At 36.7% G+C, this 72,089-nt stretch overlaps 4 protein-coding genes and 1 non-coding gene across 10 annotated transcripts; 3 read left to right on the top strand and 2 right to left on the bottom strand.

Annotated features, from left to right (window-relative positions):
• Positions 1-22,993: 22,993 nt before the first annotated feature.
• LOC104238030 (serine/threonine-protein kinase D6PK-like) lies at positions 22,994-28,026 on the top strand. Of its 4 annotated transcripts, none has more exons than XM_009792287.2 (3): positions 22,994-23,167; positions 24,129-25,121; positions 26,798-28,026. In XM_009792287.2, exons 2-3 carry the CDS (start codon positions 24,226-24,228, stop codon positions 27,669-27,671), a joined length of 1,770 nt encoding a protein of 589 aa, XP_009790589.1. In that variant the 5' UTR covers positions 22,994-23,167; positions 24,129-24,225; the 3' UTR covers positions 27,672-28,026. The 4 variants fall into 4 exon arrangements, with proteins under 4 accessions (XP_009790589.1, XP_009790590.1, XP_009790591.1 ...); XM_009792288.2 differs by having other exon boundaries at positions 22,994-23,256; XM_009792289.2 differs by lacking the exon at positions 22,994-23,167 and adding an exon at positions 23,306-23,472.
• Positions 28,027-32,168: 4,142 nt separating this feature from the next.
• On the bottom strand, positions 32,169-32,241 carry TRNAF-GAA (transfer RNA phenylalanine (anticodon GAA)). Its single transcript has one exon. It is a non-coding gene; the product is annotated as a tRNA-Phe (tRNA).
• A 2,061-nt stretch (positions 32,242-34,302) lies between these two features.
• Positions 34,303-35,566, top strand: LOC104218884 (early nodulin-like protein 6). Its single transcript, XM_009769474.2, has 2 exons — positions 34,303-34,495; positions 35,163-35,566. Exons 1-2 carry the CDS (start codon positions 34,303-34,305, stop codon positions 35,564-35,566), a joined length of 597 nt encoding a protein of 198 aa, XP_009767776.1.
• Positions 35,567-57,072: 21,506 nt separating this feature from the next.
• On the top strand, positions 57,073-62,004 carry LOC104218885 (nudix hydrolase 2-like). Of its 3 annotated transcripts, none has more exons than XM_009769477.2 (9): positions 57,073-57,332; positions 58,391-58,643; positions 59,172-59,237; positions 59,674-59,811; positions 60,432-60,509; positions 60,594-60,644; positions 60,745-60,779; positions 61,072-61,180; positions 61,576-62,004. In XM_009769477.2, exons 2-9 carry the CDS (start codon positions 58,485-58,487, stop codon positions 61,783-61,785), a joined length of 846 nt encoding a protein of 281 aa, XP_009767779.1. In that variant the 5' UTR covers positions 57,073-57,332; positions 58,391-58,484; the 3' UTR covers positions 61,786-62,004. The 3 variants fall into 3 exon arrangements, with proteins under 3 accessions (XP_009767779.1, XP_009767780.1, XP_009767777.1); XM_009769478.2 differs by having other exon boundaries at positions 57,106-57,332; positions 58,422-58,643; XM_009769475.2 differs by having other exon boundaries at positions 57,106-57,332; positions 58,404-58,643.
• A 2,615-nt stretch (positions 62,005-64,619) lies between these two features.
• LOC104218886 (fasciclin-like arabinogalactan protein 1) lies at positions 64,620-66,248 on the bottom strand. The gene has a single exon (XM_009769481.2). The coding sequence runs from the start codon at positions 66,124-66,126 to the stop codon at positions 64,876-64,878; it is 1,251 nt and encodes a 416-aa protein (XP_009767783.1). The 5' UTR covers positions 66,127-66,248; the 3' UTR covers positions 64,620-64,875.
• Between the last annotated feature and the right edge of the window lie 5,841 nt (positions 66,249-72,089).

Genomic DNA, 72,089 nt, shown 5'->3' with positions numbered 1-72,089 from the left:
TATATAAAGAAGACTTCGTTCTTTTAAGTAGGGATGTACATAGATCGAATTGAATCGGATTTAGCACGTTTAGGATTTGGATTTCGAATTTCGAATTCTACAAATTGCAATCCGAATCCGATCCGAATTAATATCGGATCAGATCGGATTTTAAAATTTGGATCAGATCAATTTTTCGGATTTCGGATCAGATTATATGTATTATTAAGGCTATTGCTAATCTAATCGACTAATGCATCTGCCTTATCTGCTTCTTCTGTGTTCGTTGCTAATACAAATATCTCTTTGTTTTTCATCCCTATCAGCATTGCATCTCTAAGAAAATATTTCTATGAAGGTTCGAGTTGTTATGCATCAAAGTTGCAAACATATACGTATATTTTCTTTGTAAAAGAGGCAATACAACAAGAAAAATTCATGTTTCTGTAATTACGAGGGTACTATGGTGTCAAAATAGCTAAATTCAACAATTGTAAAGGTAACAACTTGGAGGAAGATGTAAAGGAAATACTAACTATCCGAAAATTAAAGTTTAGTATTTATACATGCCCTAATAATTTCGGATTTCGGCTCAGATCGGGTTAAAAGTATACCAATCTGAATCTGATCCGAATATCCGAATATCCGATCCAAATATTCGAAATCCGAAACCTGAAATTGAGTCGATCAATTCGGATTTCGGATATCCGATCCAAATGAACAACCCTACTTTTAAGTATAGAGATAGAAAATTGGTCTTTCACATGGTCGGGGCTGCTGAGTTACCACATCGGTGGATTAAGGGTATTTGGTCTCTTATTTCTTTATGAATGTGACCCTTCAAATAGGAGTTTAGGATCACGGAGCAGACCAAACTGTTTGACCAAAAAGTGTAAACCTTCGGTTAAACTGATTAATTTTAAGTAATGAGGGGTTAAACCTAGTTAATAATAATATCTCTAGATTTAGAACTAGTTGATGTGAAAAACGTGGGACAATACTGATGAAGAATTAAAGACAGTGTGCATTTAATATTCCGAAAGATTTGAACAATGATAGAGGACACCAAACAATAGATAGCAATAAATGGTATTTATGTAAATAAGGAGAATATTTTACCCAATGTTAAATGAGGTGGATAATTCTTCTTTCTGACAGTGATGAATGACAGACAAATCTTCGAATATTGGAACTATTCTCGGATCTGATGAAAAAATATGAAATAATGGATGGTAGAATCTTAGTAAAAAGGTAGAGTTTGTATCTTTTCTAGAGAGAATCTTCTTCTCAGAAAGTGTTCTTATCAAATGAATGTTACATGCTCTGTCCCCTTATCTCCTTTTCTATTTATATGGCATATATCCCTAATCAACCCTAATAGTATAAGTGCAGACAATATTCAATGGAATATTCTCTTTAATGTATTATTACAAAAACTAGTCATTAGTACTTTATCCTTGGTGCTCAACCTCGACCGTCGTTAACTACCCGGCTACGAGTCTCACTGTTTACTAGTCGACCTCGGCCGCTTCATCTTCCTTAATTCCCCATTATACTAAATTCCCTTAGGGCAAATTTTGACTGCTTGCATCCGAAGCTTTGGCTTCTTTTTTATCATCTGGGAGTACGCCATCCTGCAAGTATGTAAAGCTTGAAACACACACTTAAATATGCTCGCTAGTCGAATATAGTAAATAATAATATCGTATCCGCAGGGATTGGAGTTAAAGTTATTATCATAGTTTGTAGCTAGATTGATATCCAAGATGATCAACAGTTGAGATTTATGTGATTTAAAACTAAAATTAACTAAGAGTCTAAACTATTGGCTAGTGACAACGCAACAAGAGTTAGCAAAGAAGATATCAATGGGAGAAAATAAGGGTTGATTGGATAGGTGTAAGATAATTGTTTGGGAATTAACTCTAGTTGATTAACTTCTAAGGTTCAAGTGAGTCTCTTGAATTCACTATATTATTAGTTCGAACGTTCAGTAGAAACTCCTCTCTCGATTAAGTCTCAACCTCACAATATGAACTAAGTTAAGCTCGGTGAAGATATGCACGAATTCGTAGTGAATTGGTCCTTAGAAGAACCTCTTTCGATTATCTTCCTAACTAGGTCTAAACATTAATTCAACTAGCCTCTTCCGATTACTAATAGGAATCAATGAATTTGACAAACAAGATAATGCAAAACATCACAAATTATGCCTCTTTCGATTACATAAACTTGTGAATATATATGCAATGATAAAAATACCCAAAACGATTCAATACATAAAACTAGAGTTAATATCCACAAACAATTCTCAAAACACCAAATCCATCAATCTCTAAGGAAGAATTACTCCATGGATATGGAGAAATTTATCACAATTAAGTTTAAGTCAAAGGAAAACATTAAATATCTGAACCCTTGTCTTCAGTAAGGATGAATGGTGAATTCCTTGTGCTCTTGCCTCTCCCTTTTCTCCTTAGCTTCCTTAGGTCTAAATTATGTCAAAAGTCCTCAAAACATTGTTTTCCCATTTATATATACCAAGTAGGGTCGGGCCCAAACAAATATACCTTCTCCTACGCGATATATGACACTTTTTCGGAGTTGGATGTGCGCGGCCGCGCACCTGGAAGTGTGCCCGTGCACTTGGCTGCTCACTTTTCACACTATTCTGCCCCATATGTGCGGTTAGTGTGCGGCCATGCACTGTTCACCCTATTTTGTTGGGAATTTAAGAAAACGTAAAACATTAAAGTTGTAGCTCTTTGAATTACCTTTTCAACAATATATTTTGAATCCTAAACGGAGTTCCGAGCAAAAAGTTATGTTCATTTTACTGGACACTATGCAGTATGCCTACTCGATTCTTCGTTCGTTCTAAACTATCATCCGTTGATCCCTGAACACGATCCCAACTTAATTCCTTTGGATTATACTCAGAATTCAAAGCTCCAAATCACTTGAATTCATTCCATAACATCTACATAGGTCGGAATCACTCCTACAAGGCATAAGAAACATAATTAGTGCAAAACACTAACGATTAAAGCTAAAACTCAATTAAAGTGCATTAAATTAGAATGCAATAAGAGATTAAAATACAAGATTATAGCCTACCATCACAATACGGTTGCCCCAGTCCCAAGTTAGATTTATGGTCCTTACCTCGATTTGATCTATCGATGAGTGGAGGAGGGTGATCACGTTTCTTTCTCCGATGATGTTTTTGGTGGCTGCCGCTAATTTGGCGAGGTCGTCTGCTTCTATGTTTTGTGCTCGAGGAATCTAGTCGAGCTGACATTCATCAAACCCGGGCAGTAGTTTATAGATCTTGATCTGGTATTTTTGTAACATTTGCTCTTTGACCTGGAAAGTTCCTGTGACTTGGTTGACGACGAGTTGAGAATCGCAACATAGTCTGACCCGTCTCGCCTCGTATTTGAGTGCTAGCCTTAATACTGTAATCATGTCCTCATACTCGGCCTCGTTGTTAGTCATGTCCGGGCACCTTATGGACTGGAGAATCACTTCGCCTGTTGGGACTTCGAGTACGAGTCCCAGTCCGGACCCTGATGCGTTATAAGCATCGTTGGTGTACAAAATCTACAAATCTTGCATTTGTAGAGAAGCGTAGGCAGCTTCTTTTTCGACTTCATGCATTATTTTTGCACTGAAGTCGGCGACAAAGTCGGCAAGGACTTATGACTTTATCGTCGCTCGCGGTTGATATGTGATATCATGTTCACTTAATTCTATGGCCCATTAGGCTAGCCTGCTCGATAGCTCGGGCTTATGCAAAATACTCCTCAAGGGGAAAGTTATGACTACCGAGATGGGGTGGCACTGAAAATAGGGTCTAAGCTTTCGTGAAGCTATGACCAGGCCCAGGGCCAATTTTTCGAGGTGAGGGTACCTCGACTAGGCGTCGACTAATTTTTTGCTAATGTAGTAGATGGGATATTGTGTACCTTTATCTTTTCGAGCCAGGACCGTACTCACCGCTACTTCGGATACAACGAGGTAGACAAGGAGACGCTCCCCGGGTTTTGATTTGGAAAGCAACGGCGGTGATGGCAAGTATGCTTTTAACTCCTTCAGGGCTTGGGTGCATTCGGGGTTCCACTGGAGGCCATTATCCTTTTTGAGTACGCTGAAGAACTTGTGGCATCTATCGGATGATCGCGAGATGAATCTTGACATGGCGACGATACGGCCAGTTAGTCTCTGAACCTATTTTTTGGTGGTTAAGTGCTTTGGTATTCCTTCTATGACTTTGATTTGGTCGGGGTTGACCTCGATTCCTCGCTGGGACACTAGGAAACCCAAGAATTTTCCAGAGCTCACACCGAATGCACACTTTTCGGGGTTTAGTTTCATTTTGTATCGTCTGAGTATGTCGAAGGCTTCTTTCAAGTGGCCGATGTGATCTTATCTCCTTTTGGATTTGACCAGCATGTCATCTATGTAGACTTCCATAGTCTTGCCAAGTTGATCCTTGAACATTTTGGTCACCAACCTTTGGTATGTCGCCCCTGCATTTTTCAGTCCGAAAGGCATAACTCTGTAGTAGTACATTCCTTGATGGGTGATGAAGGTGGTTTTATCCAGATCCTCCTCTTTCATGAGGATCTGATTGTAGCCTGAGTAGGCGTATAAGAAACTTAGCAATTCATGCTTGGCCGTTGCATCAATGAGCTGGTCGATATGGGATAATGGGAACGAATCTTTGGGGCATGTTTTATTTAAATCTATGAAGTCTACGCACATTCGCCACTTCCCATTTTTCTTTTTCACCATGACCACATTGGTAACCCATTGGGGGTATTTTGACTCTCTGATAGAGCCATTTTCCAGTAATTTTTTGACCTCCTCACACACTACATCGTTTAATGAGGAATTGAACTTCCGCCTAACCTGCCTCACCGGGGGAAGGAATAGGTCAACGTTCAATTTGTGTGTAGCGATCTCCTTCGGGATTCCTGGCATATCTGCATGGTAAAAAGCAAATAAGTTCGTGTTAGCAGTTAAGAATTGACGGAATTTACCTAGTTCTTGAAGCTTGCAGCTAATGTAGGCTTTCTTGTTGTGGTCGTTGTCATTGAGTTGGATGGGGTTGAGGTCTTCTATGGTAGATTCCGCGGCTTCTACTATTTCGGGATCTCTGATGACGTCTTCTTTTTCATCGCAGCTCGACCTCAACCCTGTTAATATCTATGTCTCTTTTGCTTTGCCCTTCATTTGTCGGGTGGTTGTACAATCCAGGGAGATGCGGTAGCATTCTCGAGATGTGCGTTGTTCTCTTCGTATGCTGAATATTCCCCATGGGGTTGGGAATTTGATAACTGGTACAAGCTGGAGGGGATGGCCCTCATGGCGTGTATCCAGGGTCAGCCTATTATGGCATTGTACGCCATGTCCTGGTCCATGATGTGGAATGTGGTTTCTAGAGTGATGCCACCGGCCAGGATGGGTAGTGTGATTTATCCAGATGTCCGTTCAACTGCATTGTTAAAACCTGTTAGCGTGATGCAACGCAACACTATCTTATCCTCGAGTTTCATTTGTGCAAGTACTCGAGGGTGGATAATGCACGCGCCTCTCCCATCATCTACCATAATGTGTCTCACATATGTATCTTATATTCGTAGAGTGATAACAAGGGCGTCATAATGAGGGAAGACCAAACCGTGGGTATCTGACTTATTCAAAAATGATACTTTCTTCGAGTTCGTCAAACTGTTCGCGAGTGATCGATCGTTTGAGGTTGTGGGTTGTGGTGAATTTTACGCTATTGATTGAAGCGTTGTCTCCGCCCCTGATGATCATTTGAATAGTGCGGGTCGATGAGGGTGGTTTCGACGGTCCCTGGTACTATTCGCGTCCCTAGGCAAAGTTGGTCCTCCCTCGGTCACTCAGCAATTCTTTGAGGTGCCCTTGGCGAAGCATGTTTACGACCTCCTGCCTTAGGGTGATGTAGTCCTCAGTTTTGTGACCTCGCTCTTGGTGGAACTCGTAGAGGGCGTCTGACTTTCTGATGCTTGGATCTGACCTCATCTTTTTTGGCCACTTGACTTTTGGTTCGAGCTTCTCCAATACGTAGACAATTTCTAAGGGTGAGACACAAAAATGTAAGTGGATAACAAAGGGGGAATACCTCTCTAGTTCCGGTGATCCCCCGTCCTTGGTCTGGGTGGGCCCTCTTCGTGGTGGGAGGGGGCATGACGGTGCTTCTGTTGTACAGCTGATGCCGTTCTCGGTTAGGTCGTGGAGCTGCAATGTCCCTCCTGACATTGTTTCTTCGATCCTTTCTGGACTCGGCCTGTACCGAGGTCAGTTGATGGGGTTGGCCTATTTAGGTCGTCCTCGTCTGCACGGACCTCGGCATAGTAGGCATTATATATTTCATCTCAAATGGTTGGAGGATATTTCATAAGCCGACTTAATAACTTTCTGATTGCCCTTGAGCCATTTTTGCTCAGCCTATTTTGGAAAGCTGTTACGGCCATTCCTTCCGATATATTTGGAAGGTCATCCTTACTCGGTTGAATCGAGCGAGGAAGTCCTTCAATCCCTTTCTGGGCGATTGTTTGATGGCGAATATATCATTCACTCTTGCCTCCTCTTTTTTGGCCCCAGCATAAGCCGTTACGAACTTGTCGGCAATTTCTTCGAATATTTCGATGGAACGCGCCAGCAACTGTGAATACCAAGTTAATGCTCCTCCGGTGAGGGTCTCACCGAACTTTTTCAACAAGATGGAGGATACTTGTTCCTTAGCGAGGTCATTGCCTTTTACAACGGTGACATATCTTCGGGATCGGTCGTACCATCATATATTTTCAGATAGGGTGGTATTTTGAAGGTCTTTGGTATGGCATGCGGGGAGGCTTTATCACTGTATGGTTGTTCGACAAATCGACCAGCATCTCTTTTTGGCAAGAGTTTCGGGGCACCCAGTATTTTGTCGACTCTTTCTTGGTGCTCTCTTATTTGGTACCGGCACTTTGTTCTCGTTTTTCATTTCCTCCATCTTTTTCAAAATGGTTGTGAGGGTATCATCACCTACATTATTAACAATATGAGTAATACCTGTTGCTGGAGGGAAAGGGCCATGTTGCTCGACTGTTGTCGGTGTGATGCAAGTTCTTGCATTTTCTTTGACAGTCTCCTGGGTAGGCTTGTTGAGGATGTTGGTTAGCGTGCTAGCTAGCCAAGTCTCAAAGAGCTTTTTCACTACTGGTGGCGTCTCTTCCGTTGTGGACGTGGAAGTTCCTTTACCGTGGGACATTGCGATACTGCCGTGAGGGAGAGGTGACCCACCACGCATGGGGGATGCATTGGGCGTTATGTCCTCGCCTTCTATCTCAGAAACCTCATTGATGGTGTTTAAGAGATTGGTGGTGAGGTCGGCCACTGCCCTCATTCTTTCTTCTCCATTACCTGCCATGTCAGATCTGTGTGTACAAGGAAAAAAGAGTTTTGTTCTTTTTTTTTTGTTAGCAATCTGTGATAGTTTTAGATCTAGAAGAAACTAAAAATTTGACTAGGAAATCCCCACAGACAGCGCCAAATTATTTGACTGATGTAAGGCCCAGTAAAATTCTTCCTAAAAATCGGAATATCATGGTGCCACGTTAGGATTATGTGTTAGAAATTGTTGAAAAGCTTGCCGCGATTTGGACTTTTTGGATTGAACTGTGCATTAAAAAGTTAAAGGAAAATATTCGCAGAGGTATGCATTTCTGCGGCCCATTATGTGGTGGCATAATCACTCTGCGGGCCGCATATTTGTCGCAGAGTGAGGCAGTCTTTTGGCCAATTTTGAGGTCATTTTTGCAGCCCATTATGCGATCGCATATCCATTTTACGGCCGCATATTGGTCGCATAATCGTTCTTAGAATTTTGCGAAGAGAGGTTCTGCGGTGCATTATGCGATCGCAGAACAGGTATGCGGACCGCATAATGGTCGTAGACCGAAGCAGAGAGATCAGGCCTAAGAGCCACTTTTCGCGGTCACTCTGCGGACCGCATAATTGTTATGCGACCGCAGATCTGATTCGGGGATCCATATTTTTAATTTTTAAACCCGATCCTATGTCGTTATAACTTATGCAATGGCTCATTTTGAGCTTATTTCCTGGTACTTTTAGAGTGAGAAAAATGGTCTAAGAGAGAGGAAGTGTCCTTCATCAAAAATTGCTCCACAAATTCTTGTTTAAACTTTGAAGATATTCAAGTGAGGCACCTAAATCTTCATCCTAGGAGGTAATGCTTCATCACCTCAGCTCTTAAGAATTCAAACATATCTGTAAGGGGTCATTGGTGGGGTAATTCATGGGGATGAGGGTGATTACATTGCATGCATGTGTTCTTGGAAGATATGGGGAAATTATAAATCAAAAATAGATAGTCATGGGGAATGAGTTGGTGAAAAATCTTGCATAAAAAGGGCCGTAAAACCTTAATGAACACCTAATGCTTGATAAAATACTCAAGTGAGCTAAGACTGTGATCACTTTCCTAATTATGGGTTCAATTGTATTACATTGCTTAAATACATTGAAGTTGCAAACATTCCGGGACATTGTAGGAATTAAGTAAAGCTCAATTGAGGTATGTATGGCTAAACTTCTTTCTTCTTAGAATCGAAATCCCCTGGTGTCCATGGAATCGGTGTAGGTCCCCAAATTGAGCACACTAGAATTAACTATCCCAAATGTGTCGTGCGGTAGAATATGTGTTCAATATGTGTGCCAAATGCTTATCATGTATTATCCTCCTATGTGAATATGCTTAACAATATGGAATATGTGTTGAGAAAGGTTAAGAACTCATGCCAAAGAAATTGAATAAAGATTGTTGTGCCAATTCGTATGCAAAGTCTCTATGTGTTTAGAATTTCCGAGCTTTTCCCTTGTTTGTGAACATGACTTACATGATAGGCCTTATTGTTGCTATGATAATGTTGTTGAACATGTAAAAAGGGAAACTTAAATTGTGAGATACGGCCAAGTGCCAAGAATGACTAAATAAATGAGGCTACTCGTGCCATAAAATGAAAAATGGGAAAGAAATGTGAATCGAGATGAATGATTGCGAAGGTGCTATCTCAAGTGAGATGGCCTAGCTGACCGGGCCGTGATCGGATTCCATGCCGCACACATGGTGGTTATTGTGCTGGATTAATTAATTGAAACTGTGAATATGGTGGATGTCTCAAGGGAGATGACCTAGCTGATCGGGTCGAGATCGGACTCCGTGCAGAGACACAGTGGTATTGTGGATTGTGGCACATGGCACTGAGATTGGCAACCTAATAAGATGTAAATTTAACCGGAAACCTTGTGATTCTTACTTGATGATTTTCGTATTTGTTGAAGCTCTTATTGGATACCATGATTGTTTCCTCTATGTTTTATTATTCATTCTATTAAGATTGATGTTTAGCTTTACATACTAGTACTATTCGATGGTACCAATGCCCTTTTTGCCGGGGCGCTACATCTTTTAATGGATGTAGGTGGTTCCATTGGCGACAGTGCTGATCGCAGCTAGCGGTGCTTTGCCTTCATCTTCCCAACAGTCTTGGTGAGCCCCATTTCTTCCCGGGGTCGTGTAATACATCTTTTGCTTATATGATTACCATGTTTTGAGGTATAGTCGGGGCCTTATTCCCGGCACTTTCGTAACACTTTATTTCGTATCTACTTAGAGGCTCCGTAGACATTGTGTGAGTTGTATATGAGTGTTGGGAAGGTCAATGAATTATGTATGTTTTGGATTTCTGTTCCACTAAATCGTAAGGTGTATGTACTATAAGACCTAACAATGATGTAATTAATGAAATGACTTAGTAATGTACTTGGATGATCTCCTAATGTCTAATTAAAGGAATCATGTCTTCTTGATCGTAAGTGAGTTGGATAGGAAGTGTCAACAGGCTTGCTCGACCGGGTTCACTCGGTTGAGCGCCGGTCGCGCTCCCCGAGCTTGGGGTGTGACAACCAAAAAGTGTAAACCTTCGGTTAAACTGATTAATTTTAAGTAATAAGGGGTTAAACCTGGTTAATAATAATATCTCTAGATTTAGAACTAGTTGATGCGAAAAACGTAGGATAATGTTGGTGGAGAATTAAAGACAGTGTGCATGTCACGACCCCGGTTTGTCCTCCATGAATCATCGTGACGGCACCTAGTCTCTATGACTAGGTATTAAATTGCGGAATAAAATCAAAATTTGCGGAAGTAAACAATTTAAAAGCAAAAATAAGGTAATAATAGTGTTTAAATGTGCCGCTCGGCATACACCATATATATAAATCTCAAATCCAATATCCAAATCCAAGACTCGGAAACCCACGAATCACAAGCTAAGAAAAAGAAATGCTACATAGCTCTAACTTCGGAATTTGTCTAATAAAAACAGAAAGTACAGAAGGGCTAAATACTAGAAAGCAGGAATAGAAAGGGACTCCTCGGTCTGCGGACGCGGTAGATGTACCTCGAAGTCTCTAAGTAGTCGCCTCCCTCAAGAATGGTAGGCCTGAGTAGAAGTACCTGGATCTGTACATGAAAAAACATGCGCAGAAGGGGCATGAGTCCACCACATCGGTACTCAGTAAGTGCCAAGTCTAACCTCGGTCGGGTAGTGACGAGGAAGGTCAGGGCCCTACTGAAGTTAAATACAATATAAGGGTTAACAGTGTGGAATAAAACAGTATAAATAAGTGCAAAGGTAAGAAATAACATAGAATTGAAAGAACTCACAACAACTAGAACAGAGATAAACAAACCACGGAAAGAAATACAGCTCAACACAGAGATAACAACCGGGGCACCTTCCAGGATACCGTCCTGTGGTCCCAATTACAACTATCCAGTAGATCTCCCCGGATAACGTCCCGTAGTCCATCATATATATATCCGAAGGATATCTCGGGATCCCGTCCCGTAGTCCAACTATCAATGCAAGGAGGATCTATCGGAAATCTCGATCCGTAGTCCCTAAATATAAATACCCAGTATTGGGGGAATCTACCGTGTGTATTCCCATAGTTCCATATAACTGTGTAGGGTGATCTATCATGAATATAACCCGCAGTCCCAAAGTAAATGTGCAGGGGGATCTATCGGGAATCTAACCCGCAGTCCCAAAGTAAACAGACAAGGGGGAGCCACCGGAATCCCACATCCGTAGTCCCAATGTAAATACACAACGGTAGCAAGAAAATATTCAGAGAAGGGAATTTCATATTAAGGCAATAAATAATTCTAGCCTAGCATGCTGCACAGAGTTCAAGTAAACAGATTGAACAATTAAAGCAATTAAATCACTTAGACATACTTTTCGAAGCTAACAACATGCTTAACAGTGCAAGTAATAAAGTAGGAAAAGAAACATGATAATGAATATTTTAAAAAAACCGAGTTTCCAACAATTTGCACAAGTACGCGCTCGTTACCTTACACACAAGGCAATTTAGTTACCAAATATACCAATCCTAAGGGAAAAGTCCCCCACACAAGGTTAGACAAGCCACTTACCTAGAACAAGCTCAAATCAACCCAAAATCTCGCTTTTGCCACAAGTATCCGACTCTAAATAGCCCAAATATATTCAATTCAATTGTATATTATAAATAACACCTCAAGTAACTGATTCGACAATTAAATTCTAAGCTAATACGCGAAATTAGGTAAAATGACCAAAATGCCCCTCAGGCCCACACCTCGAATTCAGATAAAATTTATATTTTCGGAATCCTCATACTCTCACGAGTCTATGCATAATAAGAACACTAAAATCAGAGTTTAATTGACCCCTCAAATCCTCATTTAAAGCCTCTTAAATCCCAAGCCCTAATTCTTTTGTAGTTGGTCTAGATTCCATGATTTACTAGGTAGATTTCACACTAGAAACGAGTTTTAAGACCAAGAATCTTACCTCCAAGCGATTCCCTTCGAATCCTTCTTCTATCCCCTCCAAAGAGCTCCAAAAACGATTAGAAATGGTGGAAATAAAACCCCAAGTCGCGGAACCTCTTCTAAAATAATGCCCAGCAGTTTCTGCATCTGCGGTCCCGCTTCTTCGGAACAAATGTCGCATCTATGACTTTCACTTAAGGACCCAATTCTCGCATTTGCGAAGCATTAACCGCAGGAGCGGTTCTGCTTCTACGAACTCTTAACCGCATCTGCGGTTCCTGAGAAGATAGCCAAATTCCGTTTTTGCGGAAAATAAGCCGCATATGCGGTTTCTGAAGAGATGGCCAAACCTCCGCTTTTGCGGCCTCTTAGCCGCTTCTGCAGCTCCGTATCTGCGGTCCCCAAACTGCAGATGCACAAATACCAGAAGACCAGCTGTTGCACAACTTCAACTCCAAAATTTTCTCCGTCAACCATCCGAGTTCATCCCGAGACCCCCGGGACATCAACAAAAGGCATAAACATATACTAAAACCTTATTCAAACTTGTACCAATCTTCAAAATACTTCAAATAACATCAAAACAACCAAACAACATCGAATTCAAGCCTAAGTTTCTAAAATCTTCTGAATTCCTCTTTTGATCAAAAACCCAACCAAACCACATCCGAATGACCTAAAATTTTGCACACACATCCCAAATGACATAACGGAACTACTGTAACTCTCAGAATTCCATTCCGACCCTCAGATCAAAATCTCACTATCGAACCGGAAACTTCCAAAATTCAACTTTCGGCATTTCAAGCCTAAATTAGCTACGGACCTCCAAAACACAATCCGAACACGCTCTCAACCTCAAAATCACTCAACGGAGCTAACGGAACCATCAGATTTCCATTCCGAGGCCATCTTCATACTGTTCCGACTACAGTTAACTTTCCAACACTTAAGCTCTCATTTAGGGACTAAGTGTCCCAAAACCCTCCGAAACTTAAAATCGAACATCCCGACAAATCAAAATAGTAGAAATAAACTTGGAGAAAGCAGTTAATAGGGGATTGGGGCTTTAATTCTTAAGATAACCGGCCAGGTCGTCACATCCTCCTACACTTAAACATTCGTTCGTCCTCGAACGAGCATAGAGACACACCTGAAGTAGTGAAAAGATGAGGGTAACGGCTGCGCATATCCTACTCGGTCTCCCAGGTCGCCTCCTCGACCGGCCAACCCCGCCACTGAACCTTCACTGATGCAATGTTCTTTGACCTCAACTTTCTGACCTGCCTGTCCAATATTGCCATTGGCTCCTCGACATAAGATAGATCCTTGTCCAACTGGATGAAACTGAAATCCAACATGTGCCACAGATCACTGTGATACCTCCGGAGCATCGAAACATGAAATACCGGGTGAACTCCTGCCAAGCTGGGAGGTAAGACAAGCTCATAAGCAACCTCCCAAACACGCCTCAATATCTTAAAAGGGCCAATAAACCTCGGACTCAACTTCCCTTTCTTCCCAAATCTCATAACACCCTTCATAGGCGAAACCCGAAGCAGAACCCGCTCTCCAACCATATAGGAAATATCACGAACCTTCCGGTCCGCGTAACTCTTCTGTCTGGACTGGGCTGTACGGAGTCTGTCCTGAATCACCTTAATCTTCTCCAAAGCATCTTGAACTAAGTCTGTGCCCAATAGTCTAGCCTCACCCGGCTCAAACCAACCCACCAGAGATCTACATCGCCTACCATATAAAGCCTCATACGGTGCCATCTGAATGTTGTACTGATAACTGTTGTTGTAAGAAAACTCCGCCAATGGCAAGAACTGATCCCAAGACCCTGCAAATTCAATCACACATGAACGGAGCATATCCCCAAGAATCTGAATAGTGCACTCGGACTGTCCATCCGTCTGAGGGTGAAATGTTGTACTCAACTCCACCCGAGTACCCAACTCATGCTGGACGGCCCTCCAAAATCGTGATGTAAACTGAGTACCCCTATCTGAGATATTGGACATTGGAATACCATGCAGACAAACAATCTCCCGGATATAATCTCTGCCAACCGCTCCGAAGAATAAGTAGTACACACAGGAATAAAATGAGTTGACTTGGTTAGCCGATCCACAATCACCCAAATAGCATTGAACTTTCTCAAAGTCCGTGGGAGCCCAACTATAAAGTCCATGGTGATCCGCTCCCACTTCCACTTCGGGATCTCTATCTGCTGAAGTAACTCGCTCGGTCTCTAGTGCTCATACTTCTCCTGCTGACAGTTGAGACACCGAGCTACAAACCCGACTATATCTTTCTTCATCCGCCTCCACCAATAGTGCTGCCTCAAATCCTGATACCTCTTCGCGGCACTCGGATGAATGGAATACCGCGAGCTATGGGCCTCCTCTAGAATCAACTCTCGAAGCCCATCAACATTGGGTACACAAATCCGACCTTGCATCCTTAATAACCCATCATCACCAATAGTCACATCTCTGGCATCACCGTGCTGAACCTTGTCCTTGAGGACAAGCAAATGAGGGTCATCATACTGTCGCTCCCTGATACGATCAAATAAGGAAGATCGAGAAACCACGCAAGCTAGAACCTGATTGGGCTCCGAAAGATCCAATCTTACAAACTGGCTGGCTAAGGCCTAAATATCCATTGCCATAGGCCTATTTGATGCTGGTAAATAAGCCAAACTCCCCAAACTCTCTGCCCGGCAACTCAAAGCATCAACCACCACATTGGTCTTGCCCGGGTGATACAAAATAGTGATATCATAGTCATTTAACAACTTTAACCACCTCCTCTGGCGCAAATTTAGATCCTTTTGCTTGAACAAGTGTTGCAAGATCCAATGGTCAGTATAAATCTCACAAGGAACACCATATAAGTAATGGCGCCAAATCTTTAGGTCGTGAAAAATGGTAGCTAACTCAAGGTCGTGAACAAGGTAGTTCTTCTCATGTATCTTCAACTGTCTGGACGCGTAGGCAATCACCCTACCGTCCTACATCAACACCGCTTCGAGTCCAACCCTCGAGGCATCACAATAGACCGTATAAGGCCCCGAACCTATAGGTAGTATCAAAATTGGGGCTGTGGTCAAAGCTGTCTTGAGCTTCTGAAAGCTCGCCTCACACTCCTCCGTCCACTGAAACAGAGCGCACTTCTGGGTCAACCTGGTCATGGGGGCTGCAATCGATGAAAACCCCTCCACAAATCGATGGTAGTAACCCGCCAAACCAAGAAAGCTGCGGATCTTTGTAGCTGAGGATGGTCTGGGCCAACTCTGCACGACCTTTATCTTCTTCGGATCCACCTGAATACCCTCACTCGATACCATGTGGCCTAAGAATGCCACTGAATCCAAGCAAAACTCACATTTTGAGAACTTAGCATATAACTTCTTCTCTCTCAGAGTCTGAAGCACAGTCCTCAGGTGCTGCTCATGATCTTCCCGACTTCGGGAATACAATAGAATATCATCAATAAAGACAATGACGAACGAGTCAAGATACGGCCGGAACACACTGCATCAAATGCATAAAGTCTACTGGGGCATTGGTCAACCCAAATGACATAACAAGGAACTCGTAATGACCATACCGAGTCCTGAAAGCAGTCTTCGAGATATCTGGCTCCCGAATCTTCAACTGATGGTAACCTGAGCGCAAGTTAATCTTAGAAAACACTTGTGTGCCCTGAAGCTGGTCAAACAGATCATCAATACGAGGCAAAGGATAACGGTTCTTCACTGTAACCTTGTTCAACTGGCGATAATCAATACACATACGCATAGAACCATCCTTTTTCTTCACAAACAAGACAGGAGCACCCCAAGGTGATACATTGGGCCGAATAAAACCCTTATCAAGCAATTCATATAACTGATCCTTCAACTCCTTCAACTCAGGAGGAGCCATACGATACAGAGGAATAGAAATGAGCTGAGTGCCCGACAACAGATCAATGAAAAAATCAATATCTCTATCAGGCAGCATGCCTGGAAGATCAGCTGGAAACACATTGGGAAAATCCCGTACTACTGGAACTGAATCAACTGAAGGGGTATCAATACTGACATCTCTCACATAAGCTAAATACGCGTCACACCCCTTCTCAACCACACCCTGAGCTTTAAGAAAAGAAATAACTCTACTGGGAGTGTGATCTAAAGTACCCCTCCACTCAACACGTGGTATACCTGGCATAGCCATCATCACGATTTTGGCGTGACAATCAAGAATAACATAATGGGGCGACAACCAGTCCATACCCAAGATAATATCAAAATCTACCATGCTGAGCAACAATAAATCCGCTCTGGTCTCAAAACCACTAAGAGCAACCAAACACGACCGATGAACGCGGTCCATAACAAGAGAATCTCCCACAGGAGTAGAAACGTAAACAGGGGAACTCAAAGAATCCCGAGGTACACCCAAATGCGGAGCAAAATAAGAAGACACATAAGAGTAAGTAGAGCCTGGATCGAATAGAACCGATGCATCTCTATGGCAAACCAATATAATACCTGTGGTGACAGAATCAGAGGCAACAACCTCGGTACGGGCAGGAAGGGCATAGTATCCGGCCTGGCCTCCCCTCTAGCTGGCTGAGCAGGTGGGCTAGCAACTAGTCTATAACTACAACCTGAGAACTCTTTGGGGCATACTGTGGTTGAGAAGTCTGTGGAGGTGCACTCCTCCCAAGTCTAGGACAATCCCTCACCACGTGGCGTGTGTCACCACACTCAAAACAAGCTCTAGGAGGATGTGGCAGCGGAAACTGTGCGGTACGGGTACTTCAAGACCCCTGAACACCTGAAACACTGCGTAAAATCTAAGATGCAAACTGAGCTGGCTGACCCCCAAAACCTCTACCATGCCGTACTCTTCCTCCAAAATAAGGATCAGTGGGCCTCCCTAGTCTACGAGGTCCACTCACTCCCTTATACTCTCCCTCCTGACCTCGTCTGTCCTCTCTCTCCTGGACCCACCTATCCCCTACTTAATGAGAGGTCCTCACTACTCGCTGAACTGGGACCACATGCTGTGTCGCCATGACACCTAGAACCTGACCAATAGGAACTCGCTGCTCTGGAGTGGGGGCAGCGGGAGTTTGGGTCCCTCCCCCGATCTGTAAAGTAGTTGGTACCACCTGAATCAACCCCGCCTAAACTAAGGTACCAAACATGCTCAGAAACTGTGCTAATATCTCCTAAGTGCTGAAGTAGTAGTAGCAGTAGGCGTATCCGATGTTTGGGCTCTGGTTGGAATTGTTGGTGGCTCTTCGGCGGCAGCTCGCGGGGGTGCCCTGGCTCTACCACGTGCGCATTCTCGGCCTCTACCCCGACCCCAACCTTTGATGGCTCTCGTAGGGGGCACGGGTGTCTGATCATCCCTAGTAGCACATGTCCTCACCATTTGTGAGAGAATAGAAGAAGAAATTTAGGATCGTGATGTCAAAATCTCGCACGACAGGGAATCAAATGAAGTGGAAATTTTCCTAATAGTTACATAGCCTCTCGTAGATAAGTACAGACGTCTCCGTACCGATCAACAAGACTCTAATAAATCGGCTTGTGATCCATGACTCCTATGAACCTAGGGCTTTGATACCAACTTGTCATGACCCCGGTTCGCCCTCCATAAACCATCATGACGACACATAGTCTCTACAACTAGGTACGCCTAAATTGCGAAAGAAAACCAAAATTTGTGGAAGTAAACAATTTAAAAGCAGAAATAAGGTAATAACAGTGTTTAAATGTGCCGCTCGGCATACACCATATATATAAATCTCAAACCCAATATCCAAATCCAAGACCCGAAAACCCACGAATCACAAGCTAAGAAAAAGAAATGTTACATAACTCTAACTCCGGAATTTGTCTAATAAGAACAGAAAGTACAGAAGGGCTAAATACTAGAAAGCAGGAATAGAAAGGGACTCCTCGGTCTGCGGATGCAGCAGATATACCTCGAAGTCTCTAAGTAGTCGTCTCCCTCAAGGATGGTAGGCCTGAGTAGAAGTACCTAGATTTGCACATGAAAAAACATGCGAAAAAGGGGCATGAGTCCACCACAGCGGTACTCAGTAAGTGTCAAGCCTAACCTCAGTCGGGTAGTGATGAGGAAGGTCAGGGCCCTACTGAGGTTAAATACAATATAAGGGTTAACAATATCGAATAAAACGGTATAAATAAGTGCAATAGTAAGAAATAACATAGAATTGAAAGAACTCACAACAACTAGAACAGAGATAAACAAACCACGGAAAAAAATACAGCTCAACACAAAGATAACAACCGGGGCACCTTCCAGGATACCGTCATGTGGTCCCAATTACAACTATCTAGTGGACCTTCCGGGATACCGTCCCGTAGTCCATCATATATATGTCTGAAGGATCTCTCGGGATCCCGTTCCGTAGTCCAACTATCAATGCGCGGGGGATCTACCGGAAATCTTGATCTGTAGTCCTCAAATATAAATACCCAGTACTGGGGGAATCTACCATGTGCATTCCCATAATTCCATATAACTGTGCAAGGGGATCTATCGGGAATTTAACCCGCAGTCCCAAAGTAAATGTGCAGGGGGATCTATCGGGAATCTAACCCGCAGTCTCAAAGTAAACAGACAAGGGGGAGCTACTGGAATCCCACATCCGTACTCCCAATGTAAAAACACAACGGCAGCAAGAAAATATTCAGAGAAGGGAATTTCATATTAAGGCAATAGATAATTCTAGCCTAGCATGTTGCACAGAGTTCAGATAAACAGATTGAATAATTAAAGTAATTAAATCACTTAGACATGCTTTTCGAAGCTAACAACAGGCTTAATAGTGCAAGTAATAAAAGCAGGAAAAGAAACATGATAATGAATACTTTAAGAAAATCGGGTTTCCAACAATTTGCACAAGCACGTGCTCGTCACCTCACGCACAATGCAATTCAGTTACCAAATATACCAATCCTAAGGGGAAGGTCCCCCACATAAGGTTAGACAAGTCACTTACCTCGAACAAGCTCAAATCAACCCGATATCACGCTTTTGCCACGAGTATCCTACTCCAAATAGCCCAAATCTATTCAATTTAATTTTATATTGTAAATAACACCTCAAGTAACTGATTCCACAATTAAATTCTAAGCTAATACGCGAAATTAGGTAAAATGACCAAAATGCCCCTCAGGCCCACGCCTCGGAATCGGGTAAAATTTATATTTTCAGAATCCTCATACTCTCACGAGTCTATGCATAACAAGAACACTAAAATCGAAGTTCAATTGGCCCCTCAAATCCTCATTTAAAGCCTCTTAAATCCCAAGCCTTAATTCTTCAGTTGTTGATCTAGATTCCATGATTTACTAGGTAGATTTCACATTAGAAACGAGTTTTAAGACCAAGAATCTTACCTCCAAGCGATTACCTTCGAATCCTTCTTCTATCCCCTCCAAAGAGCTCCAAAAACGATTAGAAATGATGGAAATAAACCCCCAAGTCGCGGAACCTCTTCTAAAATAATGCCCAGCAGTTTCCGCATCTGCGGTCCTGGGACTGCATCTGCGGTCCTGGGACTGCATCTGTGGTCCCGCTTCTGCATAACAAATATCGCATCTGCAACTTTCACTTAAGGACCCAATTCTCGCATCTGCGGAACATTAACCGCATGAGCGATTCCGCTTCTGCGAACTCTTAACCGCATTTGCGGTTCTTGAGAAGATAGCCAAATTCCGCTTCTGCGGAAAATATACCGCATCTGCGGTTTCTAAAGAGATGGCCAAAACTCCGCTTTTGCGGCCTCTTAGCCGCTTCTGAGGCGCCGCATCTGCGTTCCCCAAACCGCAGATGTGAAAATACCAGAAGACCAGCTGCTGCACAACTTCAACTCCAAAATATTCTCCGTTAACCATCCGAATTCATCCCGAGACCCCCGGGACCTCAACCAAAGACATCAACATATCCTAAAACCTTATTCAAACTTGTGTCAATCTTCAAAATACTTCAAACAACATCAAAACAAACAAAACACATCGGATTCAAGCCTAAGTTTCTAAAATCTTCCGAATTCCTCTTTTGATCAAAACCCAACCAAACCACGTCCGAATGACCTGAAATTTTGTACACACATCCCAAATGACATAACAGAACTATTGCAACTCTCGGAATTCCATTCCGACCCTCGGATCAAAATCTCACTATCGAACCGGAAACTTCCAAAATTCAACTTTCGGCATTTCAAGCTTAAATTAGCTACGAACCTCCAAAACACAATCCGAACACGCTCCCAACCCCAAAATCACCCAACGGAGCTAACAGACCCATCGAATTTCCATTCCGAGGCCGTCTTCACACCATTCCGACTACAGTCAACTTTCCAACACGTAAGCTCTCATTTAGGGACTAAGTGTCCCAAAACTCTCCGAAACTTAAAAACCGAACATCCCGGCAAATCAAAATAGCAGAAATAAACTTGGGGAAAGCATTTAATAGGGGATCAGGGCTTTAATTCTTAAGATGACCGGTCGGAACGTCACAGTGCATTTAATCTTCCGAAAGATTCAAACAATGATAGAGGAACACTGAACAATAAATAGCAATAAATAGTATTTATGTAAATAAGGAGAATATTTCACCTAATGTAAATGAGGTGAATAATTCTTCTTTCTGACAGTGATAAATGACAGACAAATCTTCAAATATTGGAACTATTCTCGAATCTGATGGAAAATATGAAATAATGGATGATAGAATCTTAATAAAAAGGTAGAGTTTGTATCTTTTCCGGAGAGAGAATCTTCTTCTCAGAAAGTGTTCTTATCAAATGGATGTTACATGTCCTGTCCCCTTATCTCCTTTTCTATTTATATAGGACATATCTCTAATCAATCCTAATAGTACAAGTACAGAGAATATTCAATGGAATATTCTCTTTAATGTCTTATTACAAAAACTAGTCGTTAGTACTCTATCTTTGGTGCTCGACCTCGACCATCGTTAACTGCCCGACGACGAATCTCACCGTTTACTAGTCGACCTCGGCCGCTTCATCTTCCTTAATTCCCCATTATGCTAAATTCCCTTAGGGCAAATTTTGACTTATACACAAACTACATAAAAAAATAGAGTTATTTTTTTTTATTAACAGTGTATATAACTTAAACTCATTTTACAAAATTCTTAGAAATGGCCTTGCCTGCCATTTCAGCTGCATTCAAGTTCAGACGATTTGCTGCCTCAAGGATATTACTTTCTTGGATCGCATCTAAGTGTACACTTGGAAATTGCTCATATACTTAATCGAAATTGTTCAATTTTGCCATTCATCACACTATTGGTCCACATTCGTAAATCGTCTCATATTTGCCCTTGCAATTAACAAAGTTCTTCCGTGAAGTCGATGGATTTGAAGTGTTCAAATTCCTCGAGAAAAAAAGATCGATATTTATCTCTTAACTTTTGACTATGGTTTAATTACCTCTTGGTTTAGGGCTCCGTTAAGGGTCAAGGACTAAATAAGATGTTTCCTATCAATGAAGATAATACTCCTTCCATGTTGCTTTATATGACTGAATTTGGAGTACGAGGGTCAAACTATTTAACCTTTTGTGTGAATTGGTACATGGAATCTTCAAATTTTTGAAATAAAATTTACATATTTAAAAACTACATAAAAAATACTATATCTCGCAATAATTAACAATTCAAATTTTTAAAAGACATACGAAAAATTATAATTAAAGAAAATCTTTTTGACTCTCCAGATAATAATTGTGTTGCATAAAATGAATTGGAGAGAGTACTAAATTTAAAAATCTAACCGAGGACAAAATTCATAAATTAAATAGTACATAGCAATTTAATCCTTTTCCATTTTCTTTAATCCAATGGTCAACATCTCGTCTGAATGTTTGGCAGACCATTGTCATTAATTAAAAAAAATATTAGGTTGAAGACGAATCTTTGGATAAAGTGGATAGTGCCATAGTGGAAAAGATGGAGTTTTCCCTTAATTAATTACATTAATAATCTGAAACTGGAAGCATGAGAGACAGGTTGGACCGTTGGAGACTGTGGTGGCCCACATGTCGATTCAGAGACAAAATACAATCAAATAATTGAACTCTCGGTATAAAAAAAATACTTGGTAGGGAGCGCTTTCCTCCGAATGGGACCCTACGCGATGCGAATCCGGATATAGTCGAACTCCAATGCGGGTACCAGACACCGGATGAAAAATCAAAAAAAGAAAAATGCTCTCTCTCTCTCTACACAAGCCGAGCCAACATTTAAAATTTATGAGTTTGAAATTTTAGTGTATATAAGTTATTAAATTTTAAATTAATAATTTATACATATTTAACCGAGTATGTTTTTTAAGATGAATATAGAGGCAAAGGTAAAGCAATTGAATTCGGCCGAACTCGTAGCTGAAATTGGCGGTAAAATGATTAGTTCTTCATCCTTAATTGAAGGTTTTGTATTTGAACAAGTATGAAGTCGCCTTTGATACGAAACACGTTACTCCCCTAAAGTGAGACTTTCCGACTTGAATCCGATTTTAGTTGAAACTCAATATAGGACTTTCTAATGCAAAATTGAATTATAGCCTGTTTGGGCAAGCTTCTTTTTGGTCAAAAGTGCTTTTTTTTTTTTGCCAAAAACACTTTTGGCCAAAAATTGAGGTGTTTGGCCAAGCTTTTGGAAGGAAAAAAAGTGCTTTTGAGAAGAAGCAGAAGCAGTTTTGGGGAGGCAGAAAAAAGTAGCTTATCTCCAAAAACACTTTTTTGAGAAGTACTTTTGAGAAAAATACACTTAAAAGCAGTTTTTTTAAAGCTTGTCCAAACACTTATTGCTGCTCAGAAGTACTTTTCAAACTAATTAGCCAAACACAAACTGCTTCTCACCAAAAGTACTTTTGAGAAAAATACTTTTTCACAAATAAACTGATTTTTGCAATTTGGCCAAACGGGCCTAATCCAAAATGGATAACAAACATCAAGTAGAAAATTAAAAAAAGAACTCTCTCTCTCTTCCCAATACAATTGTTAAAGTCCTTGGCTTCTTTACACTCTCAAAAGCATTTGCCACCTCTTTTGCTTTCTTCTCTCTCCACACATTTTTTCATTAGAGGTCCCCTCTCTTTATCTCTGTCAACAGTAGTGCTTCTACTTCCCCATTGCTAAAGCAAAAAGAAAAAAACAACCCTAAAGTTCTGATCTTTTTGACACTTCAGGTACTATTCTTTAGTCTGCTTTTTTTTCCCCTGCACTTTTCAAATGGTCCTAGATGGGACTTTGTTTTTTAGCATCTGGGTCTTTCTGGGTAAGTTTTTGTATCCTTTTTTTAGGGTTTTTTTGAAAAAAAGTTTAGGTCTTGGCTCAAGATCTGTTTGCTTTTTCATTGACCCTTTTATACTGCTTTTCTTGTTTATTTATGTGGGGTTGTTCTTATATTATGCTATGTTGCTGAAAGTCTGCATTTTTTTGATTTGGTGTTTTGTTTCAATTCTTGGTTTTAATAAAGATTTGGCCTTTTGAGGTAAATCACTGGGATTTTATCTGTCTTAGGCGTTTTCTTGCACTAATTATGATTTGGGTATTGATGATGTCATGAGTTGAGCTTAAATGGAGAATTGAAGATTCATATAGCCGACCCCGACTTGTTTGAGACCGAGGTGTAGTTGTTGTTGTTACTTATGATTTGTGTAATGACGATGTCATGAGTTGAGCTTAAGTGGAGAAAGTGAGGATTTGTATAGTCGACTCCAACTTGTTTGGAACTGAGGAGTTGTTGTTGTTGTTGTTACTCATGATTTGTGTAATGAGGATGACATGAATTGAGCTTAAATGGAGAAGTGAGGATTCATATAGCCGACCCCAACTTGTTTGGGGCTGAGGCATAGTTGTTGTTGTTGTTACTTATGATTTGGATCTTTGAATAAATTGCTTGTTGAATGTGGATTAGGAAATTGTGGACTTTGAAGTAATCATAGAAATCCCAGTTTGATTGTCCTGTTACTTAATGTAGATCTATTTTTTTTCTCATAAGTGCCGTTTTCGTTTATTAGTTTCTTTTATATGTTTTCCACTTTATAAGAGTTTGTTGAAGTTAGCTTAATTTATTGTCCTTTACTTGATCCTATCGATAACCAGGCATTCAAGTTCACTTCCTGTCTCTTGATTGTGTTTATGTAGTTTCATACTTTCAATCTGGGAACTTTTATGCTGTTGTTGGAAGCTGAGTAATGGGTTTGGTCGGCCTGGCTGCATTGAGGAATTGTTGTTCATTTTAATGGCGTCAACACCTTCTGTCAAGAGTTCACTGGAAAAGCTAAAGAAGTCAACTGGAAGTCATGCAGTAGAACATAATTCTCGGACGTCAGCACCTTCTCAAGTTTCAAAGAGTGGCAAGCCTGAGAGCACACCATCCAAAGAGCTACGAAGCAATGATCGAAAAGTTGCATCTAAACAGCTTACGGCAGAAGCAGAATCTGCCGACTTACCGGTTGATAAGCTTAATTCGAGCTTATATTTGGGAAATCTGAAACATGCTCCAATTGGTGCAGTTTCCACGCCTTTTGACACAAAGGGCTCAGAAAATGAAACTGTCAACGATAGCTCAGCCTCAGCCAGAGGCAATGATGGGGCTAGTAGCCTAACAAAAACAAGTGGAAGTGCCAAAGTTAGTGATCAAGCTGATCTCGTTGAGAGTGGAAAGAGCAGCATCTGTAGGGGAAGCACAAGCACCGACGTAAGCGATGAAAGTTGCTGCAGCAGCTTTAGCAGCAGTGTTAGTAAACCTCACAAAGCTAATGACTCGAGATGGGAAGCCATTCAAGCTATCCGAGCTAAAGATGGAGGGTTGGATTTGAGACATTTCCGGTTGCTAAAGAAGTTGGGAAGTGGTGATATTGGAAGCGTCTATCTGTCGGAGTTGTGTGGAACAAAGTGTTATTTTGCCATGAAAGTTATGGATAAAGCATCATTAGCTGGCCGTAAGAAATTGCTGCGTGCTCAAACGGAGAGAGAGATATTGCAGTCCTTGGACCATCCATTTCTGCCGACGTTATATACCCATTTTGAGACAGAAAAGTTTTCATGTCTAGTAATGGAGTTTTGCCCGGGAGGTGACTTGCATACACTTCGGCAGAGGCAACCAGGAAAGCATTTTTCTGAACAAGCTGTGAAGTATGATTACTTACCCGAAACTTCTTTATTGATTAATTTATTTTCTTGATAATTACTTGATCTAAAACCTCACAAACTTAGGCAATATCTCCTTGTTTCTATTATTATAGAGATAATTTTTACAACTTTGATAGAAATAGCTTCCAATGCAGTATAAAAGTTATAACAGGATGGAAAAGCTTTGAATTCTGTAAATTTTCTTTTTAGATTCTGAATGCCATTGGTCAAGAAATTGAAACTCGTGCCTTCTGCCCAAACACCAGAAGGTCCTAAAATTCTTGTATGATGTTTCATACCTGGTTCATCGTTTGTTTTCTGGCATTTTTGGACCATTTGCATTGCGGTATTATCTCATGGCAGTTTTCTCTTTCTTTATTTTTAGCTTTATTCACTCAGTGATATTGAGTTCCTCCTTATCTTAGCAAACTCAAGAGTTCCTCCATAACTTTGATTCTTAAAACCAATATGGCAGCAGCCGTTTTAGTCAGTGTGTCATTTCCTGATGTTTCTTTTGTTGTATCCAACAAATTTCGCCTCTGATTCCCGATGTTTTCGTGCCGCAGAGTGTTCCTTCCAGTCCATAATTTTTAGGATATTCGTATGAAAATTTTGCAAAAACAACTACTACGCCTCAGTCTCAAACAAGTTGGTGTCTGAGAATTTCAGCATATTGTTTTTGAGAGGTCCACTAGAGATCAGAAATTGTTGAAGAAACAACAAGATCTTTCTTTTCGGTCAATTAGCAATAATTTTTCTGTGGACTTCCGGAAATCTGTTTCATGTAGCTTGGCATCTTTTCTTGAATATTATTCAAAAAAAATTCGGATTGCCCTATGAATCCTCACTTCCATTTTAGCTCAATCCATATCATCATCCAAATAAAATATTATGAGGATTCATTATGAATTGGCAAGTTTTACGCTGGCTTCTAGCCTACCACAACCCTACTCTTTTATCCTAACTTGGAACCGGCAATGTGAGCAAGCTCAACTAGCGGAGTTACTCGTATGAAAATTGTAATTATAAAAAAAATAAAAAGCCAAAATATGCACCAGATACTGTTTATCAGGCATATCCTATGTATATTTTACCAAAACGAATAACATAGTGGTTGTGCACCCCTAAAATATAGTCGCCATTCTTCATATATTTAACTGATAGACATACTTATCAAAGCAACAACTATGCCTCATCCTAAGCATTTAGGGTCACCTGCATGTATCCTCGGGGTCAACTATATGTATCTTCAGTGTCCATGCCACTCCATTTAAGCTCATCTCAAAACAATATACAAAATAAAAATAAAAGATTGAACTAATCGACTTTCTGTCTTTACATCGTGACGCTTGTCAGTTGAAGCAATGATGACCTCTCTCTATGTTTTCTTGTACAATGTTTCGTGTAGTCCTGGACATTCTGTCTTCACATACGACGCTTTAGTTGAAGCAATGATGTAGTCCATTCCATTCTGTTTATTTTCTTTGATCAAGATCCTAGAAGGGTTAATGCTTACAAAAAAAAAAGGGTTCAATGCTAACCAAAGGTAGGTGCAATCTTGTACAAGATGTTTCTAACCTTGCCTTTGATATATTTACAAGCTCATCGAAGAAAAAAAGGTTGTTTTAGACTCTGTTGGTATTATTTATGAAGTATTAATTTTTATCTCAAAATTGCAGGTTCTATGTCGCAGAGATCCTCCTTGCTATGGAATATCTCCATATGCTCGGCATTGTCTACCGAGACCTCAAGCCAGAAAATGTGCTTGTTAGAGAAGATGGACACATAATGCTATCCGATTTTGATCTCTCCCTTCGCTGTGCTGTGAGTCCAACACTTGTCAAATTGTCATCTCTCGATGCGGAGCCACTCCAGAAGAATTCTGGTTACTGTGTTCAGCCGGCATGCATTGAGCCCTCCTGTATCCAGCCGTCATGTGCGGTCCCTACAACGTGTTTTGGTCCTCGCTTCTTTTCTAGTAAGTCGAAGAAAGAAAAGAAATCTAAAAACGATACAGGGAACCAAGTTAGCCCATTACCAGAACTTATGGCTGAACCTACAGGAGCACGTTCAATGTCTTTTGTTGGGACCCACGAGTATTTGGCACCTGAAATAATCAAAGGCGAAGGGCATGGGAGTGCAGTGGACTGGTGGACTTTCGGCATCTTTCTCTACGAGTTATTGTTTGGTAAGACGCCGTTCAAAGGATCAGGAAATCGAGCTACACTTTTCAATGTTGTAGGTCAACCCCTCCGGTTTCCAGAATCTCCAGTAGTAAGTTTTTCAGCTAGAGATCTTATACGAGGCTTGCTCGTGAAAGAGCCACAACATCGATTAGCATACAAACGAGGAGCTACAGAAATTAAGCAGCATCCCTTCTTTGAAGGTGTAAACTGGGCTTTGATTCGTTGTGCAAGTCCTCCCGAGATCCCAAGGCCTGTTGAGTTTGAGCGAATCTCAGCTCCGCCAACATCGACGAGTGAGAAACCTGTGGCCGTACCTGTCCGAAACCAGCAAAATTCTGATAATTATCTCGAATTTGATTTCTTTTAATATTTTGTTTCTTTGAAAAGCCAATTGTCTTCTTTTTGTTAGTGAAACATACAGAGTTGTACAATATTTGGAAGATCTCGAATCAACAACAACGACAAGCCCTGTATAATCCCCACAAGTAGGGTCTGGGGAGAGTAAAGTGTATGCATGCGTTACCCCTACCTGGTGAAGTAAAGATGTCGAATCAAATCAGGGTCTTTTTCTTTTTGGTAGTTTGATGATTATATATTGTTTGTTGTTCTTATTAAACAGTTACCATTTGTTGTATGGCAAATTGTTGTAAGTGTTATATGTACCAACTGATAATGTGAATTTTACAGTTAATAAGCAGTTCAAATTTACATGTTTGTGCAAATGTTGCTTGGATGTATTTCATGAACTATCAAAAGTTTTCCAAGTTTGTATTTTGTGTCGCAGCACAAACATATAGTGTTAGTTGGAGCAAGTTATATGAAGTTAGAAGTCAAGATCAGTTGCAAGGAAAATGACTCCCGCCATAAGTAATATAACTATAGAAGTCATTTTTTCACTTTAGATAGAATATATTTTGGTAACCGAACACCAGAAAAACGACTCTCATAAAAAATATTTTCTTGGAAATAATTTTCGTCATACCAAATGACTTTCTCCTAAAAAATATTTTCTTTTCGTCATACCAAACGCTCATAAGGGAAAAAAGAAATGATTTTCATGTAATGCTTCTAAATGTAGCTTCGACTGATGATACTTCAATTCTTGTTGTTAGTTTCAATGTAGAGGTCTATACTGTATTCTTTGAGTACACGTATACAAAGCAAAATACTATTGTTAGAGCCTAGAGGCGAAAACTTGTCCCATTCCTTTTTCTTACATTATGCTTGAGATGGTTTGGGCATGTCCTACATCGGCATATATATGCAAAATTTGTATGTATGAAACAATTGTGAGTGAAGGTGTTAAAAAGGGATATGGTAGACCTAAAATCGCATGGAAGTAAGTTTTTCACAATATATATATATATTAAAGCAAGAAAGTTACCATATATAATTGACATTATGGTTAAGCCAAGTGGCAAGCTAATAAATGTCAATAGTATATGGTAACTTTATTCTATATTTGACTATTTTAGTTAAATACAAATATAGATAAAGTTCTAAAATTCGAATTTAAATTAAAAATAAAATTTAATATAATATATATATATATATATATATATATATATATATATATTAAAAGATAATTTTGAATTTATAGATCAAGTTCTAAAATTCGAATTTAAATTAAAAATAAAATTTATCTTTTTTTATCATATTATCATACTTAATTCGGTTAATGATCATATGCAATCATGTTAGGAACTTTTGTTATTTTTATAATTATTTAATACTACTTTGCCTCTAGCAAAAAAAAACTACTCCATATAACTATAAAACTCTTTCACATTTAAAATTATATAAGTATAGTTCTGTGAAACACTATAGCTAGATTTGAATAAAACGAAATTCTTTTAAAATAAATATAATATATAAGGTACACGTCTATGTTTATCTAAATAACAAAAAAGAGTTTACAAAACCAAATAATAGTTTACTTACATATCTAATAAAGTAAACATACATGCTGGAGAAAGAAACATCACAAAATCAGTCAATATTAAAAAAAAAAAAGTTGTTTCTTTTTTCTTCTTGAAAAATATTTGTTTGAAGAGTCAATTTGCATAAATGGACATCAAACAAATAACAAAACTTTGTCTATACAATTGCTATCATTAATTTCAATTTAGTACATTCAAGGAATTGAAGGGTATAAGCTGAAACCCCTTCATTTAGCTGTAGTCAAACCAATATTGCAAGGGTATAATATTTTTTCGTTGAAGAATATTAGTTTTGAATCATTAGATTATGTGAAAGATTTTTTTTTCAAACTCAACAAGAGATAAATTGGTTTCTAATTGATAGTTTCTATAGTGACTTTTAAGTGTAACAAAGTAAGGCCCCGTTCGGAGGGTAGCGCTCCCTACCAGAGATTTTTCCATACCCAGGGCTCGAACTCGAGACCTCTGGTTAAGGGAGGAGAGCCTCATCCAGATATAGTCGGGCTCCAATACGGGTACCGGACACCGGGTGGGAAACCAAAAAAAAGAGTATATATAAAGAAAAAATTGGTATGACGTGAAATATTTTTTTTAAAATGTAAACAAATTATTTCGAAAAATCTCTTTACTTTTTTTTTTTTAATTCAAAGATAATAAAAAGACAAGATATTTTTAACATTAGTAAGGAGTTTTAAAATTATTATAATAGAAGTTATATCATGATAAACTCAAAAAAAAAAAATGAAATCTTATGAAATATTTACATAATATTCGGCCATATTTATTGTTTACTTTTATAGCTAATATAAATAGATGATATACCGACAACACACGATTATACACATATTATATATGAATTATATATAAATTACACATCATTCAATTTTTTTAATTTAAGTGGTCGGGTGAGCACCTATTTAGCTGATTAGATAAAACCAAAAGAAAAATATGAAATAATTTCAACCAAAGACTAAAATATAATTAAAGTTCATATGTAAACAATTTTTATTAAAACTCATCCTTTTATACTGAAATAAATTAATTTTTTGTAACAACAGAAATAGTGACATAAAAAATAAGATAAAAGAAAATAAATATTCAAAAAAATATTACAAAGATCTAAAAACGAGAAATAAAAGATGACAACAAATTTCTTCTTATGTTTCATCTTTGTTGAGTATAAGAAATTTGAAAGTTAATCTCATCGATTTCAAATACTTTTTTTTCAACTCAAATACATAGATTATAAGATAAGGATATCTTTGATTTTTTTTTTTAATTTACATTATGTGTCGTTTTTAAAAAATCACTATTACTAACAAACCCATATTATATTTGAATTTGAATTTGAGTAGTTTGCATTGAGGTTAAGCCAAGTATGGTGTCAAAAGATAAACTACTTGACAATTTTAAGACAATATATGCAATGTAACTAATTTAACATTTAATGATTCAAAGAACAATTTTTTTGTATATATAGGATATTAAAAACTCAAATTCTGGGGCTAGAGATATCAATAAACTTAAAGTGGAGTCATACTGAAATAAATCCGACCAAAGAATCATTTAAATTTTTAGATAGCTGATTAAAGTAAATTTTAAATTAAGGATAATATCTTCACTTGCATCATTATAAAGATAATTATTATTATTATAACACACAATTATACACATATTATATATGAATTATATATAAATTACACATCATTCAATTTTTTTAATTTAAGTGGTCGGGTGAGCACCTATTTAGCTGATTAGATAAAGCCAAAAGAAAAATATGAAATAATTTCAACCAAAGACTAAAAATATAATTAAAGTTCATATGTAGACAATTTTTATTAAAGTTCATCCTTTTCAAAATAAATATATATATATATATATATAAAAAAAAAAATTTAGAAATTGAAATTTCAAAATAAAAATATTTTTTGAAAGATAAAATCATACCAAGTCAGAGTTCAAGTCGTAGTATAAGAGTCACGTCGTAATCAAAGAATCGTTTATATCGTGTCAACCTTTGTGTTTTAACATAAATATGAGTTATTATTTTACTTTGTAGCTATTTTTAAGTTCCAATGACACCTATGAGAATAGTGCAAAAATAAAATTATCACTACGAGAATTTAGAAAATGTTAGTCTTTTTTCATGTAGTGTTTCTTAATTAATATCTGACGATTATCTATAATTATTTAGAAGGTTTAAATGTTAAGGTTATTTACATATTCAAATAACTCAGATATTTAACATGGTTAATGTCAAATATCAAAATGGAGTAAAAAAAATTCACTAGCTAAAGAGTTTTTTATATTTTTAGATAACCAACTAAATGAGTTTTGAATTAAGAATAATATTTTCAATTACATTATTATAAAAATAATTATTATTGAAAAATAATATTTTAGAAACTGAAATTTTAAGGAAGAAATATTTTTTAAGAGATATCAACACACCAAATAAGAGTTCAAGTAGTAGTAAAAGAGTTAAGTCTTATCCAAAGAGTCATTCATTGTCTCAACATTTGATTGTTTTGCCATAAATATGAGTTATTATTTTGCTTCCTAACTTTTAGGATCCAATGACACCGGCAAGAATGATATCAAAAAAGAAAAATAGAAGAAATTGTTAAATTTTTTCATGTAATTAATATCCAATGATTATCTATATTTACTGAGAAAGTATAAATTTTAAGATTATTTACATACAATCCAAATAACTTAAATATTTGACATGATTAATGTCCGCGCATCCGCACGAGTACTAATACTAGTAAATTTTTGAAAGCAACGTAGAGCCCAAAGAAAGAAGAGATTCATATAAAGTGATATTAAAAGACTTGGTTCTCAATGTAAAAGAAAAAAGTTGTTATACACAGAAGTTAGTAATATTTAATACAGGAGAGAAAGTGAAAAAAATTATTATTTTGTGCGGTGAACGTGGATCGAACACGTGACCTTCAGATCTTCAGTCTGACGCTCTCCCAACTGAGCTATCCCCGCTTTGTGTCATATCTCCCAACTGGATATATATAATTCGTTTTGCACGATTTTTTTGGGGTTATTACACAAATAGCCGACCAGATTTAATATTTACTTTTTTTAATTAGATAGATAATTTATACATTGATTATATACAATTATATATATATATATATATACATGAATTTTATATACATTATACATCCGTCGACTATTGTTAGTTTAAGAGATTAGGTGAACAATTATTTGGGCTAATTCTTTTATTTTTATTTTTTATAGTTAGGAATATGATATTATAGTGATGGAAAAAGGATTTTTTTTTTAAATTTTATAACATGTGCCAGAAACTATTTGGTAGCCGAAAAAGTATATAAAATTTGTATAATTTTTGTATATAACATACAGAATGTGTATATATATATATATATATATATATATATATATATATATATATATATATATATATATACAAAAAGCATATATATTTTCGACTATTATTTTTAAAGCGGCTATATATTATCATTTTCCGATAAAACATTAATTTTTCTTGCTGCTCAATTTTCCGAAATAGAATCCAAGTTACATTTGGAAAAGGATTTAAGCTTTACTGCCAATAAAATAATTAGTTCATCGTTCCCAAAATAATTTTGATCACTTTACTTAACTTTTTCTTATTTATTTTCGATTAGGAAATCGGCCATTTTAGGAAACACGAAATCCTACTTCTACTAGGTTTATGCTTAAGAAATATAAACTATAAATAAGTCTTCCCATCATCGGATACTTGTCAATGAGCTTCTTCTGAAATTCAATTTATTTCCTTTTCTAAATTTCATTTATTTTCCGTTCAATCTCATCAGTTTGAGTTATGTTCCTTCTACTCAAAAAATTTATTAAAATTTTTGGGGGTACGGAAAGGCCTAAAGCAAAAGATTTACTAGCCTTTCCCTTGAGTCACCCATGAAAATATGAGAAAAATATAAAGTTAATAAGTTTATATATTAAAAAGCTTGCAATAATATTGAAATCAATATCAATTTGTTAATGCTTTTTTTCTTTTAGGAAGATGATGATATGATCTTTATTTTCTTTCAGTTATTTTTTTTCTAACGTCTTATTTACTCAATAGCATTGGTTAAAATAGCACGGGCTAGCCAGTTTTCGAACTGGTCATTCAAAAATAGTCAGTATTTGCAAAGTCATTGAAAAATAGTCATTATTTTGCTGCAACAGGGACCAGTCCAGCATAATATACTGGAGATCGATGCACATGTGTATGAACTTCTAGCATATTATACTGGACCGGTATAATATACTGGAACTCCAATATATTATGCTGGAGTTCTAGTACACTTATGCTGGAACTCCATTATAATATGCTGGAGTTTCAGTACACTTATGCTGGAACTCCATTATAATATGTTGGAACTCCATTATATTATGTTGGAGTATTTTCCAGATTTTGAACAATGTTTTCGTTCAGATTTATCTTATATGAAAAGTGGCTAAATTTCGATTACTTTTGAAACTGTGACTATTTTTAAATGACCATTTATAAATCTGACTATTTTTGAATTTCTCCCGTAGCATTGTTGTTATTTTTCTGGGCCGACGATAATACAAATACAATTAATGGGTTTCTTTAATGTTTTAGCAAAAAATTATACCAAGCTCGATTTTTTATTTTCTAAAGTCTACTTGTTTTTATAAACTTTTTATTATTTTCCCTTTTAAAACTTTTGTTTTTAAAAATTGCGTGTGGGTGTATATTGGAACTTGTTTTTCCAAAATATTTTTACCCATATACCAAATACACTAAGATAAATTTTTTAATATCTTCTTAATTTTGAGATTAATTTGACTTAGTCTTAGGCGCCAATTAGACACGTAGTATTAAGCCTTAAAACTGAACAAACCCACTAATTCCCACTTCTCCCATTATACACAACTTTAACTGCCATTATCTATCAATCTTCCCACTCTATATAATTAGGATCATTTTTTTAATACCAACCATAATCATAATTATAATCAAGCTCAATTAATTAATATTGCCTCTAAATTTCTCTCTAGCTAGTGATTATGACTCTTTTTCGATTTAATGTATTCATTTTCTCTCTTGTTTTTACCTCTATGTTTGCTTCTACCATTTTTGTGTCATCTTTTCAGTTTGAAATTGGAGGTGAAATTGGTTGGAGTAAACCAATTGGTAATGAGTCTGAAACTTACAATGAATGGGCTGCTAAAAATAGATTTCATATTGGAGATTCCCTTTGTAAGTTCAATTATTTCTATTTTTTAAAATTAATTCACCCTATGATTTCATTAACATGCATGAATCTTGGATATATGGATTTTTACTTGGGAATTCTTTAAAAAAAAATACACCAAATTTATAGTGTATTTTGGTACAAAGGAAAATATTTTACGGAAATTATCTTAATAAAATTTAGAAACTATATTCTAGATAAACTATTGGAGAAAAATATAAATGAAGAAAGTTGTTTTCCCCTTTTAATGATTTTTTTTTGAAGAATTAACCCAAATAGCCACCCATCAAATCGCTTAAACTAAAAATAATTGGTTGATGTATAATATGTGTATAATTCATATATAATATGTGTATAACATGTATAACCAATATATAATTTATGTATATAGCAGTTAGAAAAGGTAAACACTAAATCTGATCGGCTATTTGTGTAAGAATCCCTTTTTTTGGTGTCAGAAAATAATTTCGTTTATTCAAAATAACACCTGTACCGTAAAACAACTTGCAATACCATTCAAGATTTAAATTTGATGCACTGAATAGTTATGTTCTTATTTCGGAATCATTGCAGTTTTTGCAATTATGACTTTAGTATTTGCTAATTTCTGTAATATTTACATAGAAGTATATAATTTTTGTATTTTTTTTTTGTATATATATATTTGTGTAGATTTCAAGTACAAAGATGACTCAGTGCTTGAAGTCACTCCAGCTGATTACCTAAACTGCAACACATCAAACCCAATTTCCAAATTTGAAGATGGAGAAACAGTTTTCAAATTTAACCGTTCTGGCTTTTTTTATTTCATAAGTGGCCACAAAAATCATTGCAAATCTGGCCAAAGACTTATAATACGTGTAATGCACCCTTTTGAATCTGAAACTGCTTCGCCGGGGACTGGCCCGGCGATGGCACCAACGGTGGCGGCTGGTGGCGGTGATGACGGCGGAGATGGTTGGGCTTCTGACTTCTTGGGACCCCCTGCAATTAATTCTACCATTGCACTTTCTGTTTTTAGTTATTTTGTTACTGCTCTTAGTGGTGTTATGGTCTTTCTTTATTTGCTTATGTAGAAGAATTAATTAGTCTATGTTTATTTTCATGTTTTTATAATTTGCTTTTAGTAATTGTTTCTCTATTTGGAAGTCAATTCATTTCTTAGTTATTTGTTATTAGGGAGTTTGACATTTATTTAATTGATTACAAAACTCTCTTAGTTATTTGTCATTTTTCTTTACAATACGAAAATTTATACTATGTTATTATACAATGTAGAGTGCGAACTAAGTATATTTATATAGCAATACAAGAATAATGTAATATTTAAAGATAAAAATGATCTAAAAGTAAGTAATCTCTACGCGATGTTCACCATATAACAACCCTATAATTATTAATCATATAATGATTCCTTTATTATTATTTGTCACATAACTAACATATTTAGCTTTAAACTTCTTATTTCACCCCTAATGAGATGATATATAGTCACATCAATATTTATAGCTTATTTTAGACTATAAATTTCTAACATCTTTTATTTCTTTAAATTAAGTGCGCAATTAAATTCCGTTGCATAAATTAAAATGGAATATATATATATATATATATATATTAGTTACCGAGGTAACTAATATGTGAACCGAACGAAATCAAGAAGGTAAAAACATAGTTTGTCCTTGATCTTGAAAAAATTGTGTGTAAAGGAATTGTCCCTATCGGAGGGATGTGTTACAGAGATTTAGGCCTCATTTATTTGCACTTAATGGAGGTCTAAATCTTAATTATCCAGATCTCAGATATTAAATGTGTTTATTTTTAAAGTCTAAATCTTAATTATTCAGATTTTAATCGTTAATTGTGTCTTTTTTTTTTACTTTACAACCACTTAGTGAGTCTGAATAGGTCTGTATGATTAAGATCTATAACAGAGGCTTAATTTCTTTAAGATGCTATCATCCATATTCATTATTAAGCCGCCACCACCTACCATTATCAACTACCACCATGCCACCACCACCACCATACTCAACCACCACCACCACCATTGTCGACGACCGCCACCCACCACTCCCACCACCATCATTCTCAACGACAACCAACACTCATCAACCTCAACTACCACAACTAATCACCCTATCACCATCAACAACCATAGCTGGCACTGCCCATCATTATAAACTATCACCATTTTCCTCAATCACAACTACGATCACCACCACCTGCCACTATTAACTATCATCATCCACCACCATCATCCTCAATCTAATAGCTACAACTACCAATCACACTAGCTACTACCCTAAACTACCACCATTAACCAAATCTACCGCCAACTACCGCTTTTAGTCGGCATTCATAAGCACTACCGTTAGCCATCACTACTAGCAACTATCATATTTTTTAAAATTTTATATTTTATTGATGGAATATTTGATTAATTAGTATTTTATTTGAATTTTATGTTTATTAATTTTTAAATAAAGGTAAATTTTATACATTCAGATGTTAAAATTCAAACAGCCTTAATCATTTAGTATTTAGATCTTAATACGCATCTTAACATTCAGATATGTGATCACACCTAACTATGCCTTATAAAAGGACAAAGCGGTCGCTGCAAATATACTCCGGTTAACAAGTCCGGAGTCGAATCCAACAGGAAATTAACTTATCAATCACAGCTATTGGACTCATAGAAATTCACGTATTCAATCTTCAGAGATATTTGAGTAACAAATTGGGTGTTTATTAACTAAATTTTACGTAATAAAAATGCAGTAATTAAGAACTAGCTATAAACGGTTTGTAAGCAAGAATGGGAATGGTCTAAGGTTCTAATTTCCCCTCTTATCGGAATCCTTTCCCCTATGTTTGTAATAAATTTGCTTAAGTCTTCTCTATTGATCATGAGCACTCTGACTGTCGTAACTCTTTCCCGAATAATTACAACAATATACTAGATATATTCTCCCGAATTACGCTAGCTGGGCTTAATTACAGTTCACTTAGATCGCACCCAAGGTTTCATTATCTCTAATCTGACCTTTAAACCCTTCGTATTGATCCCTCATATACATTAGGAGTGATGTTGTTCAACAACTACCTAAATATGCACTCTCTCCCGAGTAATACGTACTAAATAGGCACAGTCGATTGAGGGTCCTTCAATCAACAACAATCACAATATAGTTGAACAAACAGAGAAAATACTATGGTAAATCTATGTTAACATAACAAGAAATTTATCCTCCAAGAGGTTCCCTCAAAACCCTAGGTTAGAAGTTTAGCTGTGCATAATCGTTTCCACAATCATAGCAATAGAATTCATCATCAATGATAAAAACAAGAGGAAGAAAGGTAAAAACTCTATGCCGAATCTTCCGTCTTGCTTCTTGCTTGTTCTTGCCTTCAAAATCCCTTCAAAAACCTTGATACCTTCTTTTTGGGCGAGCTAGGCTTCTTATAGGTCAAGGAGAGTCGCCCCTGAACTTACGAATTTACCCCTGAAATAAAATTCCTCGGAGGGACGAGTGCGGCTGTAGTTGTACCGCGGTTGGACCGCGCATAATGCCTTCATTTCTGCCTGACGAGCGCGGCTGTGATTGGCCCTCGCTCCTGGAGTTCAGTCTGTCTTCCATTTTTTTCCTTCTTCTTTTGCGCGCACTCACCCCCCGATTAGCCTTCCTTGCTCCAAATTAACTCCAAACACTCTTTAATGTCCTCATAGTCAGGAAATGCTCCTGCAAAGCACAAAGTTCATAATTAGAGCCATTTTTTGTCATTTAACATTCATATAACAATAAAGTATAGCTTAGTTGGAGCGTAAATGGTAGCTAAACTACATAATTATCCCCTACTATCAATACCCCACACTTAAATCATTGCTCGTCCCCGAGCAATCAAACCATACTCTACAGAGGCTTACTTCACTTAGCAACTTCTCTAACTCATCACACCAAGAACATATCACAAGGATTGAGCCCAGTAGTGTAACATCTTCGCCTCAAGAGTTGACTCTCATATGCCACGCACTACTCCTAACTTACTCACTTACTCTAACGCAGAGGTTAAAACTCACCTTTTCTTTATGAATCAAGTGTCCTCTCATAACAACCGAGAGTAGTTCCACACACAATACAAGTTAAGAACACTTAGGAACATTCATATGCCACAAAAAATGTACCATAGGCTTTCCCGTAGTGTAATACTCCACTAATCGAGCTCATTCAGTCTAGGATCAAGTAGGACTTCATTTGGTTGTAATGTAGGCTGCGGAACGGGTATGATACATTTAGATATAAAAGTGACTACACCTCCCTGAGTACTTTAATACATACATCTTAACATTTAAGGCCCTACTTATGTCAAACCAAACTCCACCTTTTCATCCATGTGTATCACCCCATACTTCTTTAAGAATAATTATATCAAGAGTCACCACTTATCAAGGAATATATATATATATATATATATATATATATATATATATATATATATATATTCACAACAATACAACTATTTTTCTGTTTTCTTTCTTTTTCAATTCAAGTGACTCTTACATTTTCAAAACAGTGCACCTTTCTCCTTATTTCATTAGTTCCACTAAAAAGCTAAACCAAACACCCCACACTTTAACTTTTACAAAGTTCATAACTATTGAAGTGCTCATGAGAGGTTCAAAGGTTTAAATAAATGGTCAATTCAAACATATGGGTAAGGCTTGTAATGTAGCTGTCAAAGAAACATGATTACATGCTCAAAGGGGTTAACTACGATATATAACAGCTAGGTGGGTAAAGTATATATATAGCTCAACAAAGAAATGCTTATATCACTTCCAAGACTGAATAAAATTACTATTTCGCTTTGCAAACACATGGGACAAGTTTTAGGCATCAAATGCAGTGCACAAAATACAACAAATCTCACACACACATGGCACATGACTCAGTCCAGATTGGATCATCGAAACACTCTAGTCAGAGTACTTAAGCCAAGTTAAGAACATACAATTTAAGGTACTCTAACAAGAATCAACAACTAAGCCTAAGCGTCACACTAAAGTATCTACTATATTCAAGGCATAATGACGTTAAGAGATCCTCCTTCCATATCAGCCCATATACAACAAGTACCTAACTAAAAATTAAAAACTAACTAACCCGATTCAAACAAAAACCCTTGGAAAAGAACCACGGTCCAAAGAAAAACCAAGGGGTAATTGATACACTACCTACAAAAGAATTTTTTTTATCGGCTCAGACCTTCAAGAAACCCGTCGAGTGATATCTGTCGTCGGGAAAAGTCAAAAATTTGAACTTTTCACATATTCACACATTCAGACAACTAACTGAAAACCAAAATCAAGCTACGTTCCTATATATATACAACATACAAATAAAGTATCCCCTACCCCACACTTAAAAAGATGTCATGTCCTTATGTCATGAAGTAGAAAGTAATGCGAGGCAAAGGAACTTCCCTGAAAGATCAGTCTTGATCAGAGACAGTGCAGGGGTCTAAGTGACACGCCCTCCCTAGCACACGCAGCCAGCCCATGATTTTCTTCTCTGATTTATCATTTTGGGTGTCTAAGGCATCAACTCTAGTCCCCAAGTTTGTGACAGTCGTACGCAGCCCTGCCATTTCCTACTCTAAGGCTGCCAGCAGCGTAATCCGACCGACCCCGGACGGTTCTTCGGTGTCTGCAACTTGCTCATGGGTGGGCGACTAAGCCCCCGCGTCATCCTGCTCATCATCACCCTCCTCAAGTGTATTAGAATCATCACTATTAGCACATTCATGTGCCATAGGGTCCTTCTCAATAGTCACTTTATCCGCCCGAAAATTTGCTTCTTTCTTCACTTTTCCATCCACGCTCAAGTTCTCCGGTACCCGTGCTGCCCGACATAATCTAGTGACTAGGGAAGGGAAGAAGAAACCATACCGCCACACTGGACAATGGATGAACATCTCTTCGTAAATAATCTTGGCCATGTCAAAATTTTGGCCATTCATAAAACACCAAATCAATGCAGCTTCAGGACCATTTACTTCAGTGGTGTTGGAAGAAGGGAGCAGGTGGCTATTGATGATATACAGCCAACACTTCTCTTCAAAGGTGAGTGCCGCCGAATGAAACTTCTTCCCAGGTAGAATCTACACAACTTCCTTGTCAGGCACACATATTTTTTCAAAGAACAAATCCCACGTGGTGAATCGTTTGCCATGGGCTTCATAGTAGTCCTACGACTCAGGTATGGGCAGCCGGTATGCTCTCCGAATGGCCTTAACAAATGCGTCCACATTTTTCTTTCTCACCATGCAAACACCGTTCACATGTTCTAGAAGGTTCACGTAAAACTCCCGCACAACCATCAAATTAGCTTCATCCGGTTCTTCAAAAGAAATATCCAGCACGCGCTAGACCAATTCATTGTACATGTTGGGATAATTATATTGTAGAGACCTTATATCAATACCCCTCTCCGGTATGGGCTTCTTGGATGCCTAGTGACCAAAACGGTCCTGAGCTACGCTGGAGACGAATTTGGAACTATCATACTAACGAGTAGGATTTGAGGCTCGTGCCCTGGAGGATCCAACTTGGCCACTGGAGAAAGCACCGGTGGTTCGATGTTTCTTGGAGGGCGTCATACTACCCGAAACAAATATCACTATTAGCGAAGCATAAAATATGTGAACCAAGGGAGGTTACTCAGACTTCACTCGCACAATTAGTCACAATTTACATTTAAAACTCCCTGTGGCATTTAAACAAACACTGGATATGCACAATTCACTGGAATCCCCAAATAACAAATTGATAATCCAAACTCAACCACAGTTAACCCAATGTCACCACACATGTCAAGAGATACATCTACTACAACCTCAACAAGCCCACTAGGGTACAAAGGCACAACACTAAAGAAATCTACTAAAGAAGAAGAAAACTACTATATAACCAAGAACTCAAATATCCCAACAATAATGTAAACAAGTGACCTTACCTGGTGGAGTTATAGGTATGTTATGTGAGGGGAAACTGTTAGAACAGAAAAGAGGGTGGAGTGGGTATGGGTTGATTGTTTGATGTGAGAGTATGAGGGTTGGGGTTCTTTGGGAAGAAGGAGAAAGGGGTATGTGTTGTGATTTTTATGAGAGGGTTTTGGATGGAGGGACGGTTATTTTGGACTTAAGAGAAAAAGGGTGCGGGAAATCAGGTTTGGGGGGTGGGGGGATATTAACACAAAAAAAAAAAAAAGATAAAATAAAAAAAATATGAAATATAAAATAACAAAAAAATAATACGCTAACTAAGCTTGCAGCCAGAGCTACGTGCGCGGTCAGACCGTGGTCCGAGCGCGTCCATACACGTGAGACAGAATGTTGGTCGATTTGCGCGGTCTGTCCGTGGTCCGACCGCGGCTGCGATTGTTGCAATTTACGCGAGGCAGAAAGGAAGTCAATATGCGCAGTTTGAGCGCGGCCGCAGACCTGACTCTGGGATTTTTCCTCTCTCGCCACTTTTTACCTATCTCTGGGTTGATCCCTTCAACGCCTGATGGACTTATCACTCGCCCAAACTCACCTGCACTTGTCAGTACCTAAAAAAATAAAAATAACAAATTCTAGCTACATAACAATCACTACGCAATGGGTTCCTCCCAACAAGAGCCTTAGTTAATGTTATGGCACGACGAATACAACAAATCAATGGGTTGTCTCCCATGAAACACCTGATTTAACGTCGCGGCATGACGTAGATAAGCGTATTTAAAGTACGCTCAACATTAGAGGCTCGATCAAATGGTTCACTGATATTGCCTTTACTTCCTCCATGCCCATATAATATTTTAATCTATGCCCATTGACTCTGAACGCGCGAGAGTCATTACTCGTATCAATCTCTACAGCACCCGTGGGGTGAATTTCAACCACACGAAAAGGGACTGACCATCGTGATTTTAATTTGCCCGGAAATAACCTTAGTCGTGAGTTGTATAGCAATACCATATCTCCAGGTTTAAAATTCCACTCAATAATATTTCTATCATGTATCATCTTCATTCTCTCCTTGTATAATCTTGTTCTCTCAAAAGCGTGATATCTGAATTCATCGAGCTCGTGAAACTCCATTACTCTACTTGTTCCCGTAGCTACAATATCAAGATTCAACTGTCTCAATACCTACCAAGCTCTATGCTCCAACTCTACTGGTAAATGACACACTTCCCAAACACCAACTTGTATGGCATCATGCCGATTGGAGTTTTAAAGGCGGTTCGATAAGCCCAAAGTGCATCATCTAACTTCATCGCCCAATCTGTTCTAGTAGCATTCACAGTCTTAGTCAGCACACTCTTTATTTCTCTGTTCGAGACTTCCACTTGCCCGCTTGTTTGTGGATGATATGGGGTGGCCACCTTGTGGCGTACATCATACTTCTCCAACAACTTTGTGAAGGCTTGATTACAAAAGTGAGTGCCTCAGTCACTGATTATTGCCCTTGGGGTGCCAAATCGGGTGAAGATGTTCTTTCTCAAAAAATCAATTACCCCCTTTGCATCATTTGTAAAGAGTGTTATAGCTTCCACCCATTTGGACAAGTAGTCCACAGCGACGAGTATGTACTTGTTGCCATATGAGCTGACGAAAGGCCCCATGAAATCCATCCCCCATACATCAAACATTTCTACCTCCTGAATTGGGTTCATGGGTATCTCGTGTCTATGGGAAATGTTCCCGGTTTGTTGGCATTCATCACAGCTCTTTACCCATAAATGTGCATCTTTTAACAATGTTGGCTAGTAGAAGCCCGACTCCAAGACCTTCGCAACTGTCCTCACTCCCCTGAAGTGCCCACCATATGGTGAAGTGTGGCATGCCTGTAAAATAGAAGATTGTTCTATCTCGGGGATACATCTTCGGATCATGTTATCAATACAAATCCTAAACAGATATGGCTTATCCCAATAGTACATGTGACAATCATGAAAGAACTTTTTCTTTTGAACAAAGGAAAGGTCATAAGGAACAATACCGCTCGCCAAGTAGTTTGCAATGTCTGCATACCATGGCGCTTCCTCGAGACTCGTGGCTAGTAGTTGTTCATTTGAGAAACTTTCCAGAATCTCTTCTACCTCAACCTTCTTCTCAGCTTCTTCCAGCCTAGACAAATGATCAGCTACTTAGTTCTCCGTTCCCTTTCGGTCACGGATTTCCAAATCAAATTTTTGCAGCAATAGTACTTATCGAATCAGGTGCAGTTTTGACTCATTCTTCTCGATTAAGTACTTGAGAGCAGCATGGTGAGTGTAAACAATTACCTTCGAACCTATCAGGTATGACCTGAATTTGTCAAATGCGAACACCATTGCCAGTATCTCCTTCTCGGTTACAGTGTGATTTAACTGGGCTCCATTCAGCGTTCTACTTGCGTAGTATATTGGATGCATCATTTTATCCTTTTGCTGCCCAAGAATTGCTCCCACATCATAATCACTCGCATCACACATCATCTCAAATGGTTGCTCTCAGTCGAGTGCAACTATGATAGGTGTTGTTACCAGTCTCTTCTTTAATTCCTCAAAAGCTACCCTGCAGTCATCAGAAAACAAAAAGGGTGATCTTTTTCAAGCAATTTACATAAGGGGTTAGCAATTTTGGAAAAATCTTTTATAAATCTCATATAGAAACCGGCGTGCCCAAGGAAACTTTTGATTGCTTTCACGAAAGTGGGTGGTGGAAGCTTTTCTATCACATCAATCTTTGCACGATCTACCTCAATACCTTTACTTGACGCTAGGTGCCCCAAGACTATACCTTCCTATACCATAAAATGGCATTTTTCTCAATTGAGTATCAGATTAGTGTCCATACACCTTTTCAAATCTCTTCTCAAGTTCACAAGGCAATCATCGAATGAGTTCCCTACCACTGAGAAGTCATCCATGAAAACCTCCATTATCTCCTCTACCATATCTGTGAATATGGCCATTATGCACCTTTGGAATGTGGTGGGTGCGTTGCATAGTCCAAATGACATTCATCGAAAAGCATAGATTCCATAAGGGTAGGTGAACGACGTTTTCTCTCTATCCTCTGGGGCAATAGAAATCTGATTATACCCCGAGTACCCATCCAGAAAGCAGAAATGAGACCTCCCTACCAATTTATCTAGCATCTGATCAATGAATGGCAGTGGGAAATGGTCCTTCCTAGTAGCCAAGTTCAACTTCCTGTAATCCATGCAGATGCGCCAACCTGTGACTGTTCGTGTAGAGATCAACTCGTTCTTCTCATTTTTCACTACCGTCATACCTCCTTTTTGGTACACATTGCACTGGACTAACCCAGTTGCTGCCAGAGATTGGGAATATGATTCCCGCATCCAACCACTTAATAACTTCCTTTTTCACCACTTCTTTCATGTTGGGGTTCAACATTCTTTGATGTTCTCTTAAAGGTTTGTGCCCATCTTCCAGTAGAATCTTATGCATACAGAAGGCCGGGCTGATCCCCTTAATGCCTGCAATGGTCCACCCAATTGCATTCTTACACTCAGTCAGTACCTGCAAAAGTTGGTCTGCCTGCACATCTAACAAACTGGCTGAGATAATAACAGGTAAAGTTGAGTCAGGTCCTAAGAATGCATACCTGAGATGGGATGGCAGTGGCTTCAGTTCCAACTTTGGTGGCTCTTCTATCGATGACTTAGCTAGAGGAGTTTTTCTTTCCTCTAAGTGCAAGGGCTCAAATTCAAGCTCCCTTATCCAAAAACCTCGGCCTTCCAGAGCCAGTACCCACTCTGCCAAGTCTTCACTATTACTTCATCTAAGTTCACGAGACAAGCTGCTAGAGGGTCTTTAATGTTCAGTGCCTCATCTTCCTCCACAAGACTACATCCACCGCGTCTATTAGAGAGCAATTTGCAAATTCACTTGGTCTCCGCATAGATTTCTTCACGTTGAATGTTATCTCTTCATCATTTAATCTCATCTTGAGCTCTCCAATTACACAATCAATTAAGGCTCTCCCAGTGGCCAAGAATGGTCTTCCCAAAATTATGGGAATTTCCTCATCAACCCAACTGTTAAGGATGGCAAAATCTGCTAGGAACACAAACTTCCCAACCTGTACCAATACATCTTCTAGAATCCCAGAGGGCCTCTTCACTATTTGATCAGCCAGCTGTAGTAACATAAACGTGGGTCTAGCTCTTCCAATGCCTAGCCTTTTGTAGATAGCCAAGGGCATAAGGTTTATGCTTGCTCCTAGATCACACAGTGCCTTAGCAAATGCAAAGTTGCCTATTGTACAAGGGATTGTGATACTCCCATGGTCAGACAACTTCTCAGCTATGGGTATCATTACATTAGCACTGCAGGTTTGAGTTAGTGTAAACATGGACAAGTCTTGAAAGTCGAACTTGCGGGACATCAAGTCCTTCATCATCTTCGCATAACCAAACATCTCCTTTAAAGCATCAATCAATGGAATGTTTACCTAAATTTGCTTTCTCCAAGAATTTCTTGTACTGCTCATCTTTCTGATACTTGGACAATCTCTGTGGGAATGGTGTTGGAGGTCACTTTTTCCCTGTGATCTGATTTTTCTCTTATCCAGGCACTGTTTCCACTATCGGATCCGGTGCAACCTCTGTCTCTTTCACAAATTCTTCTTCCTTGTTGATGTTCTCTTGCGCCTGTTGTATCGTCACCTCAGTTAACCCTGCTGAATTGTCTATCTCTACGGGTATTAGCACCAATATCTTCGTCGGTCTGCTTTCACAAGCAATGTTTTGCTCCCGATCTAAGTCTCTACCATTTCGGAGACTCACTACCATCAGATGCTTTGGGCCCTACTCTTTTGGATTGATTTGGGTGTTTGCAGGTAATGTCCCATGAGGACAATTATTTAAGGCCATGGAAATCTGTCCTAATTGGATCTCAATATTCTTTATTGCTGACTCATATGAGTCTAACTGTCAGTTAGTTTTCCAGTGGACCCAATAACTTGTTGCATCATTCTCTCAAGTTTAGAAAACCCATCTTCATGTCCCATAGACTGTTATTATAGAGGTTGTTGATAAACCTGTTGCTGATTTTGCTGGTTGTAACCCGGTTGCCTTTGGTAAGGCACCATTTGACCCTGTGGTCGCATAGCCCCATGGTTATTGTTGTTGTTGTACTGCTGCTGAGTTGGTCTATATTGTTGATTCTGCTGACCCCAATTCTGAACACCTGGTCTCGGTCCCCGTAATTGGCCACATAATTCATGTTCTCCTGATATTGTTGGTTATCCACGAGCAAACATATGGTTGATTAATGCATGATGTACATAAACCCCCCATTAGTTGTATCAACTATGTGTATCTGCTGCTTCTAGCCTGATTCATCAACCTTTTTGGTGAGGATGCTCATTTGTGTCAGTAGAGTGGCCATATTTTTAGCTATGGAGTTAGTCAGGTCTAACGCCACTGAGTGAACCACATGAGTGATTGGAGCATTTCTTGTCGTCCATCCTGAGTTTTGTGTCATCTTGTCAAGTAGGATCTTGCTTTCTCTGAATGTTTTGCTCAAAAATGCTCCACCTGCTGAAGCATCAACATTGACTTTCAAACTATCTGCCAAACCCATGTAAAATCTCTGCCCCAACATCTGCTGCGGAATACCACAATGTGGATACGTAACTAGTAGACCCTTGAATCTCCCCCACATTTTTTGTAACGTATCTATTGGTTTCTGTCTGAAGCTCAATATCTTATAATTTTGCTAAGCAGTCTTGTTGGATGGGTAAAATTTGTTCACAAATTGCTTGACTAATTCCTCCCAACTAGTGATGGAATTTATGGGGAGTTAATTAAGAAAAGTCTGAGCTGCCCCAGTCACTGAGAATGGAAATAACAACAGACGTATTGCTTTCGGTGTCACGTTGTGTTACCTCTGTATGGCACAGATTGACAGGAAATTATTCAGATGCTACTGAGGATCTTCAACGTATGACCCAGAGAATAGTCCCTTGTTCTGCAATAAATGTAGCATATTATTTGTGATCTGGAATGAATTCGCTTATATCTGAGGGACTACAATGGCAGTTAATAAGTTGTTAGTGGTGGGTTGCGCCCAATCATATAGTGCTGCTTCTAGCACAAGAGGCACCATACCCTGATCGTTTGGGTCATTTACGTTGTTCCTATTATTTGGGTCATTCTCGTTGTCTCTGTTGTTTAGATTATCGTCTTCCATGTCTGGTTCAATTTTTTCGGTTGAGTTCTATTGTTGTTTGTCTTTCTTGTTTGCATGGTTCAATGCCTTGAATACCTTCTTAGGATCTGATAATGCTTCAAACAATTCACCAGTTCTTGAGGAGTGTCTAGGCATGCACCTGTAATAACCACGGCTACAAACGTTAGAATTTAAATTATTAGTTTAAATTGAAGAAAATTGACTACAGTAAGAATTTTTGCACTTCTTTTTAACTTCAATTAATAACACCGTTAATTCCCCGGCAACGATGCCAAAATTTGATCACGCCCAACTACACCTTATAAAAAGGAAAAAGCGGTCGCTGCAAATATATTCCGATTAACAAGTCCAGAGTCGAATCCCACAGGGAATTAACTTATCAATCACAGCTATTGAACTCACAAAAATTCACGTATTCAATTTTCAGGATATTTGAATAACAAATTGGGTGTTTATTAACTAAATGTTACGTAATAAAAATGCAGCAATAAGAACTAGCTATAAACGGTTTGTAAGCAAGAATGGGAATGGTCTAAGGTTCTGATTTCCCCTCTTGTCGGAATCTTTTCCGCTATGTTTGTAATAAATTTGCCTAAGTCTTCTCTATCGATCATGAGCACTCTGACTGTCGTAAATCTCTCCCGAGTAATTACAATAATATATTAGACATATTCTCCTGAATTATGCTACCTGGCCTTAATTACAGTTTACTTAGATCGCACTCAAGGTTTCGTTATCCCTAATCCCACCTTTAAACCCTTCGTATTGATATCTCATATACGTTAGAAGTGATGTTGTTCAACAACTACCTAAATATGCACTCTCTCCCGAGTAATACATACTAAATAGGCACAGTCGATTGAGGGTCCTTCAATCAACAACAATCACAATATAGTTGAACAAACAGAGAAAATATTATGGCAAATCTATGTTAACATACCAAAAAATTCATCCTCCAAGAGGTTCCCTCAAAACCCTAGGTTAGAAGTTTAGCTATGCATAATCGTTTCCACAGTCATAGCAATATAATTCATCATCAATGATAAAAACAAGAGGAAGAAAGGTAAAAACTCTATGCCGAATCTTCCGTCTTACTTCTTGCTTGTTCTTGCCTTTAAAATCGCTTCAAAAACCTTGATACCTTCTTTTTGGGCGAGCTCGGCTTCTTATAGGTCAAAGAGGGTCGCCCTTGAACTTACAAATTTACCCCTGAAATAAAATTCCTCGGAGGGACGAGCGCAGCCGCGGTTGGACCGCGCATAATACCTTCCTTTCTGCCTGACGAGCGCGGCCTGAGCGCGGCCGCGGTTGGCCCGCGCTTTTGGAGTTCAGTCAGTCTTCCATATTTTTGCTTCTTCTTTTGCGCGCACTCACCCCCGATTGACCTTTCTTGCTCCAAATTAACTCCAAACACTCTTTAATGTCCTCATAGTTAGGAATTGCTCCTACAAAGCACAAAGTTCATAATTAGAGCCATTTGTTGTCATTTAACATTCATATAACAATAAAGTATAGCTAAGTTGGAGCGTAAATAGTAGCTAAACTACATAATTATCGTCTACTATCAATATGTATTTTGATTCAGATGTCTTAATCTTAATACACATCTTGATATTCAGACATGTATTCAGATTCAGATGTCTTAATCTTAAAAAAAATAAATGAGGCCTTAGTGCCATAAAATATGTACAGTTAGACATTTCTATAACAACATCTTTATATAAAAATCATTCACTATAAAAGTCAAGTTTTTTTGGAACAGATTTTTATGTTATGTTATAATTTATGTTCTTTATAACAACACCTCACTATAGCAGCCAAAAAATATCGGAACAAACGAGGCTGTTATAAAGAGGTTTGACTGTATAAAAAAGGGTAGTTCGGTGGACAAAGCATTCCATATTCACATAGGTTCTGGGAAGGGCCGCATCTCAGAGGGTCTGATGTAGACAACATACTCTAACCTATGCATTAGTGACCGCTTTCACGGATCGAAACTATGACCTTTAGGCTACACAGAGACAATTTTAACGTTGCTCCAAAACTCCCTTTCAATGTCCGAGGAAGGACCGTACTCCAGGAAGTGTGATATAGACAGCCTACCCTAATACAAGTATTAGTGTCTACTTCCACGGCTTAAACCCGTAACTTATTGATTATTACGGCATATAGTGCCATAAAATATACTATTATTATGCCAATTAAGAATGTTTTAAGTATGACGCATGGGATGACTTGGGGGAGCTTGGCTATTTCATGCTGAGGTGAAATAAGGCCGGTAAATGACTGACTTACTAGCTAGCTACTTCTTCTATTTATCATTATTAGGGGTCGTTTGGTAGCATGCATTAGATAAGCTAATGCATGCATTGGCTTTGTATATTAATAATATATTGTTTGGTAGATATTTTGAATCTATGCATTAGTTATGCAAGCATTAGTTATACATCCTATTTGATAGTATCCTATGCATAACTAATGCATAAAAAACAATGGTATTAGCAATGCAATGGGTTTTAATGCATGTATTAGCTTAGTTAAAGACAAAATTGTCCTTCAAAATTTATGCTTGATTAAAATATGTTAGTTATTATATGAATGCAAGTTCAAAATAATCCAAATAGTGAGAAATAAAATTATATCCCTAGTAAATAAATAAATACTTAGCATATTTCCTTTTTTATAAATAAATATTTAATTTTATTTTACAATATAGGTAGACAAATAAAATAATTTTTTTAAATTTTTTCATATAAAAACATTTCTCAACATATGTTTTTTTTAAAAAGTTACAGTGTGAACTAGTTTTGAGGGCATTTTTGTAAACAAACAACTCTTTTAGAAATTGTGTAATACTTTAATACATCAAACCAAACAATGGATAAGAAATATGCCAGCATAACTAATACCAACATAATTAATGCAAGCATAACTAATACCAGCATTACTAATACACCCTATTCAGCATTATTCTTATACATCCTACCAAACGACCGCTTAGAGTGAAGTAACATTTGATTTAACTTTGTGAAAGGCGTCATATTATATTAGACTCATCCTCAGTCTTGTTGTCATACTTAGAATTCAAACAGAATATGCTCATTCGTAGTTTTATTTTGTATTTCATACAACTGACATTAGTTGTGTGAGGCGCCTTTTTGTCTCACAAATTTGTGGACTCCAATCTTACACTTCTGGACTCATAAAAATCCGGGTCTACAAAACTGTGAGACAAAAAAAAATGCCTCATACAACTAGTGTCAATTGGATGAGACACAGAATAAAAAATTTCGTCCATTCCTTTCTGGTCATATAAGATCGCTGGCGGATTTGTTTGCCTAAAAATGACTTTGACAAAGGAAATTGTAGTATTTGAACGTAAATATTAGTTTAGGAGATTTTCCAATTTTCTCCTCGGCAACTAAGTGGGTGTTTGGACATAAGAATTGTGAAATACGTGAAAATGCTATTTGAATATTAGAATTGTGTTTGGACATAAATACAATATGAAGTTATTTTTGAATTTTGTGAGTGATTTGAAGTGAAAATAATTAAAAAAGAATTTTTGGGTGTTTTTCATATTTCTGGAAACGTTTCGAAATTCAACTTCGGCTAAAATTTGAAATTTTCATGGCCAAATAAATATTCCAAAAAAAAGAAGAAAAAAATTCCAAAAAAAGTACTTCCTCCGTTCCAATTTATGTGAACCTGTTTGACTGAACACGAAATTTTAAGAAAAAATGAAGACTTTTGAAATTTGTGATCCTAAACAAGCCAAAAAAGTGCCCAGAGTATTTATGTAGTTATACAAGCTTCTCATTAAGGGTAGAATTATAAGTTTAAGATAAATTATTACCGTATTTAGAAAGGGGTCATTCTTTTTTGAACGGACCAAAAAAAAAATATATTCTCATAGACTGGAACAGAGGGAGTAATTTTTTTTTTGCCAAATGGGCCCTGAGACTTGATTTATCAATCATCGGGAATCCTCGTAAAAATAGCACAAGATAGCCAATTTTCAGACTGGTCATTCAAAAATAGCCAGCGTTTATAAAGTCATTGAAAAATAGCCACTATTTTGCTGCAACACGAAAAGTTCCAGCATAATATACTGGAGATCGGTGCACGTGTATATGAACTTCTAGCATATTATGCTGTAACTCCAACACGCGAAAAGTTTCAGTATATCATGTTGGACCGGTATATTATACTGGAGTATTTTTTCGGATTTTGAACAGCGTTTTCGTTCAAATTTACTTTACATGAAAAGTGACTAAATTTCAAATTCTTTTGAAAATGCAGCTATATTTGAATGATCACTTATAAATCTCACTATTTTTTAATTTCTCCCAAAATCCTCACGATCCGGGTGAACTTCTATTTTCAAAACGCTAATTGTTCCTAGATGCAGAGATTATATTAGCTTTTCAAAACGCTAGTTGTTCCTATTATAATAAAGAGAAAATGCATAAAGTGCTCATTAAATTTATCCGGAAAAATCAGTTACACACCTAAATTTTACGGGCGACTTTTTACCCCCTCATTCTTGATCAAAGTGTATTAATTATCTATCTAAAATTAAAGAACCACTTTTGTACAAGAAAGTGTTACACACGCCCCGGTCACGTCAGAACCACATAAATGCCATCTAAAAAAAATTCTGGTTTTTCCTTTTTTTTCTTTTGAAATTTTTCGAGTTTATCCATCACTTTCCTCCGTTTTCTATAGTACCCATCAACACCCATATTCCGCCATGAAACATCAAAGCTCAAACTGTCCAAGAAAACTTTATTTCTTGACTTTCTTTTCTCTAATATAGCTTATTACATAAAGATATTAAAATTATTAAACTTGAATGTCAAATTAGTTACCCAACCGCCCCATCATTCCACATATCCTCTTACATTCATCCATGGTCAAATCTCAAATCAAGATCCACTTGATTTTTTCTTTCTATATCTTAAATTTTAATCTTCGTAAATGATTTTATGTGAGACTATTTCATCGGAATTTTATTTGCTGACAGTCTTTTAGCGAATTTTTTTTTTCCGGCATACCCCATTACTTTACTTTTTTTCCCTTTTCCTTCCCGTTTTCTCTCTTCCTTTTTTTTTTTTCTGTCAAAGACTTCTAATTAACTTAGCATCAAAGATGCTGTCGGATATAGTGGTTGCATTAACAATAGAATTTTGTAGCTTTCACCATTTAACTGGCGTACCCGTTTTTTATTGCTACTCTTGCTTTTTTTCATCAACTCAATACTTAAAAGTGAATTCCAAATAAATCCAGAACAACAAAAGGTCTGTTTGGAAAAAAAAATGATAGAGATGATTTTTGTTGTGCCTTGTTAGTTCATAAGTCAGGTCATTTTAACTGCAGGGACGAAGAAAAGGAAGAAAGTGAAAGAGCAGAGAAGAAAAAAGAACAAAAAATAAAACGAAAAGATTAAGAAAATGATATTTGTTAAAGCTAATTCATTTTTTACTTTTTTTTTACCAGCCACGCTCTTTCAAGAAAGTGTAAACATGCTCTCTGCCAACCCACCTCTAAGGGGGATAATTAATACACTTCGATCAAGAATGAGGGGGTAAAAGATCGTCCGTAAAGTTTAAGTGTATAAATAATTTTTCCGAACAATTTAATGAATATTTTATGTATTTTCTCTATAATAAATAATAAAAAGGATTTTTTCAACAATCATAATGATGTTTGTGTAGACTAGTAACACGACTTTGGGTGGAGTAGACTCGATAATTTTTTTTAACAGAAAACAACCACATTCTGAAGAATAAGATCTCTTTACCATTAATTAACGAATTTGAGTCATGGATATTAATTTTTTTTTTAATAGAGACTATTTCCTCTTAAATCATACACAATGAAATCAAAATTAGAGTCCATTTGGCCAAGCTGTCAAAAACTACTTATATTGAAAAGTATTTTTTCAAAAGCGTTTTAAAAAAAAATACTTTTGCAAAATAGCAGTTTGTGTTTGACCAATTCATTGAGTAGTACTTTTTGCAAGCATATTGTGTTTGACCAATCTTTTTAAAAAATACTTTTAAGTATCAAATTATGAAAAAGGACATTAAATGTTCAATTTGCGGTTAGTATTATTTAGAAAAGAATAATAAATTTAAATATTTATTATAAAATAATTCAATTAAAACATAAAACGTAAAATAAAAATAAAAATTAAAAATTTCAATCAATATAAAATATAGTTATTCCAAAGCAATAACATTGAGTGCTTGGTATTACTTATTGTTTATATGATAATTTAAATATGTCAAAATACATCATTCGATATAAATTTAAAATCTACTCTTAGGAATAGGAGAAAGAGAATAAACATATGATTAAAATAAAAAAGAGAAGAAATATATAGTAGAAATAAAAAGGAAAAGGAAAAGAAAAATCTTAAATTAATGAGGCATAATTTGAAAAATATAAATTTACTGTAAGGTTATTTTTGTCTTGAATAAATTAATTTACTGCTTTTGCTTCTGCTTTTTGGAAGAAGCTAGAATTTGTATTTTGTAGCTTCTCCCTAAAAGCAGAAAAACTGCTTCTGCTGCTGCTCAAAAGTATTTTTTCATTTTAGCCAAACACCTTAAATTTTCCAAAAGTATTTTTTTGGCAAAAAAGTACTTTTGGCCTCCTACAAGCATGGCCAAATAGAATCTTAATCACGTCATTAAATTCCAAACTCCATAATTAAGGGGTTGTTTGGAAAGCCACCCGATAAATGGAATTGGTGTAATTACTAGGGTAGTAATTACGCAGCCTAGTAATTATACAGTCTAATAATTATGACGACTTGTTTGTTTGTCACTACGTAATTACACTGTAATTACAAGCATGTTGTTTGGTTGCACAAGTATAATTACACGGTTAGATTAAATTTTAAATGAATTATCAAAACTTAAAAGTTAAAAATAATAAATATATGCCTATAAATAATTTTTTATAAGTATAAATGATATTAGATTTGATATTTAAGATGCATATTTTTTCTTGAATGTACGCTAATTAGTAATCATATATTCATAACTAATATTGTAAAAATAATTTATATATATTTCAAATTAATAATATTTTATTTATTTAATTATAAAAACTAAAAATATATATTTTATAAGAACATCGTGAAATATATGTTTAATAAAATAAATTAATATTTATAAATATATTGCCATAACATTATGCAAATGTTTGACAAAACTAATCTACCAATTCTAACTAAAAAAAAATTAAACAACATGTGATGTGAAATAACAAACCAATACTACCAAAACAAGTAAATTGGAACCATAAATATAGCACAATTTCAAACCACCCCCCCCCCCTCCAAACAAAAAAACTTATACATATGTCAAATTCCAACATATATAATAAAAATAAATTTCAATACAACTTAAGATAAGGAAATATAATAAGTTCAAATCTTATTCAACAACGAAATTTTCACTCATTATATGCCAAATTTATTAATGACTCATTATTTCTAATATTAGGAGGTGTAGTTTTAAAAATTAGAATAATAAATGCATTTATGCTAAATGAAGAAAATAAAATAAAATATATGAGCAATTACATGGAATCGCAAGAAGTAAAGGTAGAGAAATAAAAGATAAATAATGTACAAAAAAATATATTTAAAATCTAAAAAGAAATAAAAAAGTAAAAATAAAATAATGAAAATAAAAAGTGATAAATAAAATAATAAAAAATAAATTAAATAAAAATAAAATGGAATAAATTAAAAAGTAACCTTGTAATTATACAATGTAATTACCACCAATTCTCACCTCCTTTTTGAGAATTGGAGAGTGTAATTATAATTCTCCAATTACACCTAATTATATGATGATTAAGTAATTATTTGCCCGACAAATATTATGCTGATCAAGTAATTACTTGCCCGACAAATATGGGAAGGAAAAAACTAGAAACCACAGTCCTCAAAATATCCACTTTCTTAATACAAGTTACAACGAACCTCTTGGGGTGTGAACCGTGCGACTTTGCTTGGAGCTTAATGCTCGCTATCAAGGTCTCAATGTCAATGTGTGATGGATTCAAGTGAGGAACAAGTCTTTTGAGTGGATTTAAGCTTTGGCATTTACCTATTTATAAATCAATTAAGACAAATGATAATTAACTTATTATCACAATTTAATTCTCTTGATATTGTTTCTCTTTACATCATGCAATGTTTATATATATATTGCTATTTGCACTTTGCCCTTTTCTGGACCTTATACGAGATGTTTTATGCATTAAGCTCAAGGGCGAATTTGTATGAGAGATTATGGGATACGTGAACTCACGATCTTCCGTAAAATTAGATATTTTTACGTGCATATTTTATAAAATTGGTATAATATTAATGGTTAACATCTATGCGGATAAATGTTGTACTTGTTTGAAGGTTGAGTTATTTATCAAGAGAAATATAAATCAATTCCCACTTAGTAGATTTTTTTCTCTTTTTTTGATAGTGCACTCATGTACTAAAAATTTTAGATCTGTCCCTGACCGGGGTTTTTTTTTTTATTGCTTAATAATTTCAAAATTTTGAACGGCATAGTTGGTTTAAATGTGATGTATATGTAATTTGATTTTAAATTCTGAAGTGAATATTTTTCGGTATAATTATATGTATTTACAGCTCACTTGTTCCACAATTCAAGCTCATTAAATGAAAAAATTATCTCCATTCAGGATTATTTCATTCTCATAACTTTTATTAAAGGTGAAAAATTTACATTCATCTTATCACGCTCGCGATCAGACCGACTAAGTTATTCCATTCAAATTCAAAACCTCTTATTAAAGATGAAAAATTTATATTCATCTTATCACATCCACAATCAGACCGACTAAATTATTTCTTTGGTGAATTTTGGTATGATTTATAAGTATTTAGAACTCACTAGTTCGAAAATTCAAATACTGGCTATGTAGGACCTATTAAAGGGAGAAATGAGCTCTATCCTCGGGGGTTATTCCATTCTCATAGCACGAACTCGAAATCTGTTATTAAAGCTAAAAATAATTTCATTCATCACACTTTAATTGGACCGCCTAAATTATTGGGTAAAATATATAATTGGTCGGTCGATCGAAATTAATCACATTCGCTAACTAAAAAGTATAATATATATATATATATATATATATATATATATATATATATATATATATATATTATCGGCTATTATTTTGACGAGGGACTAAAATTATATATTTCTTTATATTATTATTCCTTCGGTGAAATAAAAATAATTTCCCACCACTAAAGCCAACCACGGTGGCGGCTTTTGTAATGGGGAAAAGGGAACTCAAATAAGGCAAACCAACTAACTGGTTGTCTTATTCCCATCATTACACCTACGACGCAGTGTAGTTTTTTTAGCGGCTACAGTTCCCCTCACCCCAATCCCCGCCTATTTATTTCCCTTCATATTCAATTCATCGCTGCAGCAAAAATTTCTGTTGCAGAATTCGGGAGAATCTCTGCCCTTTTTCAGATCCTAATATTCACTTTTTTCTGCTGGCCGAGCTGAAGAAACTTACAGTGAGTACCAACATTATTAACAACTTCTTGTACTGTTTCGTATGTATTTTTTATACTCATTAACCTATTTACTTTTCGGTCCGTCCAAAAACAGAATGACTTTTTTGCTTATTTGGAAATAATTTACCTTTATGCCCGCATAGAATATATGTGACTCATTTTATATCGCAAGTTCAAAAATATTCACTCTTTTCTTAAATTCCGTATCCAGTCAAATAGTTTCATTTGATCTACTATCAAGAGTTCTTTAATCTTAATGCCAGATGAGTTTTAGGGAGAAACATATTAAGTGAGAATCCATGTAGTCAATCCCAACTTGTTTGGAATTGAGGTGCAATTGATTGTTATTTTGTTGTTTTCGGTTCGTCAAATCAACTATGTCATAATCTCAAATTAGTTGGAGTGAACTATCTATGTAAATTATCTGTATCAAATATCAATTTACTCCGTAAATTATATCTTTGCTTCATTTTCTTATGGACTGGAGTATGCTTTTCACATAAGCAGAATTTGTTTTTCTCGCTTTTACCATGGAAAACTAGTTTAGTTTGTTTTACAAGTGTATTTCTGTGATGAATACAATCATTTTCATGCCTAAATGATTTGGAACATTTTTTATTAAATAACTGGTGTCGGAGTCAACTTGCGCGATCGCTAGGTGTCTGCTACAGACAAAAGCACTGGTAACTCTGCCCACTAGACTTGGGCAGATAGAAAAGAATCACATACATTAGTAATTTTTTGCATCCGTTGAAGTTTGAACATGAGACCTCATAGTTCTCTTCTTACTTCCTTGACCACTAGGCTGCACCAATTGGGTGCAATTTGTAACAGTTCTTATCAAACAGTTGGGTTCTTCTAGTGAACTTCTGCTTTTTCTCTTTCTGAATTCTTTTATTCTGCCTGAAAAGCATCATGATTTTAATAAGATCAAACATTTATGTGTGGATAGGATCAAGAATCTAATGTGACAAAAAGTTAGGTATTTTAGTAGGAGTAAGGTAGAGGGGACCCATACTTCCCCGAATTTCTGACCAGATCACAACTGAGGTTTTAAGATTTTTCTGATAGGTTCTTGTAATCCAGCAGTTCTGTTTTCCGTTGTGCAAGTAGAAGATTCTACTGCACAAATTTGGACTAAGTTGAGATCCTATGGAGAAACTCGTGTTTCAAAATGGTGTCAAGAAGGATCAGTTGCTTTCTGCGGTAAATGATGACCATGGTGGAGTTATAGTGGAATTGAAGGAGCCTATGGACACCACTGTCTTCCAAAACATGCTTAAAGCTTCATTATCCAAGTGGAAGTTGCAGGTATGCTGCCTTTAATGCTCAGTTTTGAGTAAAGATGAGCATTATCTTGATGTTGACTGTCCACCTTTTTTTAGCTTCCCACTGAATTATGCTTGAGAAATAAAAAAAACCAAATTTTTTCGTTGTCCATTATTCGTTGATGTATGTGTTATGCCACATGTTTCCCCTTACTTACTGGCATTTCGTATTGTTCGAAGTTCAGTCACCATTGTGTTTGTGGTTGATTGTATAAAATGAGAAGCTTCTGTTGACAGCAATGGCGGTGCAAACTTAATAAGGCCTATAATTGACTCAATAGTTTTCCTGTTTTGCTGACAAGACTATAGCAGTTTCCATAAGAACTAGGTGCCTGGCTTCTTTTATGGCTGTTCGACAGTCTTCGACTTGCATGATATTATAACCTCTTACAGTGTCGCATAAAGTGAGCTGCGTAGCAAGAATAGCTGTGTAAATACAGTGTTTAAGGTAGCGGACTACTATTTCGTCTCTCAGTTCTTTTCTTCTAGTTTGACATTATATATTTTGCAGGGAAAGAAGGGTGTTTGGATTAAAGTGCCAATTGAACTTGTAAATTTGGTTGAAACTGCAGTTAAGGTAATTTCTCTATACTTTTTTGGAACTTGAATAGGATAGTGTTGACATTGACGTAAGGAGGTTCTTTCGATTCCATTTTGCACACGTAAACGTGTCCTAGACTTGCTACTCTAACTAGAGGCTTAAAATCTGTACCATGTCAATTTTTATTTTTTCAGACAAAAAAAATTGCTAATAATGCCAAAACCATTGATTTATGGCATTGTGATATATCATGTTGTTGTTTAAGATGTTGCTTGAACTTGGAAGTTGAAATTAGAGAATCGCCCTTGACTCTGAACATAACTTTTTCAATAGAATCTACTATGAGAAACTACTTAACAACATTGTTTAACAAACTCAGGTTCTTAATTACTTCATATCATACTTTAGGTTGAGAAAAAGATATCAATGGCTTTGCGATGAAATTGATCCAAATGTGTGACATTGACCACAGGAAGGGTTTTGGTATCATCATGCAGAACCTCATTACCTGATGCTTGTGTATTGGATTCCTGAAACTGAGAATACCATCCCAGCAAATGCCTCACACCGTGTGGGTATTGGCGCTATAGTCTTAAATGAGAAAAGAGAGGTAACTCAGACTTCAGAGCTACTCTCATTATATGTAATTATTTGCTACTGTTCTGGTTTTGTATCCATGTAAAGGGAAGAATAATGTGTTCATCTGTGATTGTTCTGCTTTCCTTTGTATCTTATTCCCTGATTGAATGATTACACTTCTGTTACTTTAAAGTGGTATATATAGCATGGACTCACTGCTTCAATTGGCTTTTCATGATGATTAATGGTTGATTTTAACCAATTAACTAGACTCTATCTGTCATGATGGAGCCGGGGCTTATTTTCATATCACGCCTATGAAAAAAGCTTTTGTACACTTCAAGTCATTCTACTGAAATTTGCAGTCTCCGCTAACAACTGGCCCTTCTGATGCAATTTCACTTTTTAATGTGTGGAAAACACAAATTTTTTTACTTGTCACTTGCTACATACTGGTGGATTTACTGATGTATTAGAGACCTTTGTGTGTAAATAGTTTGATTGCACATTAAGTTTGCAATGAAGGAAACATATTTTCATCATTAGAAATATTTCTTTTGTCTCAGACCACTATGCTTGAGCATCTTGGTTCTGACTATTTACAGGATTCCCAACTTTCCAGTCTAAGTTTGGGAAATCTTTTGCTTTTAGTTGCTTGTTGTCCAAGAAAATAGCGGCAGATTAAAGGGAACTGCAGTATGGAAGATCCCTACTGGCATTGTTGAGGAGGTATGCACATTAGCTGGAGCTAAATTCAGCAGCAAAAGTTAGTTGTATGCCCTCTAAACTGTATGTTGAGCTTTTATTCTGCAGGGTGAGGATATATTTGAAGGTGCAATAAGGGAAGTAAAAGAAGAAACAGGAGTAAGTTATTGTCTTTTGAAAGCTACATAATGTGTTATTTTCCTGCTGTACATTTGATGGTATTGCTTCTCTGATATTTGCTGTGTTTCATTTATTGCAGATTGATACTCAATTTCTTGAAGTGCTTGCATTTAGGTAGGGAACTCGTGCCATGTTAATTTGATTAGCATAGTATGAAGGAGGACATTCCATTCGAAATGAAGTAGACGTTTTGCCTATATTAGATAAAAGATTAGTTTCCCCGATATGTCTTTTGGAATTTCTTGCTGATTATATTGAACAGTTGACAAAGGAGGAAAAGTTATTTAAATGGGAAGTAGCATTTTGAACGACTGGAGTACTGCTGTGTAAATCTTCTCATATTCAAAACCTAGAAAATTTTGCTCACTGTCTGCATTTCTGCAGCAATAACATTTCTTATCAACAGGCAAACACACAAGGCGTTGTTTGGCAAGTCAGACTTATTCTTCATTTGCATGATGCACCCTTTATCATTTGACATTCAAAAGCAAGATTTAGAAATTGAGGCAGCACAGGTTTGTCAAGTTCAATTTAACAATATTCACCAGTGTTATTAAAAGCCATCACTTCATCGCTTCAAGTGATGAAACGATGCAAGGCAAGAGGTTATTGCTTCATGGGTGAAACGATGAGTGCAAAGTGAAGCAGTCGGTACTTTGACTCTCAACTTTGAGGAGTTGGACTAATATCGCATATTGTATAGTGAATACTGCAATTAGTCATTATAGTACTAAATTGACATATCTTTGGTACTATTTGATTTTCCATAAATTTTGAGCCTCATTTCAAAGAAGTATGTGTTGCTTCACTTCGAGCTTTTTGCTTCAAATCCCATGGACCTTGTTGTTTTTTGGCGCTTTCGCTTTTAAAAACACCAGTACTCTCTTAACACGGTACTACTGTCTTGCAGTGGATGCCGCTTGAAGAGTATGCCGCTCAACCTTTTGTTCAGAAACATGGCATTTTCAAGTACACCAAAGATTTATGCTTGGTGAAGGCAGAAAGGGATTACCCGGGCTTTACTCCTGTGCCGATAACATCATTTTTCGATGGTAGTACGAGTTTCCTGTATTTCAATAAGGATGGTCTGGACCAGGAAAGCTCTGCAATTCATCTCTGAAGGAAGGTTATACTGGTACTTGAATTCTTCTGTAACTATTTTGATCTAATTCATAAGTTAATATTTTTTCATAGTATTTGTTTTGATTTCCTATATGCAGTAATAATCTGTATTTCCAACTTATCTTTGTGTCATATTATCTGCACGTTGCACAATGGAAGAAAAAGATCTATATGGACGATACCAGTTAGTCGGGAATACATGCTACTTTAAGTCCTATATTTTCTAGTAATCTTATAGTCCTATTAGAGATTTTGATGCCAGTAGAAAATATAGAGAATCTCTAGTCCTTTTTATAAATGGAGAAACATAGTAAGTGCAAGACAACCTTGTTCTTCACTTCATCAAAACGAAGATCATGTCTTGTCCAATCCCCCAAATACCATTCGCCTTGTCCTCTACCAACAACAAAATAACGAATCTGCAGATACCTTTTAGCTTGCACATGAGAGACAGCGAGAGATAGATTTACTACTAATCAGAAGAAGGAGCTTTACGCTCTTGTTCTCAGTTACACAAATACTATTACAAAGGGGAAAAGCCCGAAAAGGTCCATATTTGCCCATGAACTCTTTGGAATTGCTCAACTTTAATATGCCTTTCGTTTTGCTCCATTCATACTCTTACATTTAACAAATCGTTTCGCATTTGCCCTTGCCATAAACGAAGTTCCAGCTTAAAATGGATGGACGTCACGTATCCTTTTCAAACTCCATATCAATTCAAATACTATGAGCCCGTTTCGCCATAAGAAATTTTTCATTTGTTTTCGAATTTTTTTTACTTTTTTTCGGAATCAGTGTTTGTTCATGAAAATTTCAAATTTCATTTGAAGTTGCATTTCAGAATTTTCGAAAATTTGAAAAATTTCAAAAAACTATTTTAATTTTTTTTATTCATGTCCAAACATAACTCTAAGTTTCAAATATTATTTTTACTTAAACTTTTTTTTTCACTTTTTTTTAAAATTTTACAATTCTTATATCCAAACGCCCACTATATGACGGAGAAAGTTAATGGCTCCTTTATTGGATGAAAGTAAGTTGTTTCTTAACGTCTCATTGGCGATTAAATAAGCCGCGACTCTATGGAGAGAGACTGGTGAGATAGATAAAGCTATTTTGAGGCGAGCATAAAAACCAAGTACTGGTTGTCTCATTCAAAGGGCAGTGAGGAATCACCACAATTTTCAAAATTGGACCACTGAAATTTGTTAGTTGTCAAAGTCATAGGCAACGGTGCCTAAGCTATCTATCACTCCAGTTGTCCACTACATAGCCAAAAATAGAAGACAATTTTTTTACCTTTTGGATTAATGGAACAAGGTGTAATACCTTTATCAATTTTTTTGAGTTCGAGTAATGATAATACAAAACATGCTCAATGGGACGCATTTTGGTGTTAACATAGCATTTTATAGTCAGTTTTCGGATTGGTCATTCAAAAATAGTCACCGTTTACGAAGTCAATGAAAAATAGCCACTATTTTGCTGCAACAGAGACCGGTCCCGCATAATATACAGGAGTTCGGTGCATCTGTGTACGAACTCCAGCATATTATGCTGGACCGGTATACTTTGCTAACTCCTGTATAATATACGGGAGACTGGAGCACCGGTGCTCCAAACTACAGTATATTATACTGGACATTTATACTTGCTATAACTCCAGTATATTATGCTGGAGTTCTAGTGTACTTATGCTGGAACTCCAACTTGAACTCCCGTATAATATACAGGCGTATTTTCCGGGTTTTGAACAGTGTTTTCGCTCAGATTTATCTTTACATGAAAAGTGGCTAAATTTCGATTACTTTTGAAACTGAACTATTTTTGAATGACCAGTTGTAAATCTGGCTATTTTTAAATTTCTCCCCATTTTAGTTCATAGTGGATCGACCGACACAAATTCGAATTAATCAAATTAGTGAGTACTGATTGAGATCCCTTCACTATTCTTTAATCAAACGTTTCGGATTTCAATCTTGCGATAAAAAGACTTCTCGATAGGAACGTCTTTACGTCACAATTGGCCAATCTGGCTCTAATTCAAATTGATCGCAGAAAACTACACTTAATGATCCTGGAAATGAATGGTCTTGATTTTTTCACCATCGCTTGCTCCATGGGAAAATCTTTAAGGTAAAAAATAAAAAATGAAGCAAGCGAGAGATAACTTGTTAAATTTGATGTTCTGTCCATAGGTCAAGCGGGGTAAAAAATTAAAATCACCTACTTCCAAGGTTATTCTTGCAAATCACCCAATTAATCAAACGAGTAAATTCGGGAGAAATTCAAAAATAGTTAGATTTACAAGTAGTCATTCAAAAATAGCCACAGTTTCAAAAGTAATCGAAATTTAGCCACTTTTCATATAAGATAAATCTAAACGAAAACACTATTCAAAATCCAAAAAATACTCCAACATAATATACTGGAGTTCCAACATAAGTATACTGGAACTCCAGCATATTATAATGGAGTTCCAGCATAAGTATACAGGAACTCCAGCATAATAAACTGGAGTTCCTGTATAATATTCTGGTCCAGTATAATATGTTGGAAGTTCATACATAGGTGCTCTAATCTCCCGTATATTATGCTGGACCAGTCCCTGTTGCAACAAAATAATGGTTATTTTTCATTGACTTTGCAAATATTAGCTATTTTTAAATGACCAGTCCAAAAACTGGCTAGCCCGTGCTATTTTAACAGTAAATTCACATACCTAATCATTAGACTAAAAAATGGAAATTTAAAATGGACGACAAAAATGGCAGCTGAAACATGTAACAAGTCTGACATGATTTATGGATCACAACTCACAACCCAATATAAAAAATCCCACTCATAAATTAATAAACAAATATAATAAAAAACAACAAAAACCAAAATAAGCAACAATAAAAAGAAAGTTTTAAAAGAAAAGGAAAAAAATAAAGACACTCACAAAACCAACCAGCCATCCTAAACCTAATACAAAGTACAAATTACGGCCAAATTTGCAATACTTAATTACTTATGACAGTAATAGCCTCTTTAATCTTCAAAAAAGAAATAATAAAACAGAAAAATCTAACAAAATAAATGCTTACAGCAATACAAAGAAAAACCACATACTCAAAACGCCGGCAACCACTGGTCCACCGACACTGTAACTAAACGTGCCGTTATCATCCGCCGTCGAATCCGCAACGTCGTCACTAGGACCATCCGCCGGTGAATCCGCCGGAGTATCAGCCGCCGGGGCCGCCTTGTGTTTCTTCTTCTTAGATCCTTTAGGCGACGGTGCATCAGCTTCCGGTGCCGGTGCCGGCGCCGGAGTATCCGCAGGTGCATTCTTAAACAACTCCTTAGGCATCAAAACCTTATTAATAGTAAAAATAGCCAACGGCTGTTCATCAATTAGAGTTCCGGTAATCTTCGCCGTCACGATCTTCGTCTTCAATGTCACAACGTTACCGTCATTTTGCACGACGAAGTCGTACTTCTTAGATCCGTCAGTAGCTAACGTGTTCATTACGCCATTGTTCGATTTCAAGCTATCCATAGATTGATAAACTGGAACTCCGTGATACTCAAGCAAAGATTGCTTCCCTTCCGCCGTCAATTTCTTAAATTTCGGAGCAAAATTCTTCATTGCATCATCTCCAGGGCAAAATACAGTTAATCCGCCGTCAACATTGTCGTCAAATGTCTTTTCAGCTGGTGAAGATAATAAAGTTTCAGCAAATACTTTACATCCATGAGCCGACATTAATGAAGTAATATTCATTTGACTCGGTTCTGGTGTTGGAGCTTCCGCTGCAGCCGACGGCAACATTGTACTGATCTGAATAACGGAAATATTGTACGGAATTTCTTCGACGGCTTTGACAAATGTCGCCGGAAGATTACCGTGGTTTTCAGCCGGGCCGAATGCGACTTTACCGCCTTTGAGATCTGTGATGTTAACGAACCCGGTCGAACCGGGAGCTGAACCGGTGGCTTGGAACATAGTGGCGGCTAAAGCAGTACCGTTAGTGATTTGGTGGAGTTTCTTAGCACCGAAGTAATCTAAAAGGACATGAAGTGAAATGACGTTTTTTATAGTGTAGATTGAGAGGTGTTTGGAGAGTAGCTCCGCCATGCCGGCATTGTCGACGGCGCAGACGGTGATGGTTTCACGGTTGTTAATCTCGGCGGCGAGATGGGTTTCAGTTAAGTAATGGTTGAAAGTTGAAAATTGTGGGTATTTTGCTAGAATCTTTGTGATGTTGTGAGCTTCAGTTGTATTAGGTAAAAGCAAAAGAGCTACTGAAAGAACTACCGCAGCCACGGCGGCGGCTGACCGGAGCTGCATTATTGTTTAGAGAGAGAATACTGTGTGTGTGTGTGAGAGAGAGAGAGAATAGGAGTGGTGTGTATAATAAAGGAAGATGGAGTTTGAGGTAAAGTAGATCTTAAGTGTGAAGTAAGGAGTTGAGGACAGAGTAAAAGATGAAGTTTTTAATTTACAGAGAGTAGTTACACATTAAAGTGGGGTATTACTGTCTGATTTTTGTTTTTTCCTGTTGGTTTGATTTTGGTAGATTTAAGTTTTCTTTTATTAATAGATTTGAAATGATTCATCTAAAATGCCCCTTGACACTAAGCGAATCTAGATTAATCATACTAATGCATTCTAGGTATAAGAAAATTAAATTAAAAATTAACATTTTCTAACAGTACATAACTACATACTAATAAGAAGAAACAAAATCATCTATAAGTTGCACGAAAGTACGCATTTTTTATGAAATTTGAATTTGTAATCTATAGAAAGCCTTATACTCACTCCAGTTTACGTGACCAATTTATTTTTTTATTTTGATCCAAAATAAGCGTCCATTTATATAATCAAAAAAGAATTTAATTTATTTTTACAAAATTACCCTCATGTACATATTCCTAAAAAAATTTCTTACTCCTCACATTAAATATTTAATTAAGGGTAGTTTAGTTATACTAGATATTTTTGCATAGAATTTAATATTTTCTTAATGAGCGTATTAAAAATAAATTGATCACTTATTATGGACCGAAGGGAGTAGTTCAATAAAAATGTCTGCTCGATATACGAAATATCTCGCATTCACGTATGATTTGGGAAAAGGTTGTACCCGAGAGATATAAATATAGTTTATTAATATAAGTGAAAAAACTTTCACACAATGAGTGTGAATTTTACTTCCGGTGATCCTACCCTTTCCCAATCATCTTATATAACAGGAAAATTACTTAAGAACGAAAATGTAGTCTACAAGAGCAATAACATACTTAAGATAATGTGGTGCAGATATTACACCTCTTTTATAAGGGCAGAGAAATTATTTTCGATACGAACGAAATTATTGGCTCTTGAAAAGATTTTCTTGGACTTTGTTAGGTATAAATTATTAGATGCCATGAATACATAAAGAGTAAATAACGACTAGAGTATCGGACAACAATAATTTCTAACCCAGAGAGTTTTTTCTTAATAGTGATGTCGGCATTGAATGTACCAATGTGGTATTTTTTACTTTAAATTAAGGCCAGTGGACCATTCCAATTAAACAAAGGGAGCGGTAGAGGGTGAATTAGCAATATCAGAAAAATACGAGGGGCAATTTGAATAATTGATCACATGAAATAAAAGCACGGTGATGGAATGACTTCCCTTATGGCAAATGTGGGACAGAAATTAAAAAGTTGGGACCCGAAAAATCCAGCTGGCATGTGATGGTATTATGTAGCCAGGTGTACAAGACAGTGAAGCAAGTGATGCGTCCACCGACGGGGTCCACTACAAATTAGCAGTAACGGCAGGCAGAAGTCGAGCTACGGGTTCGGTCATATTATTTGTGTTAAAAAATTTATTAAATATATATAAATATTAAAACGTAATTATAAGTATTTGAAATTGTTGTTCTAAAACTCGGAACCTATAAAGTTAAAATTTTGATTCCGCCGAGTATTGTTCAATGTACTGATTGATTAGTGCGGTGTGTACATTTAAAACGTGTAAGGCTGGATTTAACTTAGTCGCATTAACATCTTTGGAATATTAGATGGTTAAAGAAAAAATTAACTACGCGTATACTCATATCGTATTTTATTCGGACTATCGAGGATTGGAAGAAATTATAAGATTTTACACTTGAATTTGTTGATTTATATATCCTAAACGGAAAAGGGCCAAAAATATTCGTCACGTATTAAAAATGGTTTAAATTTATCCTCCTTCTATCTATTGGGCCACAATTGCCCTAACGTTAATTTTACGGATTAAAAATAGGGAAATTTCACATAAGAACAATTGAGCCCCTGCTTTTCAATTTTATAGCACATATTTTAATTTACAACTAACTAGCCCAAAAATAATAGGTTAGGATTCAACATCCAACTTCAATAGGTTCTAGAAATTACTATTTAATTTTTAAAAAAGATTGCTCAAGCTTTTAAGTTAATTTTCGAATCAGTAATTGTGACTCAAATAATAGTTCAACAAACCAAATCCATTTGGATGGTGAAAATTAAATTTTTAACAAGCTTAAATATGTGGGTTTAAATTTCGAATTTGATTTTGTGAGAAATTTGGAGTGGACATTATTTAGACTTGTTAGAAATAGTATAAGGAGGTTGTATATAAAATTTGAAATCATTTAATAGAGATTTGGACTGGTTTTGAACAAGATTATACATAATTATACAAAAAAACTAACTTCGTCTTCTTTTTTGCGTCTTTTTTAAAATTCAACTCAAATCACTTCAAATTTAAATTTTGAACTCTTTTGATATTTTCAATCAATTAGAACAATACCCAATCCAAATAACTAATAAAGTCAAAAAATCAATTGGGTGCTAAATAAACACTGATTGTTAGAGAGCGAAATTAAATACTGACCCAAGTGTAGTGGTGAAATTGCTGAACTGTAATGAGTTTTAGCTTGGTAAAATCGACTCCATAATTGCTGAACTGAAATGATTTATAGTTATTTTGGGTTAACACGGATGGCTCAGATTATTTATGGATCTGGTCTAATACTTAAATGGACCAATAAATTAGAGCTGCCTATTTAATTAAAGGACCCAAATATGCCATCTCAAAATTATGTTAAAAGGAGGGGTATTTTTAATTCAAAAATTAACGTTAAGGCTAATTGTGGCTCAATAGCTGAAAGGAGGGCCAATTTAAGTCATTTTCAATGTGCTAGGGGTATTTTTGACCCTTTCCCATATCCTTAATATATATATATATATAACGAAAGGGAAGAGCGTATAAGTGGTTCAGAACTCATCTTTGATCACTGGGAAACAAGTTTTATGCACCAATTTTGACAAACTCAGATTAACTTGAAATTTGGTGGATCCATCAAAAATAGCTAAGTGACTAATACTTATTATTTCGCCATAACTAACATTATTTTTTTAGCATTTCTAGGTTATGAAAAAGGAATAAATGATTATTTTCTTTCCTTCGCGTGTTTACATGCATGATGATTTTCCTAAATTTGGTTGACGGACTCCGATTGACCTAAAAATTGGTGAATCCACGGAAAACGGCCTTATGAGCAATATTATCCATGACTAACTTTATTTTTTAGCAATTCGGTGGTCATGAAACAGGAACTGATGCTTATTTTTAATTTTTCGTGTGTTTATATATACATGATAATTTTTCTGAATTTGGTTGATTACTCTAATTGGCTTCAAAATTTATGGACCGATGGGATACGACCTTGTAAACAATACTCACCATGACTAATGTATTTTTTAGCGTTTCAGGGTCATGAAACAGAAATTAATGATTATTTTAATTTTTTCGTGTGTTTATATACATGATGATTTTCGTGAATTTGGTTTCGATTGGCCTAAAAATTAGTAGATCAATAGGATATGGCCTTGTGAGCAATACTCACTATGACTAACATCATTCTTTGGTGTTTCAGGATCATAAAACATGAATTATTGATTGTTTCAATTTTTTCGTGATTTATATACATGATGATTTTTCTAAATTTGGTTGAGGGATTCTAATTGGCTTAAAATTTGGTGGATTTATGGGATGGGGCTCGTGAGTAATACTAATTTCGTGTATTTATATATACGATGATTTTTCTTGAATTTGATTGAAGGGCTCCAATGGGCCTAAATATTTTTGGGTCATGAAATAAGAATTAATAATTATTTTTATTATTTGGGTCATGGCGAAGTTATGATTATTGTTCATTACGTCTTTTTTATGGTCCCATAAAATTTTAGGCGATTCGGAGCGGGTTGCCTGAATTGATGTTGATGACATGGACTATAGCAAACAAAAATCTAGAATCATGTTGAATTCTTGTTTTACGGCCCTAAATGCCAGAAGATGAGGAACGGTCATGGCGAAGCGATGAATATTGATCATTAGGTCATTTTTATGGTCACGCAAAATTTTAGTCGATTCGGAGTCGGTCACCTGAATTCATGCAGATGGTGTGAACTATAGCACACGAAAATTTAGAATCATGCTAAATTCCAATTTTATGGCCCTGGTATGCCAAAAACGAGGAACAATCACGGTGAAGCGATGATTATTATTCATTAGGTCATTTTTAATGGTCCCGCAAAATTTTAGGCGATTTGGAGTCGGTCTACCGAATTCATGTAGAGGGCGTAGACTATAAGACACGAAAATCTGGGAATCGTATTGAATCTTTGTTTTATGGTTCTAAAATACCAAAAACGAGGAATTGTCATGGCGAAGCGATGACTATTGTTCATTATATCATTTTTTCATGGTCCCGCAAAATTTTTGGCGATTTAGAGCCCGTCACCCGAATTCATGCAGGAAGCGTGGATTATAGCACACGAAAATCTAGGAATCGTGTTGAATACCTATTTTATGGTTCTTAAATGTCAAAAATGAGAAATTCGCCCTAGCTAACATTGCTTTTTGGCATTTCAGATTTATTTTATGGCATTTTGAGGTCATGCAATACGAATTTGTGATTTTATCTATTTTTGTGTGTGTACTAATATTATTCAATAGAATTTTTTTAATGGACTCCTATTGGCTTGAAATTTTGTAGCTCCACAAGAAATGACCTAGTGATCAATACTCATTTCTTCGCCATTATTTTCGAGTTCATTTTATGGCGATTTGGGGTCATGCAACACGAATTTGTGATTATCCTCTTTTTTCGTGTGTTACATGCTAATTTTGTAGAACCTTTTCGTTTGTATTAGCACATGATGATTTTGTAAAAAATAAATTTGACGGATTTCGATTGACCTGAAATTTGTAGGTCTTCGGAAATGCTCTAGTGACCATTATTTTCTATAGATCTACAAAATTTCAGCCAATTAGAGTCCACAAAAAAAAAATCAACAAAATTAGCATGTACTAGTAACCATACATCTATCAAAACATTCTTTATCATAATTTGACAAAATTTATAATTAAGCCCTAATGAAATAAATAAAAATAAAAATTAAGGACATTTTTGTGATAGTGAAACTTGGAAGTCGAAAGATTGTTGAGTTATGACATAAAATGAGAACCATCCAAAAGGAATATATATTTGTTCCTATTTGAGCCTATGATCAAAGACTTTTGTTGTGTTCATCAAACAACGCATCATTAGCTGTCTCCTGGATCTCACACTGAAATCACAATGAAATGTGTCATAATGAATTCCTTGTACGACTCATTTTTTTAAATTTTACATCCAGTGTTCACCTTTTCATATTGGGATTCCAATTAACTCAAGTTTACATTGCATAAGGTTCGTTAAAAGGCAATCGATTTTCTACTAGAACTTTGTTCATTCGTAGGGCTTGAAATAGAGAATAATTTTTCGACGAAGTATGATCAATTGACCAGTCTTCGGATAACGTAGCTTCGCTCCGGAATTTCGATTAATTCGGGCTCGCATTGCATAAGATTTGTTAAAGGGCGAAAGATTTTCTTACTAGAATTTTCTTCGTACGTCGGGTTCGAATTCCAAATATTTTATTAAAAATTAAAAAAAATTATTCATCCCATCATAACCCTTTTTGTACTACTCATACTAATGAGCACAAATTCATCTTAGTTGAGGCTCTAACGCGGCCACCAGAAAAAAAGTAAAATATCGTGGTGCAACAAGTTGGATATCACACTGAAATCCTAATGACATGTGTCATAATTAATTCCTTGTACGACTCATTTTATATCTGGTGTTTGCCTTTTTAATATTCGTATTGGAATCCTACTAATTCGGATTCGTAATGCATAAATTAATTAAAGAGCGAACAGTTTCTACTAAAATTTTCTTTATT

Source organism: Nicotiana sylvestris, chromosome 8, assembly GCF_000393655.2.
Source record: "Nicotiana sylvestris chromosome 8, ASM39365v2, whole genome shotgun sequence".
NCBI lineage: Eukaryota > Viridiplantae > Streptophyta > Magnoliopsida > Solanales > Solanaceae > Nicotiana > Nicotiana sylvestris.
Note: the sequence above shows the minus strand (reverse complement) of the source record. Positions and strands in the feature narration are given on the sequence as shown.

What these genes read in the sequence shown, in the direction of transcription:
- LOC104238030 (XM_009792287.2), top strand. Translation starts at nt 24,226, where the DNA reads ATGGCGTCAACACCTTCTGTCAAGAGTTCACTGGAAAAGCTAAAGAAG. An exon ending in TTTTCTGAACAAGCTGTGAA is followed by an intron (nt 25,122 to 26,797) that starts GTATGATTACTT and finishes TCAAAATTGCAG; the next exon opens with GTTCTATGTCGCAGAGATCC.
- LOC104218884 (XM_009769474.2), top strand. Translation starts at nt 34,303, where the DNA reads ATGACTCTTTTTCGATTTAATGTATTCATTTTCTCTCTTGTTTTTACC. An exon ending in TCATATTGGAGATTCCCTTT is followed by an intron (nt 34,496 to 35,162) that starts GTAAGTTCAATT and finishes ATATTTGTGTAG; the next exon opens with ATTTCAAGTACAAAGATGAC.
- LOC104218885 (XM_009769477.2), top strand. Translation starts at nt 58,485, where the DNA reads ATGGAGAAACTCGTGTTTCAAAATGGTGTCAAGAAGGATCAGTTGCTT. An exon ending in TCTTAAATGAGAAAAGAGAG is followed by an intron (nt 59,812 to 60,431) that starts GTAACTCAGACT and finishes TTTTGCTTTTAG; the next exon opens with TTGCTTGTTGTCCAAGAAAA. An exon ending in TAGAAATTGAGGCAGCACAG is followed by an intron (nt 61,181 to 61,575) that starts GTTTGTCAAGTT and finishes ACTGTCTTGCAG; the next exon opens with TGGATGCCGCTTGAAGAGTA.
- LOC104218886 (XM_009769481.2), bottom strand. Translation starts at nt 66,126, where the DNA reads ATGCAGCTCCGGTCAGCCGCCGCCGTGGCTGCGGTAGTTCTTTCAGTA.